This window comes from Sturnira hondurensis, unplaced genomic scaffold (genome assembly GCF_014824575.4).
Source record: "Sturnira hondurensis isolate 20B ecotype Veracruz unplaced genomic scaffold, ASM1482457v3 Scaffold0001304, whole genome shotgun sequence".
NCBI classification, from domain to species: Eukaryota; Metazoa; Chordata; class Mammalia; order Chiroptera; family Phyllostomidae; genus Sturnira; species Sturnira hondurensis.
The window spans coordinates 7,485,382-7,557,470 of record NW_028073935.1 but is presented as its reverse complement, the minus strand read 5'-3'; the positions used below and the strand labels follow the sequence as shown (position 1 = coordinate 7,557,470).

General features: G+C 40.0%; 1 protein-coding gene across 1 annotated transcript; it reads right to left on the bottom strand.

The window, feature by feature from the left end:
* Positions 1-18,170: 18,170 nt before the first annotated feature.
* On the bottom strand, positions 18,171-70,516 carry ST6GAL2 (ST6 beta-galactoside alpha-2,6-sialyltransferase 2). Its single transcript, XM_037070472.1, has 5 exons — positions 69,569-70,516; positions 61,076-61,173; positions 59,544-59,645; positions 56,053-56,227; positions 18,171-18,607 (listed from the first exon to the last, which is right to left on the bottom strand). The coding sequence occupies exons 1-5, from the start codon at positions 70,464-70,466 to the stop codon at positions 18,351-18,353; spliced, it is 1,530 nt and encodes a 509-aa protein (XP_036926367.1). The 5' UTR covers positions 70,467-70,516; the 3' UTR covers positions 18,171-18,350.
* Positions 70,517-72,089: the final 1,573 nt, after the last annotated feature.

Here is a 72,089-nt window from a genome sequence, read left to right as displayed (position 1 = left end):
CACATTTATAGTTCTAGTACTAGATATCACACTTTCCAGGGCAAGAGTGACAAAATCAGTGAATGGCACTAAAATTAGTAAGTCAAGTAGCAAGAAAGGCTATACATGTCATTAGGATAAACCACTATTATTTTGTAGATGAAGGAATTGAGATCCTTTGAAAGGAATTAGACTCTGTGAAAACTTTCTTAATCTGAGGTCTATGAATGCACAAGGGCAGTGGGAAGAATTAAAGGATATATGAACTTGAGTGGTGTCTTAATTTTTTATTGCTGTTGTTTCAAAATACTACAAACTTCTTAGCTTTAAACAACATAAATTTATGATCTTACAGCTCTGGCAGCCAGAAGTCCAAAGTCAAGGTGTTGGTAGGGCTGTGTTTCTCCTGGAGAAGTCACTTTCTTGCCTTTTTCCAGCTTTTGGTTACAGCTCATGGCTGTATTAATCCAACCACTGCTTCTGTCTTCACTTCTCCTTCTCTGATTCTGACATTCTTGTGCCCCTCTTACACAAAGCCTTCTATTACATTGGCTGCAGGATAATCTCCCCATCTCAAAACCGTCAACTTAATCATATCAGCCAAATTTTCTTTTGCTATTTAAGATAACATATTCACAGGTTTTTGGAATTAAGATGTGGACATCTTTGGGAGAGGGCAGTTATTTTGCCTACCTCAGGTGGAAAAAATTACATCTTAATTTTCATAAATGATAACTGAAGTTTTATATTCCCTTTGATTATGAATCTAGGCAATAAGGCTCCATGGTATCAGCAACAGCATTGCACAATTGTTGCAAATCTTTTAAAATATCATTTGTGAGGCATGTCCAGAAAGTATCCAGCCATGTACTATGAAAAATAGAGCCATTTATTGAAGAAGATACAAGATACAAAAAACATTGTACATAGGACAATGCCTTAGTCCCCTTCAAAGTAGGCACCTTGGGACCTAAACACAGTTCTCCGGATAAACACCAGCTACCCAGTTGTTTTTTCCTGAATCTCACTGATGGTCTGAAAATGCTTCCCTTTCAAAGTTGATTTTAGTTTTGGGAAAAGCCAGAAGTCACAGGGCATCAAATCTGTGCTGTCAGGGGTCTCAGTCACTTGGGTGATTCAATGTTTCACCATAAATTCTTCATGAGACATGATGAATGAGCAAGTACCTTGTTGTGATGAATCTGCCAATTACCAGTCATCCACAGCTGCAGCCTTCTGAATCTAATGAGAAGTTTCTGTGGAGGGATGTTCAAGCTTAATGCAAAATTTGATGCAGATTCATTGCCCTACTCACTCAGTTATTTTTAATGCGAGGGACACACAGGACACATGCTCACTCATTGATGTCTATCACTTCCAGTGACTTGTACATTGGCATCGTTATTGTTCATGCATGTGCATTCCAGTCCACTCTCCTTGGTTGCCGGGTTACATGGATGTCACCCAAACTGTTCTCATTATGTTAATAAATGGTTGAACTTTTAATAAGACAGACCTTATATTCAAGTGTTTAGTTAAAGTTTATTTTATTTATTTAGTTTTAGAGAGTGGAAGGGAAGGGGAAAGAGAGGGAGAGAAACATCACTGTGGGAGACAAAAATCAATAAGTTGCCTCCTCGCACATGCCTCAACCAAGAATTGAACCCACTGAGCCACACTGGTAAGGAGAGTTAGTGGTTTTAATCTAGGGGAATAATGGCTTACATAAACTTTTGGAAAAACTACATGAGTAAAGTTTAGATAAACTGCCACCAGTGACCCCTGCCTGACACACCAAAGTGTGGTTCTTTCTTTATTAATCCTCATCCAAGGCCATTTTCATTGCCTGAGGGAGAAATATCGATGTGAAAGAGAAACATCAAATGCCAAACTGGACATGTGCGCTGCCTGACTTGGGATGTAACAAACATCCTTTGGTCCATGGGATGGCACTCTAACCAACTGAGCCACACAACCAGGGCAGAGTGTGGTCCTTAGAGCTCTCCAAGAGACCACTTTCATTCTCAGGAATTTCTGGGAAGCTTCTTCCATCCATCACCACTGAAGCCGTGAAGAAGATAGAGCTTAAGAGCTTACTGGGAAGCCCCTATGAAGCACACATTGCTTACAGCTTTGCCCATGATTACCTTCAGAAACCAAGGACCCATCACTCTCACTTTTCCTAAAATTTATTTAATTATCTTTCAAGTACAGTTTTCTATCTATTACTCCCATCCCAACCCACCCCACTGTGCTCCCCCTCCCTCCCATTTCCACCCTTCTTAGCTGTTGTCTATGTATTCTTTATATTTGTTCCTCTAAATCCCTCCCCTATTTCCCCCGAGATTCCCTCCCCTCTCCCCTCTGGACACTGTCAGCCTGTTCCCTATTTCCTGTCTTTTTTAAAAATATATTTTATTGATTATACCATTACAGTTGTTCTATTCCCCCCTCTTCATTCCCCTCCACCCGCACACTCCCTCCTCCACTATTCTCCCTCCCTTAGTTTATAACCACGTGTCTCAATTTCTTTAGATTCTATATTTCCCCCACTATTTTTGCCCTCCCCCCTATCTATTTTCTACCTACCATCTATGCTATTTTCTGTGCCTTCTTCCCCTTTCTCCTCCTCCCACCCCCCTGTTGCTAACCCTCCATGTGTTCTTCATTTCTATGGTTCCACTCCTGATCTAGCTGTCCTCTTGGTTTGCTTTTGTTTTAGATGTGGTTGTTAATAACTGTGTGTTTGCTGTCTTTTCACTGTTAATATTTTTCATCTTCTTTTTATATAAGTCCCTTTAGCATTTCATATAATAAGGGCTTGGTGATGATGAACTCCTTGAACTTGACCTTATCTGAGAAGCACTTTATCTGTCCTTCCATTCTAAATGAAAGTTTTGCTGGATAAAGCAATCTTGGCTGTAGGTCTTTGGATTTCATGACTTGGAATACTTCTTTCCAGCCCCTTCTTGCCTGTAAGGTCTCTTTTGAGAAATCCGCTGACAGTCTGATGGGTACTCCTTTGTAGGTGACTGTCCCCTTATCCCTTGTTGCTTCTAGGATTCTCTCCTTCATTTTAGTCTTGGCTAATGTAATGATGATGTGCCTTGGTGTGTTCCTTCTTGGGTCCAACTTCTTTGGCACTATCTGAGCTTCCTGGATTTCCTGGAAGTCTATTTCCTTTGCCAGACTGGGGAAGTTCTCCTTTATTATTTGTTCAAATAAGTTTTCCACTCGTGGCTGTTTCTTTCCCCCTTCTGGTACCCCTATAATCTGGATATTGGAATGTTTAAAGATGTCCTGGAGGTTCCTAAGCCTCTCCTCATTGTTTTGAATTCTCGTTTCTTCATTCCTTTCTGGTTGGATGTTTCGTTCTTCCTTCTGGTCCATTCCATTGATTTGAGTCCCAGTTTCCTTTCCATCACTATTGGTTTCCTGGACATCTCCCTTCATTTCAATTAGTTTAGCCTTCATATGTTCCTCTAATTTGTGACTATAATCAACCAGTTCTGTTAGCATCCTGATAAAGAGTGTTTTGAATTGTGCTTCTGAGAGGCTGGCAATTTCTCATTCGCTGAGAGTTATTGGCTCTGGGACTTTGAGTTCTTCTTGCGCCATCTTTTGGGCTATTCATGCCTATTCCTTAGCAGGATCGGAGCCCTAAAGTGTTCACTAGAGCAGGGCAACTAAGTCGTTGGGTTGTGACATTGTATGTGGGGGCGGGGTCAAAGAGGGACAATGGCTTCCCTCTGCCGCCTGCTGCTGCGACCCCCACCGGCACCTCAGCCACCACCGTCACCAGGCCTACGTGTTTCGTTCCACTGCACCTGAGTGTGCTACCGCTGTCAGCCCTGCATCACTGGGTTTGCCCCCTGGGGCCTGCGTGGTCCTTCTCACTGTGCGCTAATGTGCGACCTTGGTCAGTCTGCCCCCCACCCCGACTGGTTCTGGGCTGCCTGCGTGTCTAGGTTGGGGGATCAGTCCTGCCCGACCCTGCTCCGCTGCTGGCTCTGCCTCTCTTACCGTCCCGTTGAATGGTTCGTAGTTGTGGGACTTCCGTATAATTCCGTTTTCTGGTCTTTGGGTGTGTCCTAGTTCTCCAAAACTTTTGTTGTATTCAAACTTGGTTTTGGGAGAAGGCACAGTGTTTCCACCTATGCCTCCATCTTGGCGGAATTCTCCCCTATTTCCTGTCCTTGGTTATATTTTGCTTGCTTGTTTGTTTTGTTGTTTAGATTCCTGTTAAGGTGAGATCATATGGTATTTGTCCTTCAACACCTGGCTTATTTCACTCAGCATAATGCTTTCCAGTTTCATCCATGCTGTTGCAAAAGGTAGAACCTCCTTCTTTCTTTCTGCTGCATAGAATTCCATTGTGTAGATGTACCATAGTTTTGGGATCCATTCATTTACTGATGGGCACCTAGATTGCTTCCAACTCTTGGCTATCGTAAATTGTGCTGCTATGAACATAGGGGTGCATAGGTTCTTTGGGATTGTTGTTTCAGGGTTCTTAGGACACAATTCCAGCAACAGAATTGCTGGGTCAAAAGGCAGGTCCAATTTTAGTTTGGTGTGAAATTTCCCCACAACCTCTCCAACATTTGTTGTTTATTGATTTGTGTATGATAGCCATTCTGACTGGTGTAAAATGGTATCTCATTGAGGTTTTAATTTGCATCTCCCTGATAGCTATCGATATTGAGCATCTTTTCATGTGTCTCTGGAACCTCTGTATGTCCCCCTTGGAAAGGTGACTGTTAAAGTCCTTTGCCCATTTTTTAATTGGGTTGCTCATCTTAGAGTGAAGTCGTGTGACTTCTTTGTATATTTTGGAGATAAAACCATTGTTTGAGGTATCATTGGCAAATATGTTTTCCCATACAGTTGGCTGTCTTTTTATTTTAATACTGTTTTCTTTAGCCATACAGAAGCTTTAATTTTGATGAGACCCCATTTGTTTATTCTTTATATTCCTTGCTCTAGGTGACATATCAGTAAAAATATTGCTGTGTAAAATATCTGATATTTTCCTGCCAATGTTCTCCTCTAGGACTTTAATGGTGTCACAGCTTATATTTAAGTCGTTTATCCACCTTGAATTTATTTTGGTGTATGGTGTAAGTTGGTGCTCAAGTTTCATTTTTTTTGCATGTAGCCGTCCAGTTCTCCCAACACCATTTGTTGAAGAGGCTATCTTTACTACATTTTATGTTACTGCCCCCTCTGTCAAATATTAATTGACTGTAGAGACATGGGTTTATTTCTGGGCTCTCTGTTCTGTTCCATTGGTCTATGTGCCTGTTTTTATGCCAGCACCAGGCTGTTTTGATTACAGTGGCCTTGTAATACAGTTTGATATCAGGTATTGTGATCCCTCCTACTTTGTTCTTCTTTCTCAACATTGCAGCTGCTATTTGGGGTTCTTTATGGTTCCATATAAATTTTTGAAGTGTTTGGTCTATGTCTGTGAAATATGCTATTGATACTTTAATATGCATTGCATTGAATCTGTAATTGCTTTGGGTAGTATGGACATTTTGATGATGTTAATTCTTCCAATCCATGAACACGGTATATGTCTCCATTTGTTTGTGTCTTCCTTGATTTCTTTCTTCACTGTTGTGTAGTTTTCTTTATATAGGTCTTTTACCTCCTTGGTTAGGTTTATTCCCAGATATTTTATTTTTCTTTTTGCTATATCGAATGGGATTTTTTCCTGATTTCTGCTTCTGCTGATTCATTGTTGGCATACAAAAATGCCTTTGATTTCTGGATATTTACTTTGTATCCCGCTGTTTTGCCAAATTTATTTATTGGGTTCAGCAGTTTTTTGGTAGAGGCTATAGGATTTTCCATGTACACTATCATGTCATCTGCAAACAGTGCCAGTTTTGTTTCCTCCTTTCCAATTTGGATGCCTTTTATTTCCTTTTCTTGTCTGATCACTGTGGCTAAAACTTCCAATACTATATTGAATAGAAGTGCTGAAAGAGGGCAACCTTGTCTTATTCCTGATCTTACTGGAAAAGCTTTTAGTTTTTGTCCATTGAGTATGATGTTGGCTGTAGGTCTCTCATAAATGGCGTTTATTATATTGAGGAATGCTCACTCTATTCCCATTTTTCTAAGTGCCTTTATCATAAATGGGTGTTGTACCTTATCAAAAGCTTTTTCTGCATCTATTCATATGATCACGTGATTTTTGTCATTGCTTTGGTTTATGTGATGCATTACATTTACTGACTTGAGGATATTGAGCCATCCTTGCATCCCTGGGATGAATCCCACTTGGTGGTGTATGACCTTTTTGATGTGTTGTTGGATGCAATTTGCCAATATTTTGTTGAGGATTTTAGCGTCTATGTTCATCAGCGACATTGGCCTGAAGTTTTCTTTCTTTGTTGTGTCTCCATCTGCTTTTGGAATTAGGATGATGCTGGCTTCATAAAAAGAGTTTGGGAGTTTCCAATCATTTTGGATTTTTTGGAATAGTCTGTGAAGAGTAGGGATTAGCTCTTCCTTAAAAGCTTTGTAGAATTCTCCTGTGAAACCATCTGGTCCAGGGCTTTTGTGGGATGGAAGTTTTTTAATTACTGCTTCAATTTCATCTGCTGTTATTGGTCTGTTCTGGCTTTTTACTTCTTCTTCATTGAGCTTTGGAAGATTACATTTTTCTAGAAGTGTGCCCATTTCACCTAGGTCTTCAAATTTCTTGGCATACAGTTCTTCATAGTAATTCCTTACAATCCCTTCTATTTCTGTGGTATCAGTTGTAATCTCTCCTCTTTCATTTCTGATTGTGTTTATTTGTGTCCTCTCTCTTCTTTTCTTGATGAGCCTACTTAAAGGTTGGTCTATTTTGTTTATCTTTTCAAAAATCCAATTCCTGGATTCATTGATCCTTAGAATTGTGCTTTTAGTTTCTATATCATTTAATTCAACTCTGATCTTGGTTATTTTCTTCCTTCTACTTGCTCTGGGCTGTCTTTATTGTTGTTCCTTGAGTTCTTGCAGGTGTCGGGTAGGTTGTCTCTTTGAAATGTTTCTATTTTCTTTAGGTAAGCCTGTATTACTATGAACTTCCCTCTCAGGACTGCCTTCGCCATGTGTCATAAGTTTTTGGTTGTTGTGAGTTTATTTTCATTTGTTTCCAGAAACTTTTTGATTTCTTCCCTAATTTCAATCTTGACCCATTTGTTGTTTAATAGCATACCATTCAGCCTCCATAATTTGGGGTGTTTTGTGTTTTTTTCTGTGGGGATGGTTTCTAATTTCAGTCCCTTTTGGTCAGAGAAAATGCTTGGTATGATTTCAATTTTCTTGAATTTGTTGAGGCTCATTTTTTGTCCTATCATATGGTGTATCTTTGAAAATGTTCCGTGTTCATTTGAAAAGAATGTGTATTTAGCTTCTTTGGGGTGAAGGGCTCTCTATATATCAGTCAAGTCCATTTCATCTAGGGTGTTGTTTAGTGCAGCTGTATCTTTGTTGATATTTTGTTTGGAAGATATGTCCATTTTTTGACAGTGGGGTGTTAAAATCCCCTACTGCTGTCAATATCTTTCTTGAAGTCCTCTAAGATTTTTCTTATATATTTGGGTGCTTCTATGTTGGGTGTATATATATTTACAATGTTAATGTCTTCTTGGTGGATTGTCCCCTTCAGTATTATGAAGTGACCTTCTGGGTCTCTCTTTATGGCCCTTTTTTTGAAGTCTATTTTGTCTGATATGAGAATTGCTATCCTGACTTTGTTTTTTTTTCTTGCCCATTTGCTTGGAAAAATTGTTTCCAGCCTTTCACTTTTAGTCTGTGATGGTCTTTTGTCCTGAGGTGGGTCTCTTGTAGTCAGCAAATGTGTGGGTCATGCTTTCTTATCCTTTCAGCTATTCTATGTCTTTTGATTGGAGCATTTAGTCCATTTATATTGAAGGTTATTATTGAAATGTACTTATTCATTGCCATTTTTTGTACCAGAGTTTCTCTCTGTCTCTCTCTTTTCCTTCCTTTACTTAAAGCAGTCCTTGTAGTATTTCTTGTAGAGCTGGTTTGGTGGAGGCATATTCTTTTAGACTTCTTTTGTCTCGGAAGCTCTTTATTTGGTCTATCTTGATTGAGAGCCTTGCTGGGTAAAGTAGCCTTGGTTGTAGGCCTCTGGTTCTCATTACTTGGAACATTTCTTGCCATTCTCTTGTTGCTTGGAGTGTTTCCATTGAAAAATCAGTAGCTAACCTTATTGGGGCTCCCTTGTATGTTACTTTTTTTTTCTCCCTTGCTACCTTTAAGCTTCTCTCTTAGTCTTGGAATTTTGCCATTTTAATGATGATGTGTCTTGAGGTGGGCCTCTTTGGGTTCCTCTTGATTGGGACTCTCTGTGATTCCTGTATTTGCGTGACTTTTTCTGTCATCACCTTAGGGAAATTTTCCATCATTACTCTTTCAAATAGGTTTTCTATTCCTTGTTCCTCTCCTTCTCCTTCTGGTATTCCTATTATTCAGATAGTATTACATTTCATATTGTCTTTCATTTCTCTTAATTCCTCTTCATTCTTTCTGAGCCTCTTTTTATTTTGTTGCTCTTTCTGGGAGATTCTTTCTACCGTGTCCTCCAACTCACTGATCCGATTTTCTGCCTCATCGATCCTGCTTTTCATTCCTTCTACTGTGTTCTTCAGTTCAGAAATTGTATCCTTCATTTCTTCTTGGCCTTTGCTGATATTTTCTATATTTTTATTCATGTTGGTATAGTTTTTGGAGAGTTCATTGTAGCTCCCCTCTAGTTTCTGGAAGCTCATTGTGAGCTCTTTGAATTTCCTGATAACCATTGCTTTGAATTCAATCTGATAGTTGACTTACCTCTGTCATCTAACATTCTTTCTGATACTTCCACCTTTTCTTTCATTTGGGTATTGTTTCTTTGTCTTACCATTGTGAGACTCTTCTTGTTAGCTTCAGCTTCTTAAATTGATCTGTTCCGATTCCCTGGGTTTATGGTGTGAACTTCTGTGGTAGAATATCTGTGTGATTCAGTGGTGCAGTCTCCTGCAGGTATCTTGATATTATCTACTTACATCTACTTTTTTCTTTGTGTTTGTGCACACCCACGCTCCATCCAGGCTACCAGATTGGGGTGGGGGTGCCCGCCCACCCAACAGGCTGCCTGGGTCCTGCGGGATCTGGTATTGGTCCTTCCCAGTCCTGTGGCTGGGTGAGAAGCAAGGCAAGCTGCCTTCACAGGAGAATACCTCAGTCCACTTTCCAATAGAAACTTCTCCACAAAGCCTGCCTCTCAGCCCAGCCCAATCCCCAATCCTACCGGTTAGGACAATGCTCCTCTCAAATATCCCAGGCTGGCCGGCTGGTGGGCTGGCGACCACAGAGATTGCAACTGAGCATGGCCGGCTGTCCTTGCCCCCCTCCCTGCAAACCTAGGCAGACAAGTCTCTGCCTGGTGCCGCCTATCCCTGCCTAGATGGGGAGGGAGGGAGCCAGCTCTCTTCAAGGGACCCTGCAGCCAGCCCAAGGCTCATCTGGGTGCCAGGCTCCTGATGAGTCCTCTGTGGCAGATGCGGACGCTGGCCGCAGACAAAGGCCTATGGGTCCCGACCATTGTTACAGCAGCAGAAAGGCCTCTGGGTCCCGACTGTTGTTACAGTAGCGGCTCCGAGGCCCTTGCGCACCTCCATCCTTACTCATGTCCCTGAGACCCCACCGACCTGTAGCTGTCTGGTCCGTCACTTTCTCTGGTGTCTTATTTTCATAAATGATGGGGAATTGTTGGTTGGGGAATTGATTACGCTGTTCCTCAGTAGATCTGCCAGGATTTTCTCCCAGGGGTACGAGAACTGGAGTCGCTCCTTCCTACTCTGCCACCATTTTTCTTCTCATTCCTTGCTAACTTTTTTCAGTGGTGAAAGACTTAAAGCTTTTCCTCTGCAGCTGTCTGGTCGCTCTGTCACTATCTCTGCTCTCATATTTTCATAAATGCTGGGGAATTGTTGGTTGATTATGCTGTTACTCAGTAAATCCACGTGGATTTTCGACCAGGTATATGGGAGCGGGATTCCCTCCATGCTACTCTGTCGCCATCTTGAAACCTCCCTCAAAACAGGAATATCTTACAATACAACCGGTCAGGCAATTGTTGAACAGGCGCATTATACCTTTAAAAATCTTATTAAAAAACAAAAAAGGGGGAGTCATGATTCTACCCCCCACAATTTGATTGTGTCAACTATGTTTACCTATAATTTTCTAAACTGTGATGAATCACTCTGTACTCCAGTTTAGGAACATTTTCAGAAGAAAGAGCCAAAGTCATCTTATCCTCAGGCTTTACATAGAGATCCACTAGGAGATGGCACTTGGCAGAGTCCTGTAGACCTCTTAACATGGGGAAGTGGGTATGCATGTGTTTCCGTCCCTAAAGGTCCTGTCTGGCTTCCAGCTAAAAGGGTGAAGCTTTATAACAAAACAGACATCAAGCTCTGCTACCTGGAGATGAAAACCGATCAGGTAGCAGAGCAGGTGGCCCAGCTGACACTGGCCAACTAGAAGAAAACAAACACTGGATTCTTGTGCCAAAAAAAATGCAGTTTATATTGCTAAGTATTTACAAATTTATTTTTCTGTTCTTATTGACACTTTGTGTTTTCCTTTAAAGGAGCAACTTTATGCTGCAACTAAAGAGTAATACAGTAATTATTATTAGTTTTCCATAGTAACTATAATTGGCCTGCATATCCAGGAGAAAATTTATCATACTCAATCCCTCTCTAGTTCCACCTTGTACTTTACACATAAGCCACAGAGACTCAGTCTCTTGGTCTTTATGCAGAAGACCGATTGCTACTATTGCTTTTCTCCTGAAAAGTCCTTTTGTAGTGGAGAACTGGGGAGCTAATTGGAAAATACTGGCTATGTTTGACAAAACAATAGTTTCAGCTCTACCTGAAGTCCCATATAATAATGTGTGGTGGGAGGGGCCCAGTACTGGGGTACCCATAATCAGAATTGTTTCTCCCAACCACACTAGCCCTTGGCATTACAACTCATGGAAAATGGGCTTGCCTTTTATTACTAGAAAACACCTGTATAAAAAAAAATTTTAAAGCCTCTATCAGAATGGCCCTTTAAAACAAGATTGGGTCACATTTTGTACCTCTCATCCATACTTGTTTTTGGCAATTCCCGGAACAACTCAAGTCTTTTGTAACGAATCAGAAAAAATTTATTCTTTGCCTGTTCCTGCAGGCTCCATATATGCCAGCTGTCTTACTCATCTCAATATTACTCAGTTAAGTCTCACTACAGTTTATATAGTTAGAAGACAAACTCAGATATGGATGCTGGTTGATGTAACCAGAGAAAGGGAAGATCCCCATGGCATAATAGCGCTTAACAATGCACTAGCCTCTTTAAGAGTTCGATGATTTGTTGGCACTTTGATTGCATTTATTGTTTCTGCTATAGTTGTTGCAGCTACTGCGGCCCCGGCAACTGCTGCCCTCATTGGGTCAGTTCAAACTGCTCATACTGTTGATGTTCTCTTAACCAATTCCACTTTAGAAATGTTTCAAGAGGCCCCAGATTGATCAAGAAATTCTGACTCGGCTTTCTGCATTCGAATTGGCACTCAACTGGATTGGTGAATGCCAGGATGCGCTAGTGACCCATTAGCAACTGACCTGTGGTCCTGCTTTCTCCAAACTGTGTGTCACCCCACTACAATGGAACTCCAGCCAATACTCCTGGAGTGATATTCAACATCATCTAAGAGGAGCTTTTTTCTACTAATTTAAAGGGACAAATCAATAAGTTGCAACTGGAGTTACACAAACAGTTGCAGGACATTCAACACTTAACTAAGCAAGAGATTCTTCAAACCCTTAATGATGATCTTGGCTCATTAAACCCAAAACACTGGTTTGATGGACTCAACCTAAGACTGTGGGTCACTAGAGCTGCTGGTTGTTTACTGATTTGAATAATATTTTATACATTATGATGCATTTACAAATTATTTGCCCAGAGTTGCAAAAGAGACCAGCAAGTAGCAAATCTTGTGGGATGTATCGCCACAACAGCCTTAATGAAAAAAAAGGGGAGGAGGATTTTAGGGGACCAGTTTGTCTTGGCCTGGCAAATGTGACTCAGCTCTGTATGGAAAACCTACAGAAGCAAATTGGTGGGCAGGAGCCAGAGCTTCAAACCAAGTTTTCCCATGGGAATTAGGCCTAGAAAATGCATACAGACTGTTATGGCTTGCTCTTGCTAAAACTCCCTCACCATGGTCTAAAGCAACAAATGTATATTGTTTATCCTCAAGGTAGCTTCCAAAGCCTGTGTGAGCTCTCCCAAGGACAGAGCTAATCAGCTCATTGCCACCCCCCTCTGCATGTTATTTTTATTTCCTTGATTGTACCTAGAATTCTCCTAGACAATAATGTTCTATGTGATAGATAATAAATCTTTCTTTGATGTAAGACCCAAGGAAAACAATAAAAGCCTGTCTAGGCAAGGGTTGTGGCATCATAGGGTTGGGGCATCCCTTGAGGGAGTAGTCATGCCTCTTCCCCTTTTCCACACAGGATTGTTGTTGCCTGTGCACTGATTCTCGTAGTCAACCACAACAGGCATACTCTGCTGGGCAGAGTCTGCAAGATACATCTCCCCAGTTCCCCAGCTGCTCTGATCACTCCTCACATCAAACACCTTAATGTTTCATTCTAACCAATATCCATGTACATTCTTACCAAGAAGTACAAACGCTTGGAGTTTCTTTTTTTGGATCCTTATTATTTGATTTCCCCTCACATGGCAAGCATGGAAATGGCAAGGCAAATTTGACATGGTAGTGGTTTTAGGTAATGTCACTGTTTCTAGGCTGTCCTCCAGTAAGTTATTTATATTTTTTGACTTAAAGCCCTGTTGAATTGAGAAAGTCTCCCAATGCAATAAATTAATCACAATGCTGGGCTAAGTCTAAATGGATATGTTAGCCTATCTGTACCTTTTCTGCTGGTTTTGTCACTGCCATTTTCCTGTGAGTGGCAATTACTCCATGGATGAAACCCAGGTGAGCCCATACTCATAATCGGAAGGCAAGTTGTTGCTATTTCTTCTACTGACTTCTAATTAGATTCCAGCTTTGTGCCTTTTTTTCTATGGGTGCTCCTTATTTTGCTTCTCAGTTATCTGTATGTACAACTTCTACAAATTAAGACAGAGAAACTTTTAGACAAATGAAAACATGTTTTATTTATAAGAAAAAGTCTGTACACTATATGTACATAAAATATACAAAACCAAAATAGAAAATATCAAAATGTTAAAATGTGACTCCTGGAAAACCTCAAGCCTTAATTAGTTTGAATAGTACACATTTAATTTTAAAAATTATCATACAAAAAGTTCCCAAAGCTGTTTAAAAAGCTCACTGGTTTCCACCGGAAAAATTCATAAGTATTTTTATCTAGGATAAAACAGGATATGTGATATTACAAATGTTAGGTCTTAATGCTACCAATGCAGTTAATTTACTTGACACCTACCTAGTAAGAAGACTCTTTTCCATAGTACCAATAAATATTTCTTCCCGTAATCTTGTAAAAGCCATGAGCTATAGATTTCTCACCAAAATTTAGAATGCAACCAGGCTATCTTCAGGTAGTTGGTCCACCTTCATAGTGACTTTTAAATATGTCTAATATACTTATTAATGCAACCAGGATGTGTAAAAGATTAGTGTGTACAAGAGTATATTTTTAACAGAAAGACATATAACATTTACCATGTATAATATGTACTTTTTAGCCATGTATAATCGCCATGTATAATATGTACTTTTCTCTTTTACCCAAGTTTTTTAGGAAAAAATAAGGATGCTCATTATACATGGGTAGTACTGATTTTGTATCTATATAAATGTTTTTAATTTTTTCTTCATGCTTATGTGTTAGAAGTATAACCCTAGACAGCAATAACAATATCCGTATGTTGAAAAATAAATGCTAAAATACTTTATAATACAAAATCAAGTATCTAAATACAAATAAATAAAAATTGAATTAAAATATTAAAACAAAAGATTTTTTCCCTAAAAGTTTGGGCCAAAAACGTGGGTGCACATTACACATGGCAAAACAAGGTACTTCTTTCTTTAAAAAATTGGTGTTTGTATAATTAAAATAAAGTGTATCATAAAGGTTTCAGATATAAAGTTTGTTGAAAAAAGACAATAAAAATCAACTATATGTATAGATATGTGTATATACAATATATAACTATATGCATGCTTTCTATGACAAGAGTGAAAACTATATGAATCCTTAAATTCTACTAGCCCAAACTTGTAGAGATATATGCTGGATTATGGTTTTTTTTTTTTTTTTTTTTTTACTAAAAGGCTTCATTCATTTAATAAAACAAGAATCAGCAGTTATATTTTTCTTGAATGGACAGAGAAATACTTTTCATTTATCAATTGTGAAGATTATGCCCCAGTGACAGAAACACACAGAATATTTTCACAATGGAAACACCCAGAGTATAAAACACAAATTTTAACTCAGACACATTTTATGTAAGCAGTTCATTTGCAAATGTAGATACCTTCTTCAGCTATGTAACCACTTGGTAGAGTTCTAAACTATCAGAAAGTGAGAAGTCAAAACAAATAGTAAAATAGAATATATTCTTAGACTATTTGACCTATATGTTTAGTTTCATATTTCTTGATAATTCTCCCACCTCCTTTCCCTATTTCTTTCCACAGCTAAACAGTAATGAGACCAGGTCACTTTGGCCACCAGCCAAACATGCACTGTACTATGACCTCTAAGAAAGGTTGGAAAGAGAACTTGAATCTTGTCATTTGTGCACGCTAAATTCTTTCATCTCATGACACATGTGAGATTGATCCCACCTAATGTGGCACAACTGGGCCTAATTAGTTCAGTGAATGGAAGTGGTATTAATGTATTCCACCAGAATGACCAAGCTTATAAACATGTAACAAAGGGACCCTGTGGTAGCTTCAGCTCCTTTTATTTCCCAGTTCTGAAAATGCTAATGATTATATCAGCGTTGTTTTGTCCAGATGCTTTGGCTACAAGGACACATGGTTACCAGAGAGTCCAGTATCAACTGTCTGCTTGAGACACACAGGAAGTGCTGGTGCTGATGCTGGGTGCCTTGAGCTCTGTGTCCAGGCAGACAAGAAAGAGACCCAGTAATTGAAAGATTACTTTGTGGAAAAGTCCTTCATATGACCCATTTTAATGCACACCCCTGGTGTTGCCTAATGCTTACATACAACTTTTGATTGACCATATCTTGGCCCTACACGCAGTTCTTGAGAAAAGCAGGCCTGTAAGGACTTATGGGGAGGGTCATATACACAGGACCAGCACCATATTCCATGGGACAGTGAGAACACTGCATATATCTAGCACACCTTACCCTCATACCTGGTGGAGGGACTGGTGAAGGGAGTTTGAAAGAATCTAGATGATGATGAGTTGTCATTCTTGGCCAATATGTTTTTTTGTGATTACAATAATGAAAACAAAAAATTATCAAGTGAAATGTATCTTGAAATATACAGCAAAGTGACCCTTGTCAATCTTGAGAGTGAAGAAAAGAGATACCTAATGGCTTCAGGTTGCTCTGTAAGGACTTTATCAGTGTCCCTTCACAGAAGAAGATGAAGGGTATTAGAAGGGGCAGAGCCCCTTGGACACAAGCAGTGTCCATGGCATAAGAAAACCTTAATATTTTTCTTACACATTTCCCCCTTTTCAGCTATTCTTTTTCTTTTTTGCATCTTTCTTGATGTATTTTTTCCCTTTTTAATTCCAGAGCTCCAAACAGTAGGGGAATGTTGGAATAGTGGTCGTGGGCAATGTAGTGGGGCACCATTTATTATTAACTACACCACAACAAACCTGTGTGTTTACTGCAGTTCAGCATATGTAGTATATAAGGATTTAATTAATGTCTGGCCAAATAATACCAAGTTTGGCTAATCCTCAAAGCAGTCATCATGGTAACACTAACTGCCTAATATTTGGACAGGCTAAACAATTTAAACTTTTAAATAGAAGAATGTCCAGCCTGTGCTCTGTTAATATATATGTGCCATACTTGTGGAATATTTATCAAATCCTGACTCCCAAGGGTCTTTAAGACCATAAAAATTCAAACATTTTAATTAAATTTTCTCTATGCTCTTCAGTCTTATAATTTCAATGAGACTGAAAGTAATTTTAAAATTATATGCATTACAACACTGTGCAGTTTAAAAACTTTGGAGTGTTTCTGGGGCTTTTGAACTTGAATGTTTACACTGACTCCAATAAATTTTCCTTGAACCAATTTCTAATGTCATCAAAGGGGGTTGTCCTGGGTGATAAGGATGTGGTAAACGAATCCACTAGGACGACTACCAAATGGATTTCAATGCTGTGGGCATTTGAAGGAAGAGCCTGGAAGGTCCAGGGAGAAACAGGACTGCAAGTGGAGTGCCCACTCTGCATCACAGCTACCTCACCAGCACTCAGAATTACTGAACTTACTACCCACTAAACATGCAGACAAGACTAAGCTCCTCTAGGAGATAAGAAAGAAAAGTGGCTTGACCATGTCTGCTTGGACATAAACTAATGTATAGGACAAAATTATCCATCCCTTCTCATAGATCTAGAAACAAAGCTCTCAAAATGAGTTTTCAGTGAACACTGTCATGTTAAAAAGTTTTTCAGTTACTCCTATTTCACTATTATAATAGGCCATAGGAACTGTCTGTTACCAAACTGGATTTCTGCTGTGTAGACTGATCAAATGGCTATAAGTTTGTGTAAATCACTCTTTCTCAAGAAAGCAGTCCTTAGAGAACTCTCTCTCTCTCTCTCTCTCTCTCTCACACACACACACACACACACACAAAATCCTAGACCAAGAAAATTTTCCATAAACTCTTCTGACATTCACATGCTTCTGAGGGAGAGGATTTAATTAAACTGCTATGGTCTTTGTGGAGAAGTGTTGACCAGACCACTACAATGTGTCTTGGCTGTATATTGGAATAATAACATGTTTAATTAAGGTATTTCAAATGTTTCTGTTTCACTATGCTCATATCAAAATTTTTTTCAATGTAACAGTGACAAAAATTAAGATAAAAAACGTGAAACTATATATAGCTAAGCATTGGGGTGACAGTTTCCCCTCTATCTGCCTTTCCTTCTGAAGCAGATATGTGTTGTCCTTGTTGTGAAAGAGCCATGCTTTCACACAATTTTATTTAATTATATGGCTCTGTTATATTGTTGACAAAAACATCTGTGAAAACAAATTCCTAAATGTCCAACTGTAGGAAGAATTAGTGTCAGGTTTCCAATAGCTGATATTGACCTGCAAGAAATCCTTATAAAAGACATAAGCGTGCATCCCCAGAAGCACAGGGTTACTGCTCTTTCCTTCTGGATTGGAAGGAACCCTCTCCTACAGGTGTGTTGTCCTTTTCAGTGTGTATAACTATGAAGGCTGTGGGGAGGACTGGCAGAGCAGAAGGTACAAGGTAGGAATGCTGGAGTTGGAACCATCTTGTCCACGGCCACCCTGCAGCGTCATGATTGTGTTACTTGCCAATGATGTTGCTTTCCATCTGAGTGATACTCTTAGTTGAGTACAGACATTCTGCAGAAAAATCAAGTGTCTCCTCAGAGATGCTAATCTAGGGTTGGCTTGTTCTTGAACGGTTCAACACGGGTGTTCTATGATTTTAGAAATGTGTCCTGATACAAAGAGCAAATCACTCAGTGCATACTAGGAAGCACAGATGGTGAATGCAATGGCTTGGAAACACAAGCACCTCATAGGATATTGTAAAGATTTTTGCTGTTAAAATGAATACATCTGAGTGCTAATTCAGACAGTCATCATAAACTCTAGGCTCCTTAATGACAAATGCCCATACAACTGACACACTAGATGTTATACTGTACCTCAGTGTCACCATTTTGCAGTAGAAACCATTTCTTCATATCACTGAAACTGACCCAGATAAGCAGTGTCCATAACATAAGAAAAGCTTAATATTTTTCTTACATATTTTCCCTTTTTCAGCTTTTCTTTTTCTTTTTTGCATCTTTCTTGATGTATTTTTTTCCTTTTTAATTCCATCATTATATTCAACACAGTAATAAATACTCAGTGGCTTAGATAAAGAATACTTGTGGCCATCACTAAATTGCAGTTTAAGAGACTCAATACTACATTGCCTAAAATATATCTTCAAGTATTGTTTCGTGACTTATAGAACAACAGTAGTACCTTATTGCACATTGGTTCCCAAGAGTCTCTTTTCACGAGCTGGGTGTGGGGCAGTGCACAGCCCGCAGCCCCGGCAGGACCACCTTCCCCTTATGGCGCAGGTCAGCCCCAGCACCCATGTTCAGGCGCTGCACCAGCAGCTTCTCATATAGCAGTGGGTGGTATGCTCCCAGTGTGCAGGCTGCATCGTAGTAGGGCTCGTGGTAGTGGCAGAGCTCTGTCTGCCTGATGGATGGAATGTACTCATACACGTGCACCTCACTGCACAAAGACATCATGACAAGGATTCCTGACATGGAGAGAAAAGTGGAACTTGATGAGCTCCAAACGGTAGGGGAATGTTGGAATAGTGGTTGTGGGCAATGACAGTGGCAAAAAACCCTGGCTCTGCACTCTTATCTTTACAACTGCAGAGTTCCAACTTCCAGTAAGTGGGTGTACTGATTCATGGAGTGTGGGGCACATTAAGATGCAATGCTAGCATATGTACTTGTTCAGGTGTTTACTATGGGACAGAAAAATAAAAGACACAGTTATTTAACCTAAAGACCTACAATCTAGTGAGTGACAGATTTGCATCCCCCAAGTTAGAAAATCATGTATCACATTCTACACTCAGGTCCCATCTGATTTCAATCATAGAACTGCTGTTTTCCAAAGAAACACATTAAAAATTGATTACAAAATAATTGCTTGACTATGAATTAAATATAATATAGTTGAATTAAAAGAAATGGAGTTGTAAACACAGTTTAAGATTCATATTAACACAATTACTTTTCTCACTGGAGCTGTATTAAAGTTGCTTTAATTGCTTTATTCTAATGTTTCAAATAGATAGCTATAACACATAATCATCATTGACCAAATCTAGTTTGTGATCTAGGCTAATGGGTTTTCTTTTCCTAGCACCACCTTGTTAACACCCTTTAAACATGAAAAAAATATGCACATCCCTTTAAGGGATACCCTTTAAAAAGGTATCCCTCATTACAGAAAAACAAAGTCATGCAGTTAGTTCCTATTATAGTCAATATTTGTCTGCAGAGGATGATCATGTTTCTAATTAATCAACCCTGTTTGCATCATGGAAATCCCACAACCAGAGAAAATACTGCATGAGGCATACCAAGGGGGATATTATTTAACCCATGGACACGAACTAAGTGGGTGGGGGAATGCTGGAGGGCAGGTGGGTACAGGGCAAAGTGGGGATAAAAGGGAAAAAATGGGAAAACTATAATAGCATAATCAATAAAATATACTTAAAAAAGAGTGAGGGACTACTTTTTAGTCTGTACTGTATACTCAGGTACCCACTCCCTGTGTGACTTCAGAAAGGGGTGTCCTTGGTGGTTCTCTCTGGGCTCCACCTGAATTGGCTATCACATTTGGCCAGCTCAAGGAAGGGGCCATAGCTGGGCAATAGGTCAGCCATGGAAGAAGAGGAGGAAGCCAGTAGAATGGAGAGGAACTGACCAATAACTGGGAGTTTTGACATTAGCTTTTGGGAACAACTTTACTTTATAGATTTGAACAGAGTAATCTTTTCTTTGTTAGGAATATGTTTTACTCTCAGCCACAGTACCTATATTGTGGCTGTCAATCACATTTTCTAGTCTTCTAACCAAGATACCATTGTCATCTCTGGGGCAGCTCCCTTTCTCCTTCTTCCCTTTCACCCCTTGTCTTCCAGGCTACCCTTTTAGGGTCAGGCCTCCCAATCCCTGGGCAAGCTTTTTGGATCTCCTGTGCAAAATCAGGCTCCTCTCTCTTAGGCCCCTTTCTTTTGCCGTCGCAATCCCCTCAGTAGCTTGAGGTTTTTAGTCTTTAGTTTCCTGTTTACCCAGCCTCGCCTTGCCTGCTCGGTCCGCCTTTTGGCTGGGCTTCCTCTCCACTTGGCTGACTGTCTCCTATTTCTGCCCCTCATATTGGTCTGGATGAATGATTCTTTAACTCCTTGGATGTGGAGTTTCATGCAGTTTGATTTTTTGGCACTTCTGGTTGTTTACTATTTGTAAATTGGTCGTTATCCTTCTTTTGGTTGTGTGAGGAGGCAAAGCATTTCTACCTATGCCTTCGTCTAAGCTGCAGTTCTCAACAGTGCCCATGAGTGTCCCAAAGAGCTATAGCCCAGTCTGTAGTCCAGAAGAGCTGGAACTTGATTAAAATTCTTCAGACTTCTTGTAGTAATCATTTGTATTGATTTCAAGCTACTAGAGCCAGGATAAAAGGGGCAATGGCAACTGCAGCAACTGAAGAACAAGACAGAAGGCAGAAGTCCCTCCTTCTGGGAAGCAATTACTGCTCTATGAACATTTTTTCTCTTCCTCACAAAATCATCTGTAAAGAATTGACACAGAGAATAAGAAAGTTAAGTGTGCAGGGAGAATTAAATTATTTTATTCCCAGTCACTTTGCACCTGCAACAAACAAGAAGCCCTATGATGTGTACATTCACTTTCCATGAGGGGCATAGGATCTGTGTTTGTGGAGGGAGAATGGCTTCAGTGTTTCCTAAGAAGAGCTATGTAAGAAGTTCTTTGTCATGGTTCAGCACTGACTGTTTCCCTCCCCTGCGTCTGGTGTGTGTCTGTGCCTGTTGTGCAAAAGGAGGTCAAGGATTCTAGGATGGGGTCAGGTCCAGCATATTATGCACCAATACATTATTACCATTTGCCTGCAGATGGCAGTGAAGAGGCCTCAAGGGTGTTTGGCATAAAGGCATCTCATAAACTAGCAGTGGAACTGTACTTAGATACTTTCCATGGGGACTGCAGTCAATTGTATATGAGCTGCTTTCTTTGAAACTCTGGTTCTTAAAGTGGCTAGCCTTTAAGGGTAATGTCATACCTAAGAAATATGTGAGTCAGTTTGTTGCTCCTCCTCCTAAAGCAGTTCTCAGACTTCAACCTGAAATAAATGACTTGGGCAGCTTGTTAAAAATGAAGATTCCTGGGACTTGTCCCCATTCCCAGACATTTAGATCCCATTGGCTTATGTTGGTGTCCAGGAAACTAATTTTTTTCAATTATTTTTCAAGTACAGTTTTCTATTAATCCCATCCCGTCCCACCCACGTGCTCCCCCCTCCCTCCCATTTCCACCCTTCTCAGTTGTTATCCATGTATCCTTTATATATGTTCCTCTAAATCCCTCCCCTATTTCCCCTGAAATTCCCTCTCCTCTCCTCTCTGGTCACTGTCAGCCCATTCTCTATTTCAAGGAAACTGAATTTTTCACAAGTACTACTAAACTATCTGTGGTGAAAGCCCACTTAAGAAAATTTTAATCCATCACAGAACAATGATTTTGTAAAATACAATAACAATTAATTATTAGAGAAATGAGCACATATTTAGATGACATTCTTTGTCAAATTTCTATAAAGATTTCTAAATACTTTCAATTTCTACCCTGATCTAGTTGTAGACCAGTAACAAGTATTCCTGGTCCAATGCTGGCTCACTAACTATGTTTGGAGGACCATGCTGGTCTAATACACACACTCTTTGAAACACTCTGCCTCCCCAGGGATCCCCAGGCTGCCTCAAAGTAGCTAGACATTCTATGTTACAGGCAGCTAACACACCCAAGAAAAACTCTGGGTGGTTTCCCTAGACATCCTTGATGTCTAATACCTTGGTCTCAAAGGTTTATTAGATGCTTGAATCTGATTTTTTTAAAGTTTTCCAGAGAAAAATTTTACTCTTGCTGCTAGTTAATTACATTTAAAATCACGTGTTTGCTAAGTATAGAATATAGCTATTGTTACAAGTCTAGGCAAAAAGTTATGGTTTTTCTGTAAGTAAATAGGTACATTTGAGCACTTTCATAAATATTTTATATTTTAAAATATCTTCTACAGCAGTGGCATCTAACCCACAGACCACAGGCTGCATGTGGCCCAGGATGGCTATGGATGCAGCCCAATATAACATTTTAAATTTTCTTAAAGTACTATGAGATTTGTGTGTGTGTGATTATGTGTTGCAATGTATTTATTGTGTGGCCCAAAACAAGTTTTCTTCTTTCAGCCTGGCCCAGAGATGCCAAAGGTTGGTCACCCCTATTACAGCTTCAGAAATATAGAAACTTGTTAATCAGTTCATGATAATCCAAAATGAAGGCCAACAGAGGTTAAGAAAGTGTGGCTTCTCGTCTTAAATATTCTGTATAATTCTTCCTGATTTCTACCTATCTGAAGCAGAATCAACAACAATGGTTTCCCACATCATTTTGTGCTCTTACATGAATGTGTGGCTTGCTATAACTACAAGCCTTGGCCAGGTATCCTAAAATTTAAGTATTAGCAGAATCTGCTCCAAGTATTTAAATAGTAGCCAAATGACAACAGAATTAGTATGGTAGTACCTTCAAAAAGAAGGGAAAATGATTTTATAGCTCATTGGGTACATGCAAAAAATGAACAAGATTTATGGTACCGAAGGTAGAGAATTTATTTATTATTTTGAACTATTTTTCAGACAGTGGGGTCAATTTGTTTAGCATATGCATACTCTACTTTTAAATTTATTCAGGACATTATTACACATAAATTTGAGTTTGAATTCGACTTTATTATATAATAAATACTAAAAATCATTATTGAATGTAGATAAATGTATACATTAGTTTTCTTAGGAATTATTAATAGCACTTGGAAATACATAAAATCTTCAAAATAAAATTTCTTCTCTGGCACAGTTCTGGGTCTGTATGTTAGGGTATGGGGATATGGGGAGTAAATACTGCTGGGAGGCAGGGTTAGGGAAGGATTGGGAAAGACCAGAGCCTTCAAGTATTGTTGGAGACCTCTTCAATTAAATCCAACATTCATTAAATTGGGCACAGTGCCAATCATTGGAAATTTAGAAAATACTTCTTTCTTCTTTTTTTAATCCTCACCCAAGGATTTTTTTTAATTTCTTATTGTGTGTGTGTGTGTGTGTGTGTGTGTGTGTGTGTATGTATTTAGAGAGAAAGACACCAATTGGTTGCATTCTGTATGTACCCCAAGTGGGGATTGAGCCCACAACTTAGGTATGTGCCCTGACTGTGGATCAAACATGCATTTTGGTGTATGGGATGATGCTCCAATCAACTGAACCACCAAACCAGGGTTAGAAAATGTTTCTTTAAGAAATGCAATTATCCCTGGCTGGTGTAGCTCAGTGGATTGAGCATGGGCCTGCAAACCAGATGATCGCTGTTTGATTCCCAGTCAGGGCACATGCCTGGGTTGCAGGCCAGTTCCCAGCAGGGGACTCACGAGAAGCAACCATACATTGATATTTCTGTCCTTCTCTCCTTCCTTTCCCCTCTAAAGATAAATAAATAAAATCTTTAAAAAAAAGAAAAGCAATTAGGATCCAAGATGGTGTAAGAATGAATGGCAGTCACACTAACATCCTCCCAGGACCAATATGGAATTACAACTAAATTGTGGACAAATCATGCTGAATAAACAACTGAACAATAATGAGAGAGAGGCCTTATAAATATGAACGGGCACAAGAAACAGCTTTTATACAATGTGACTGGTATGAAGTGTGGTGGAGATGTGAGAGGGCAGGCTGGGCACCCATGAGTGGCAGCTGAAGTGCTGGAGGGATATCTCAGCAGCTGCAGGGATCCCCTTGAGAAGTGTGGGGTCTAAACTTGAATCTGGGCTCCCCAGCCTAGAGCACGAGTGCTGAAAAAGTACACAGATAACATCCAGATGCAAAAAGTGGCAGGGTTCCTCTCTGCCAGAGACAGATGGCTGGAGATGCAAAGAGCCACTTAAAGGACCAACACAAAATTTTCATATGCATCCACTTACCATGAGCTCCAACAAAGGGGGCCAGAGTGGACTAGAGATGCTTGAGAAGGGACTGGGGATGGTGGCTTTGGGGAAAGAACTGAGAGAACAGCCACCAATACCCCAGTGTTGAGTCATCCCCCATACTGGAGGAGCCATCTTGCTCAGGCAGACCACTCCCCTCCAAGTGGCATCAGCCTGAAGGGGAGCAATAGTCCCACCCCCAAGATACCCTGTGGAGCTTAAGCCTGACTGCAGAGTGACTAGATCAACAACTGAAGAAATCAGACACAGACAATGGATCCCTTGTAGTTGCAAACAGGTTACCTAAAGTCAGACTGGGACACCATCTGACAACACCAGAAGCAGATATAGAAACAAAAAAACACTGGTAAATACTAGATGCCACTAAGACAAAATTCACCATGGTCTTCCCCATGATTTGTGATATTTTCTTTCCTGTATAGTTTTTTAACATTCATTTTTTGTCCTTTAAGTTTGTACATATTAAGCCACTAGATTTTATACTATAGTGTATTTCAATTCTCATATTTTGCTTTTCCCTTCTCTTACCCCATTTTACCTTCTTCTTTCCTCTTATTATTTTCATTTTAAATTTTGTTTTATCTCTTGCTACAACTTTCACACTCTTGCTATTTCTCACCTGTCAAGCCTCTCAAAAGCAATTTTCTTACCAATGGTCACCTTATATTCTTTTTCCTGCTCTTAAAATACCTGCGTTCTTTCTCCACCTTTAGCAATTTTTGTTCGTTGGTTGTGGACAGGGAAGTTTTTGTTGCATTTTTCAGTTTTATCTCCAGATCTTTACTATTCTTGTATTTTATATCTCAAATGTTACTGTTCCTCTCTCCTACTTCATTCAGCATTCAATCTACCTTTTCTTTTTCTGTCTCATATTTTAACTTTTCACTGTTTTAATGTTTATTTTCTTTTCTATATTTTTCTTTCATCTAGCCCTTGCTTTTTTTTGGTCTCAAATTTTATTTTTTTTCCTGTCTTAGCCTGGTTTTTGTTCCTGACTCTTAGTATTTCCTCCCCATCATCTCAAAATCCTTCCCTTCCCTCTAGACATCTTTTAAGCTTTTCTTTCTTTTAACCCTCTTATTCCCACTCCACCTAAATTAATCTTAGTTCATTTGTTGTTGATAATGCTGTGGTGGATCTTTTCTCCAATTTGATTCATAATTTTTTATTCACTTTTCTTTTTCTTTCCCTCTCTCACATTATTTTTTAATTTTCTTTTTAAACCTAATACTATATTCTTCCTTTATCTTAGTCCATTCTGCCTTCTTAATTTCCTTCTTTATTTATGATATAACTTTTATTTTCTCTCTTTGCATTGCTCTGCTTCCCTACTCTTTCTAGGACTGCTCCCATTACCCTCTCAAAACCATTTTTCTTTCAGTCATATCATATTTTCTGCTTCTTTCTTATAATAGTCTTAATGTCTTTATAGCCTTACTAATACTGATTCATTTTTTGTTGATAGTGGGACTGTAGGTGGGAATTATTTTTGCAGATATGGGATGTTTGTTTCCTGGGCTGTGTGGTTTTGACTCATTCTCCCTGGACAACTGCATACAAGACATGGTGGGTGGAGTGACTCTCGGTCAACTGAATCAACAAAGAATGATGCAGCAACAATGAAAACCCAATTATATTCCAGAGAGCCAACATAAAGAGTATAAAGGGCATCCAAGAGATAAAGGAGACTACACCACTGAATATCACAAGTTTCCTACCATAGAAGTTCACACCACAAAGACAGGGAGTCAAAGCATATCAATTTGAGAACAGAACAAACAAGAAGAGTCTCCCCTATAATGGTGAGAGAAAGAAACAACACCAAATAGAAAGGAAAGAAGTAATACCCAAAAAGAGTGCTAAATGAAATAGAGGTAAGTAAACTATCAGACATTGAGTTCAAAACAATGATTATAAGGAAGCTCAACGAGCTCAGTGAGAATTGTAAAAAACTACAGGGAAGCTATAAGGAACTCACTGTGAACTACATCAGCATGAAAAAGATACAGAAATTAGCAATAAGAGCCAGGAGGAAATGAAGAATAAAATTTCTGAATTGAAGAACAAAGTAGAGGAAACTAAAAACAGGCTAGATGAATCAGAGGATCAAATCAGCAAAAAGGAGCACAAGGTAGAAAAAAATTCCCAGACTGAGCAAAAAATTGAAAAGGACACAAAAATAACAAAGAGGGGTTAAAGGAGCTGCAGGACAACATGAAACATGATAATATCTGTATAATAGGGAGTCCAGAAAGAGAAAAAGATGAGTAAGGGATAGAAAACCTGTCTGAAAAAGTAATGATAGAAAATTTCCCTAACTTGGTGAGAGAAAAAGTCATGCAAGTCCAGGAAGACCAGAAGGTTCCAATCAAGATAAACTCAAAGAGGCCCACTCCAAGACACATCATAATTAAAATGGCAATCTTTACCGTGGCCTGTGTGGCTCAGTGGTTGAGTGCCAGTCTGTGATTCAAAGGGCCACTGGTTCTATTCCCAGTCTGGAGTACATGCCTGGGTTGCAGGCCAGGTCCCCAGTAGAGGGAGTGTGAGAAGCAACAACACATTGATGTTTTTCTCCCTCTCTTTCTCTCTCCCTTTCCCTCTTTCCAAAAATAAATAAATGAAGTTTATTTATTTATTTTAAAAATGGCAAATTTCAAAGACAAAGAGAGAACTTAAAGGCAGCAAGGTAGAAACAGATATTAATATACAAGGGAGTTCTGATAAGGCTAGTAGCTGATTTCTCCACAGAAACAGTAGAAACCAGAAGAGAATGGTAAGAAATATTCCAAGTAATGAAAAGCAAAGGTTTGCAAACAAGACTACTCTACCCAGCAAGGCTCTCATTTAAAATGGAAGGCAAAATAAGGAGTTTCTCTAATTAAAGAAGGCTAAAAAAATACATATCCACCAAACCAACATTGCAAGGCATGCTAAAGGGACTGCTTTAAGAAGATGAAGAAAGAGAGTGAGAGAGGAACACAGGTATAAAGGAGAAAAATGGCAATGAATAAGTACTTATCAATAATAATCTTAAATGTTATTGGATTAAATGCTCCAATCAAAAGACATAGGTTAGTTGAATGGATAAGAAAACATGCTCCACATATATGCTGCCTATAAGAGATGCATCTCAGAACAAAGTACCTACACAGACTGAAAGTGAATGGTTGGAAGGAAATTTCCCAAGAAAATGAACAGGAAATAAAAGCTGGGGTTGCAATATTTATATGAGACAAAGTATATTTCAAAACAAAGGCCATAAGAAAACGGCACAGAAGGACCCTTAATAATACTCAAGGGTAGAATTCATTAAGAATATCTAAACATTATAAACATATATGCACTCAACATAGGAGCACCCAAATACATAAGGAAATCTTGAAGGACATAAAGAAAGGTAATGACAGCAACACTTATAGTAGGGAATTTTAATACCCCACTGTCAACAATGGACAGATCTTCCAAATAAAGAAGCAACACTGATATTGTGGTCCTGACAGATGCACTATATCAAATGGATTTAATTGATGCACAGACCCTTTTACCTCAAATAAGCAAACTACACATTTTTTCAAATGCACGTGGAACATTTTCAAGGATAGACCACATGAAAGGACACAAAACAAGCCTCAACAAATTCAAGATAATTGAAATCATATCAAGCATTTTCTCAGACCACAATGGCTTGAAAGTAGAAGCCAAACTAAAGGGAAAAATTCAAAAACAGTCAAGTTCATGAGCACTGAATAACATGTTATTAAACAATGAGGGGCTTAACAGTGAGATCAAGGAAAAAGACACAAAGTCTGTGGAAACAAATGAAAATTAACATACAACAGCCCTAAACTTATGGGACACAGTGAAGGCAGTCCTGAGAGGGAAGCTCACAGCAATACAGGCCTACCAAAAAAGATAAAAAACTTTCAAATAAACAACCTAATCCTGCATCTACAAGAAATGGAGGAACAACAACAAAGCCCAGAACAAAGAGAAGGAAGGAAATAATCAAAATCAGAGTAGAAATAAACTACATAGAGACTAAAAGAACAATTCAAAGGATCAATAAACCCAGGAGCTGGCACTTTGCAAAGATAAAAGAAATCAACAGGCCTTTAACCAGACTCATCAAGAAAAAAGAAAGAGGACCCAAATAATAAAATCAGAAGTAAAGAGAAGAAATTGCAATTGATACCACAGAAACACAAAGGATTATAAGAAATTACTATGAACAAATACATGCCAAGAAATTTGAAAACTGGGGTGAAATGGACAAATTTCTAGAAACATGTAGTCTTGCAAACCTAAATGAAGAAGAAGCAGGAAGTCTGAACAGATCAGTAACAGCCAGTGATATTGAAGCAGTAATCAGAAAACTTCCAGCATACAAAAGCCCTGGACTGGACTACTTCACAGGAGAATTTTACAAAACATTTAAAGAAGAACTAACTCCTATTCTCAAACTATTCCAAAAAACTCCAAAAGAGGAAAGACTACCAAACTCTTTTTATGACATCAGCATTTTCCTAGTCCCAAAATGAGATAAAGACATAACAAAGAAAGAAAACTACAGGCTAATACCATTGATGAACATAGATGCTAAAATCCTGAAAAAAATATGGGCAAACTGCATCCAGCAATACATTAAAAAGATCATACACCATGATCAAGTGGGATTCATTCCAGGGATACAAGGATGGCACAATATTTCTAAATCAATAAATATAATACATCACATAAACAAAATGAAAGACAGAAATCATATGATCATATCAGTAGATGCTGAAAAAGCATTTGATAAGGTACAGCACCCATTTATGATAAAAACACTCAGCAAAGTGGGAATAGAGGGAGCATTCCTCTGTATAATAAAGGCCATATATGAGAAACCTCCAACCAGCATCATACTCAATGGGCAAAGTCTAGAAGCTTTCACCCTAAGATGAGGCACAAGACAAGGGTGACAACTTTCACCACTTCTCTTCAACATAGTATTTGAAGTTCTAGCCCCAGTGATCAGAAAAGAAAAAAAAATAAAAAGCATACAAATTGCAAAGAAGGAAGTAAAACCATCATTGTTTGCAGCTGACAGATGGTGTACATAGAAAAACCTATAGACTCCATTGAAAAACTACTCCACCTAGTAAGTGAATTTGGCAAAATGGCAGGATACAAAGTCAATATTCAGAAATCAAAGGCATTTTGATACCAACAATGAAATATCAGAAACAGAAATTAGGAAAAATATCTTGTTTATTATAGAAAGAAGAAAAATAAAGTACCTGGGAATAAACTTAACCAAGGAGGTAAAAGACCTGTACTCAGAAAACCACAGAAAACTGAAGTAAGAAATTAAGGAAGACACAAATAAATACAAGCATATACTGTGTTCATGAACTGGAAAAATTAACATCACTAAAATGCCCATACTATCCAAAGCAATTTATATATTCCATGTAATTGCTATTAAAATACCAATGACATTATTTCACATATATTGATCAAATATTTCAAAAATATATATGGAACCATAAGTGACTGCAGATAGCCTCAGCAATTTTGAGAAAGAAGAAAAAACAAACAAATGAGACTGCATCAAATTAAAAAGCTCTGCATAGCTAAAGAAAACATCAGCAAAATGAAAAGGGAACAAATGATATGGGAAAGCATATTTGCCAATAATACCTTGGACAAGGGTTTGATCTCCAAAATATAGAAAAAACTCATATGATTCCACACCAGGAAGACAAACAGTACAGTTAAAAAACGGGCAAAGGACCTGAAGAGACACTTCTGCAAGGAGGATATACATATGAAAGGACACTCAGCATCACTAGCAATCAGAGAAATGCAAATTAAAACCACAATGAGATACCACTTCACACCAGTGAGAATGGCCATCATAAACAAATCAACAAAACACAAGTGGTGGTGAGGCTGTAGAGAAAAGGGAACCCCAGTACACTGTTGGTGGTAATGCAGACTGGTGCAGCCATTGTAGGAAACAGTGTGGAATTTCCTCCAAAAACTAAAAACAGGACTGCCTTCTGACCTGGTGATTCCACTGCTGAGATTATACCCTAAAAATTCTGAGACACCAATTCAAAAGAACCTATGCACTTCAATGTTCATAACAGTATTATTTACAATATAGTCTTCCAGTGTTGGAAACACTGGAAATGAGTGGAAACAGCCTAAATGTCCATCAGTAAATAAGCACATAAAAAAACTTTAGTACATTTACACAGTGGAATAGTATGCAGCAGAAAGAATAAAGGATCTCCTACCTTTTGTGATGGCATGGATGGGACTGGAGAATATTATGCTATGAGAAATAAACCAGGTGGTGAAAGACAGATACCATATGATCTCACTTACTTATCAGTGGAACCTTATCAACAAAACATACAAGGGAGCAAAATAGAGCAAGAGACTAGGAAATAAAGAAAAAAACTTGACAGTGACCAGAAGGGAGAGGTCTGGGGCTACTGGGGGAAAGATGGGCAAGGATCAAGTCAACGAACATGTAAAAAGAACCCATGGACAAGGATAGTAGGGGGAAGGATTGAATGTGGGAGAGAGATGTGAGCAGGGCAGAGGAGAGCAATGGGGGAAAAATGGGGACAACTGTAAACAGCAGCAAAAACCATTTTTTTTAAAAAGAACAATGTTGGAGAGAAAATGGGGGATGCAATAATATACTATTTCTGTAAAGACTGCTTTACATTGAGGAAATTAAACATCTTCCAATGTTTAAATTAAAAAGGAATAATTATCAAATTATACTAAAGAATTAACCTTTCAACTTAAAAACAGAGTTTAAGCCTATAACCTAAATTTCTTAGGGTAACTTGAAGAAAGTATGTTAAATATTGTACTGAGAAAAATGTTTGGATATAACCAGGCTTTCTGCTGAAGTGCTACGGTGCTGAGCCCTGTCATCCACAAATGACACAGCTACCAACAACACGTGGTTTTCAGATGGTTTCTGAATTACCACCAGTAGGGGTCCATGTTGGGAGTCTCCAACCAACCCCTAAGTTTTATGATTGGTCGTGCTGACTATACAAGCACATACTCATATTCACCTATGATTTATTATGGCAAAAGTATACAAGGAAATATCAGCAAAGGAAAAGTCACATGGGGAAAAAAGTTCATGAGAACCAGGAGCAAGCTTCTAGAATCCTCTCCTGATAGTCACAAAGATTTACATAATTACTTCAGGAACACATGTGAAATGTTGCCAACAAAGAAAGCTTCTTAGAGACTCAGTACTCAAGATCTTCACTGGGAGCTGGTCATGTAGGCAGCCTTTGTCTGGCATAAACCAAAATCCAGACTCGCAGAAGGAAAGCAGGTGCTCAGTAAAGCCACATTGCTAAATAAATAGTCTAGACACATTGAACCACTCTTATCTGATAAGTTATGGAGGTGGGAACCCTTCCCACCTCCAAGTTCCCAGATGCCAACCTTGGAAGTAGACCTTCCTAAGCATCAGTAGGTAGGCCTACTATGTCAGAATTTTTCTGCACAGATACCATATATGTGTTGGGAACTGCTCTGCCAGGCCTTAGGAGTTGTAACTGCGCACCCCCCCCCCCGCCCTCCCCATGGCTAAGGCTGAGTGAGCGACCTTTGGACTGTGAGCCACTAAGGAGACAAAGCTTATCTTCCTGGCAGGAGCACTGCTTCTGCTTCATCCATCTCTGGCCCCCAGTGCTTGGTTGGTTAGTCTAGGATGGGTAAGACCCCTCAGAGTGCGGGCAACTGAAGCCAGACACAATCACTTGGGAGGTACACAAGGAAGGACTTGGGGGGCTGCAGCAAAGAGGGGGATGATGGACCCCAGCTCCCTGGCTATTCTGACATAGCCTGAGTCCCCATTTCCATCTGGTAGAAGCACTTTCTGGTTCTAACCCACTTAAGCCTAAAAACCTATGACGGGGAAGGAGGTGCAGCCCTTTGCTGACTAGAATGAGTTCCAGGGTGATTTGGCATGAGAAAGAGTTCCTAAAGTCCTGTGAAGCCTACTTTGCTAAGAGTGCTTTCATTCATATGATAAGGGTCCAAGCAGGAAATGAGTATGTCTCCCAAAGTTTTTGCAACTTACCTGACAGACACTGACTCAGACTAAGCCCTCAGATTTCTTTGAAATACTATCTATTGTTTGATCCGTGCCTGACATTGATTGATGAGCTTTACCTGTATTCCTGTGTGTTCCAAACCTAATAAAAGCCATTGAGGAAGGGGTATATATATATATATATATATATATATATATTCAAAGTATCATGTTACTTTGTAATAATTTCCCCATGCCAGATCAACATGGGGAATTCACATCTGGTTATGCTAATAATGTTATTACTATTTTTCATTTCCTCTCTCATAACTGTGCAGTATTACCTCAAAAGTAAGAAGAATACAACTCACCTAATGTGCTATTCAGTAAAGAATTTTTTAAAAACTACTTAAAGACACTTTATGTGAAATAACAGTTTATTAGCTGCCAAAAAGAAACTGCTTTCATCACTAATAAAATTTTACTGCTTTTAGGTGGAGCTGCGGTTTTTGACAGGCAGATTAATATTTAGATACCTCTTCATGTATTTTTACAAGCCAATCAAACGGGCAGGTGGACAGTTTTTTTGTAATAACTAAACATAATTCAGCCCTGGCTAGTGTAGCTCAGTGGATTGAGCACGGGCCTGTGAAGCAAAGGGTCGCCAGTTCAATTCTCAGTCAGTGCACATGCCTGGGTTGCAGGCCAGGTCCCCACTAAGGGACACATGAGAGGCAACCGCACATTGATGTTTCTCTCCCACTCTTTCTCCTTCCCATCCCCTCTCTCTAAATATAAATAAAATATTTTAAAAAATTTTAAAAATAGGGAAGGACAGAAGATGGAGGCGGAGTAGGACAAAGGATTTTGCTTCCCTCCATGTGCCGGAGAAAAACCGGGCTGATCTGCGGAGGAGCACAGTGGATAGCCAACAGGGACCCAGAATATAGGAAGGCAGGACTCCAGAAAGTGTAGGGGACACTGAATGACCAGAGGTTGAGGAGAGGAGACGACTGCAGATCAACAAGGTAGGAGGAAACACCGAAGAGGCTGCAGGCCCTCTGCCAGGCCGCGCCAGGGCCCTGGCTGGGCTGCCCTGGTCTCTGAGAGCCGAGGGCAGGCGACAACAACCCTGGGAGAGAACTAGTCACAGGCACCCTCCCTAACCAGCAGGGCACAGATTGGAAAACACCAGGAGAGATCGGTTTGCCTGTAGTGGCAGAGAGAGGAGTTGGGCATTGGGAAGCAAACCAGAGAGCTCTGATAACCCGTGGGTCAGGCTGCAGTTGCCGGCTTGGGAGAACTGAGAGCCGCCAGTGCATTCCCTGTAGCTCGGGGTCAGAGCCAGGTCTGCCACAGACCCTGGGAGTCTTGGTCTCCTAGCAAGGCCCTTGGAAGAGAGCCAGTCACCAGCTCCCTCCCTACCCAGCCTGCGCAGACTGAGGAGAGCCAGGAGTCAGGCTGCGGCTGTCGGCTTGGGAGAACTGAAAGCCGCCTGTGCATTCCCTGTAGCATGAGACCTGAGCTGGCTCTCCCACAGTCTTGGGGAGCCTCAGGCTGCTAGCAAGGCCCCTTGAAGAGAGCCAGTCATCAGCTCCCTCCCTACCCAGCCGGGCGCAAATGGAAAAATGCCAGGAGTCAGGCCATGGTTGCCAAATTGGGAGAATTGTGAGTTTCCCTGTGTGTTCTGCCACAGCACAGGGAAAGGTCCGCGTGCAAGCCTGCGAGACCAGGAAAGCCATAGCTGGGAAGCCTGGGGGAAAAATGTGCTTTCAGTGGGGCGCTAAAGAGCAGTGCCAGTCTGGATCTTGGGAGGACACTGGAGAGACCAGTTGAGTTCACCCAGATTGAGAAAGGCCACACTAATAACCCCTCAGGTTGCTGCAGCTACTAAGACCAGAAGAAAAGGTTTGACCAGCTGGAAACCAACAAGAGGAGTAGGTGGAAGCAAAGAACACCAACATACCTGCAAAAGACTGCACCACTGAATTTCACAGGTATCGTACCACAAAAGTCCACACCATAAACCCAGGGAAACAGAACAGATCAATTTAAGAAGCTGAGGCCAACAAGAAGAGCATCACAAACAATGGGAAGACAAAGAAACAATCCCCAAATGAAAGAAAAGGAGGAAGTCTCAGAAAGAATGTTAGATGAAATAGAAGCAAGTCAACTATCAGATATTGAATTCAAAGCACTGGTTATTAGGAAATTCAAAGAGCTTACAACGAGCAACTAGAAACTACAGGGGAGTTACAATGAACTCTCCGCAAGCAATACCAATATGAAAGAGGAAATAGAAACGATCAGCAAAGGCCAAGAGGAAATGAAGAATACAATTTCTGAACTGAAGAACACAGTAGAAGGTATGAATAGTAGGATTGATGAGGCAGAAGACCACATAAGTGAGATCAAAGACAGGGTAGAAAGAATCTCCCAGACAGACCAAGTAATGGAAAAGAGAATCAGAAAGAATGGAGAGAGTTTAAGAAAAATGCAAGACAATATGAAACGTAATAATATCCGAATAATAGGAATACCAGATGGAGAGGAAGAAGAACAAGGGATAGAAAACCTACTTGAAAGTAATAATGGAAAATTTTCCTAAGTTGAGGAGAGATAAAGTCACATGAATCCAGGAATCACAAGAGTCTCAATCAGGTGGAACCCAAAGAGGCCTACTGCAAGACACATCATCATTAAAATGGCAAAACTCCAAGACAAAGAGAGAATCCTAAAGGCAGTAAGGGAGAAAAAGGAAGTAACATACAAGGGGGTCCAAATAAGGCTGGCTACTGACTTCTCAATGGAAACATTCCAAGCAAGAAGAGGATGGCCAGAAATATCCCAAGTAATGAGAACCAGAGGCCTACAACCAAGGCTACTTTACCCAGTAAGGCTCTCAATCCAGATAGAAGGCCAAATAAAGAGATTCCAAGACAAAAGAAGTCTAAAAGAATATGCCTCGACCAAATCAGCTCTACAAGAATTACTAAAAGGGCTGTTTTAAGGAAAGGAAGGAAAACAGAGAGACAGAGAGGAACACAGGTACATAAATGACAATGAATAAGTACTTTCAATAATAACCCTAAACATAAATGGATTAAATGCACCAATTAAAAGACATAGAATAGCTGAATGGATAAGAAAGCATGACCCACACATATACTGCCTACAAGAGACCCACCTCAGGTCAAAAGACCACCACAGACTGAAAGTGAAAGGATGGAAACAAATTTTCCAAGCAAATGGTCAAGAAAATAAAGCTGGGGTAGCAATTCTCATATCAGACAAAATAGACTTCAAAAACAGGGCCATAAAGAGAGACCCAGAAGGTCACTTCATATTGCTCAAGGGAAGAATCCAGCAAGAAGACATTAACATTGTAAATATATATGCACCCAACATAGGAGCACCCAAATATATAAGGAAACTTCTATAGGACCAGAAGAAAGATATTGACAGCAACACAATTATAGTAGGGGATTTTAATACCCCACTGTCAAAAGTGGACAGACCTTCCAAACAAAATATCAACAAAGATATTGCAGCATTATACGACACCCTAGATGAAATGGACCTAAATGATACATATACAGCCCTCCATTCCAAAGAAGCTAAATACACATTCTTTTCAAATGCACATGGAATATTTTTAAAGATAGACCACTTGATAGGACACAAAACGAGTCTCAAAAAATTCAGGAAAATAGAAATCATACCAAGCATTTTCTCTGATCACAAGGGACTGAAATTGTAAACCAACTCCACAGGAAAAAACCCAAAACATCCAAACATGGAGACTGAATGCTTTGCTATTAAATAATGAGTAGGTCAAGACTGAAATTAGGGAAGAAATCAGAAAGCATCTGGAAACAAATGCAAATGAACTCACAACAACCCAAAACCTATGGGACACATTGAAGGCAGTCCTGAGAGGGAAGTTCATAGCAATGCAGGTTTACCTAAAGAAAATAGAAACATTTCAAACAAACAACCTAACCTGACACCTGCAAGAACTCGAGGAACAACAACAAAGACAGCCCAGAGCAAGTAGAAGGAAGGAAATAAGCAAGATCAGAGCAGAATTAAACGACATAGAGACTAAAAGCACAATTCTAAGGATCAATGAATCCAAGAGTTTGTTTCTTGAAAAAATAAACAAAATAGACAAACCTTTAAGTAGGCTCATCAAGCAAAGAAGAGAGAGGACACAAACACAATCAGAAATGAAAAAGGAGAGATTACACCTGATACCACAGAAATAGAAGAGATTGTAAGAAATTACTGTGCAGAAATGTATGCCAAGAAACTTGAAGACCTAGGTGAAATGGGCACACTTCTAGAAAAATATAATCTTCCAAAACTCAATGGAAAAGAAGCAGAAAACCTGAACAGGCCAATAACAGCAGATGAAATTGAAGCAGTAATCAAAAAACTCCCATCACACAAAAGCCCTGGACCAGATGGTTTCACAGGAGAATTCTACAAAGCTTTTAAGGAAGAGCTAACCCCTATTCTTCACAGACTATTCCAAAAAATCCAAAAGGAGGGAAAATTCCCCAACTCTTTTAATGAAGCCAGCATCATCCTAATTCCAAAGCCAGATAGAAACACAACAAAGAAAGAAAACTGCAGGCAAATATTGCTGATAAACATAAACGCTAAAATCCTCAATAAAATATTGGCAAATTGCATCAAACAATACATGAAAAAGATCATATACCACGACCAAGTGGGATTCGTCCCAGGGATGCAAGGATGGTTCAATATTCGGAAATCAGTAAATGTAATACACCACATAAACAAAAGCAAACACAAAAACCACATGATCATATCAATAGATGCAGAAAAAGCTTTTGATAAGGTACAACACCTATTTATGATAAAGGTACTCAGCAAAGTGGAAATAGAGGGAACATTCCTCAATATAATAACGGCCATATATGAAAGGCCTACAGCCAACATCATACTCAATGGACAAAAACTAAAAGCTTCTCCACTAAGATCAGGAACAAGACAGGGTTGCCCACTTTCACCACTTCTATTCAATATAGTATTAGAAGTTCTAGCCACAGCGATCTGACAAGAAAAGGAAATAAAAGGCATTCAAATTGGAAAGGAGGAAACAAAACTGGCATTGTTTGCAGATGACATGATAGTGTACATGGAAAATTCTATGGACTCCACCCAAAAACTGCTGAAACCAATAAATAAATTTGGCAAAACAGCGGGATACAAAGTCAATATCCAGAAATGAAAGGCATTTTTGTATACCAACAATGAAGCAGCAGAAGCAGAAATCAAGAAAAAAATCCCATTCGATATAGCAAAAACAAAAATAAAAATCTGGGAATAAACCTAACCAAGGAGGTGAAAGACCTGTATGCAGAAAACTACACAACACTGAAGAAAGAAATCAAGGAAGACACAAACAAATGGAAACATATCGTGTTCATGGATTGGAAGAATTAACATCATCAAAATGTCCATACTACCCAAAGCAATTTACAGATTCAATGCAATACCTATTAAAGTATCAATGGCATATTTCACAGACATAGAAGAAACACTTCAAAAATTTATATGGAACCATAAAAGACCCTGAATAGCATCTGCAATTTTGAGAAAGAAGAACAAAGTAGGAGGAATCACAATACCTGATACCAAACTGTATTACAAGGCCACTGTAATCAAAACAGCCTGGTACTGGCATAAAAACAGGCACATAGACCAATGGAATAGAACAGAGATCCCAGAAATAAATCCAACTCTCTACAGTCAATTAATATTCGACAAAGGGGGCAATAACATAAAATGGAGTAAAGACAGGTTTTTCAACAAATGGTGTTGGGAGAACTGGACAGCTACATGCAAAAAAATGAAACTTGAGCAGCAACTTACACCATACACCAAAATAAATTCAAGGTGGATAAAAGACTTAAATATAAGCCTGGAAATCATTAAAGCCCTAGAGGAGAGCATGGCAAGAAAATCTCAGATATTCCACGCAGCAATATTTTTACTGATACATCCCCTAGAGCAAGGAACATAAAGGAAAGAATAAACGAATGGGATCTCATCAAAATTAAAAGCTTCTGCATGGCTAACGAAAACAGTATCAAGATACAAAGAGAAGCAGCAGCTTGGGAAAACATATTTGCCAATGATACCTCAGACAAAGGTTTAATCTCCAAAATATAGAAAGAACTCACTGGACTCCACTCAAAGAAGACAAGCAACTGGGTTAAAAAATGGGCAAAGGACTTGAACAGACATTTCTCCAAGGAGGACATATAGAGGATCCAGAGGGAGAGAAATATGGATGTGCAAGAGAAACATCAATCAGTTGCCTCTTGCACGCCCCCAACTGGGAATCTGGCCCACAACCCAGGCATGTGTCCTGACCAGGAATTGAACCTGCGACCTTTTGGTTTGATGGATGACACTGAACCCACTGTGTCACACCAGGCAGGACTCTATGAATTTTAGAAATAGTACTTGTAATCAATAAGGGCTGCCTTTTAAAAGGGTGGGGGGAGGTGATGGTAATTTCTACAAGAAAAATACTGTCAATGGTAGATTTTACGTGAGCCCATCTCAGTGCTGCTAGTCAAGTCCTGAGCTCCAGGCCTGTCCGCCTGATGGTGCCTGATGGTGCTCACTCAGCCTATGAGCCTGGGGAGTAAAGCTGGTGCCTCCTGGCTTGGTTGAATGCCCTACTTCATGCAGGTGGCAACCCAACCCAGGCATGCTTTGTGACTCCAGGTAAACTAACCGATCTTCTATAAAAATATCTGTAGCTACTGTAATAGGCACACGATAATTCAAAGATTATTAGTATCTTCATTTTCTAGTTGAAAAACAGGCTTGGATACATTCAGTAACTTGCTTATGATCACATATTTAGTTGGCTGTTTGATTCTGATATCTATAAAACTTGAGGTTTTAACCACATATAAAATGGCACAGAAGAAGGTGGGTATCCTTCTACATGTGAGACCAGATGAAGTGCAGTTGAGGGTCTGTAAGGCGATACAAGTTACAGCTTCCCATTCTTTTGTTCCTCTCTGCATCTATAAAGCTAACTAATATCTATGGTGCACCTGTTGTGCCATGAACCAAAGGAGCCTCATTTGTTACAACAATGTTTAGAATAACTAAATCTAGATGAGGTCAAAATTTGGAAGAGTATAGACTAAAATAAAATCAGGATGGCATATTGAGAGTTGGGGAGTTTTTTGCTATTTTAAAAAATGTTTAAATATTTGATTATAATGGGTATCTCCCCTTCTTATACGTCCTGCAAAGGAGAATCTTCAAAAAAAGTTGCAAAGAAAATCTTATTTTTTTTTTTTTAATATAATTTTTATTTAATTCTTGTTCAAGTACAGGTTTCTGTCTTATAATCCCAACCCTGCCCGCCCCCCACCCCATGCTCCCCGCCTCCCTCCCCTTTCCACCCCCCACCCTTAGTTATTGTCCATGTGTCTTTTATACTTGTTCATGTGAGTCCATTCCCTTTTCCCCTATGATTCTCTCCCCTCTCCCCTCTGGGCCCTGACAGCCTGTTCCATATTTGAGTGTCATTGGTTGTATTTTGCTTGCTTGTTTGGTTTGTTTAGATTCCTGTTAATGGTGAGATCATATGATATTTGTCTTTCACCGCCTGGCTTATTTCGCTCAGCATAATGCTTTCCAGTTCCATCCATGATGTTGCAAAGGGTAGTAGTTCCTTCTTCCTTTCTGCAGCATAGAATTCCATTGTGTAAATGTACCATAGTTTTTTGATCCAGTCATTTACCGATGGGCATCTAGGCTGCTTCCAACTCTTGGCTATCGTAAATTGTGCTGCTATGAACATCGGGGTGCATAGGTTCTTTTGGATTGGTGTTTCAGGGTTCTTAGGATATACTCCCAAGAGTGGAATTGCTGGGTCAAAAGGTACGTTCATTTTTAGTTTTCTTAGAAAATTCCATACTGTTTTCCATAGTGGTTGTACCAGTCTGCAATCCCACCAACAGTGAACTAGAGTCCCCTTTTCCCCACAACCTCTCCAGCACTTGTTGTTTGTTTCTTTGTTTATGATAGCCAATCTGACTGGTGTTAAGTGGTATCTCATTGCGGTTTTAATTTGCATCTCTCTGATAGCTAGTGATATCGAGCATCTTTTCATGTGTCTCTGGATTCTCTGTATGTCCTCCTTGGAGAAATGTCTGTTCAAGTCCTCTGCCCATTTTTTGATTGGGTTGCTTGTCTTCTTTGAGTGGAGCCGAATGAGTTCTTTGTATATTTTGGAGATTAAACCCTTATCTGAGGTATCATTGGCAAATATGTTTTCCCAAGCTGTTGCTTCTCTTTGTATCTTGATACTGTTTTCCTTAGCCATGCAGAAGCTTTTAATTTTGATGAGATCCCATTTGTTTATTCTTTCCTTTATGTTCCTTGCTCTAGGGGACGTATCAGTAAAAATATTGCTGCGTAGAATATCTGAGATTTTCTTGCCAAGGCTCTCCTCTAGGGTTTTAATGGTTTCACGGCTTATATTTAAGTCTTTTATCCACCTTGAATTTATTTTGGTGTATGGTGTAAGTTGGTGCTCAAGTTTCATTTTTTTGCATGTAGCTGTCCAGTTCTCCCAACACCATTTGTTGAAAAGGCTGTCTTTACTCCATTTTATGTTATTGCCCCCTTTGTCGAATATTAATTGACTGTAGAGAGTTGGGTTTATTTCTGGGCTCTCTGTTCTATTCCATTGGTCTATGTGCCTGTTTTTGTGCCAGTACCAGGCTGTTTTGATTACAGTGGCCTTGTAATACAGTTTGATATCAGGTATTGTGATCCCTCCTACTTTGTTCTTCTTTCTCAAAATTGCAGCAGCTATTCGGGGTCTTTTCTGGTTCCATATAAATTTTTGAAGTGTTTGTTCTATGTCTGTGAAATACGCCATTGGTACTTTAATAGGTATTGCATTGAATCTGTAAATTGCTTTGGGTAGTATGGACATTTTGATGATGTTAATTCTTCCAATCCATGAACACGGTATATGTTTCCATTTATTTGTGTCTTCCTTGATTTCTTTCTTCAGTGTTGTGTAGTTTTCTGCATACAGGTCTTTTACCTCCTTGGTTAGGTTTATTCCCAGATATTTTATTTTTCTTTTTGCTATATCGAATGGGATTTTTTTCCTGATTTCTGCTTCTGCTGCTTCATTGTTGGTATACAAAAATGCCTTTGATTTCTGGATATTAACCTTGTATCCCGCTGTTATGCCAAATTCATTTATTAGTTCCAGCAGTTTTTTGGTAGAGGCTATAGGGTTTTCCATGTACACTATCATGTCATCTGCAAACAATGCCAGTTTTGTTTCCTCCTTTCCGATTTGGATGCCTTTTATTTCCTTTTCTTGTCTGATCGCTGCAGCTAGAACTTCTAATACTATATTGAATAGAAGTGGTGAAAGTGGGCAACCTTGTCTTGTACCTGATCTTAGTGGAAAAGCTTTTAGTTTTTGCCCATTGAGTATGATGTTGGCTGTAGGTCTTTCATATATGGCCTTTATTATATTGAGGAATGTTCCCTCTATTCCCACCTTGCTGAGTACCTTTATCATAAATGGGTGTTGTACCTTATCAAAAGCTTTTTCCGCATCTATTGATATGACCATGTGGTTTTTGTCTTTGCTTTTGTTTATTTCGTGTATTACATTTATTGATTTGCGTATATTGAACCATCCTTGCATCCCCGGGATGAATCCCACTTGGTCGTGGTGTATGATCTTTTTGATATATTGTTGGATGCGATTTGCCAATATTTTGTTGAGGATTTTAGCATCTATGTTCATCAGTGATATTGGTCTGTAATTTTCTTTCTTTGTTGTGTCTCTATCTGGCTTTGGGATTAGGGTGATGCTGGCTTCATAGAAAGAGTTGGGGAGTTTTCCCTCCTTTTGGATTTTTTGGAATAGTCTGTGAAGAATAGGGGTTAGCTCTTCCTTAAAAGCTTTGTAGAATTCTCCTGTGAAACCATCTGGCCCAGGGCTTTTGTGTGATGGGAGTTTTTTGATTACTTCTTCAATTTCATTTGCTGTTATTGGCCTGTTCAGGTTTTCTGCTTCTTTTTCATTGAGTTTTGGAAGATTATATTTTTCTAGAAATTTGTCCATTTCACCCAGGTTTTCAAATTTCTTGGCATACAGTTCCGCATAGTAATTTCTTACAATCCTTTCTATTTCTGTGGTATCAGTTGTAATCTCTCCTCTTTCATTTCTGATTGTGTTTATTTGTGTCCTCTCTCTTCTTTTCTTAATGAGCCTACTTAAAGGTTTGTCTATTTTGTTTATCTTTTCAAAAAACCAACTCCTGGATTCATTGATCTTTAGAATTGTGCTTTTAGTCTCTATGTCATTTAATTCTGCTTTGATCTTGGTTATTTCCTTCCTTCTACTTGCTCTGGGCTGTCAAAGAAAATCTTATAAAGCAACACAGGGCCACTCTCTTCTTCAAGGTTTACGGAAAGATTTTCACCAATATCTATGTCAGGAGAAATAATCTATCTAGACCTCATTTGATGTACATATGTAAATCAAGTGAGATTTCTTAAAAAGTCAAGTGTTCACTAATTTCCATATAATGACCTTGTAACCCAAAGTCAAAATTTACTCGCACAGTTATATTAAACTGCTTTGAAAATAATTCAGTAATTAATGTGCAACTTAGTTTGGTTTCTTATTTAATTGCAGTAAATATTCATTTCTTTAATAATAATTCTTCAAAATATTTTGTTTGGTAAAATTGTTTGTGATAATATGATGTTTAAAAGGTAGAAAACATGGTTTAAAAATATTCATTTAGAAATTTGAGATGACTAATTTTAGAATACATCATAGATATTAAAACTAATAAGATTGTGTTAACATTAAATAGGCTTAATGATATAAAATTATAGTTTAATTCATTTAATATTAAAATGTATTTATATTGCATCAATATAAATATACTTACATATTTTTAATTAAGTTCCATTGTAAAAAAGCATAATAAATTATGAAGAGGTTCTTACTTAGTGCTAGGTCAATGTGTTCATCAAATCCTACAACTTGCTGCCCTTTCTCTATTGAAGAGTAGTCTTTACATTTGTAGATAAAACAAGAATAATTTATTTAGCTGCAAATATTTGTGTCCAAATCTGATTGTACTAGGATATCTTGCTCAAAAGATGTCTTCTCCATTGGAACCCAAAATACATAGATCCCACAGAACCCAAGAAAAGCAAAGCCCTATGACTCAGGCACTATGATCCAGACATTGCTGCTCCAGAAGTACCTCCAGACCCACTCTCACTAAAAACACACTCAGAAAGGTGCACTGAACAGGAACTGCTTGTAGACTCATCTTTCTTTTAGTATTAATTGCTCCCCTTTCCCAGCATACCACCCCCCTTCCCAGTTTCTACCCAATGAGGCAAGCCCACAAGATTTGCATGCCATCATGGAGTATGCTGGTGCCTGGCTGCAGGTTGCTAATGAAGGCTCAAAAAGGATGTTATGTTCCTGAACAAAAAGTGCTTGCTGAACCATCTGCTCAAATACTAGTGAGAGGCTAATTTTCTAAAATCCATGAAGAGTTGAGATCTTGCTCTCTGTTTCCCAAACTTATACCTCACTAATCAGTATACCCAAGAACTTGGTTCCCAAGATAGAAGTAACCAACCACCCAAACTAACAAAAATACACAGTAAAAAAATATTTTCACTGATTCTAAAGAGAGAGGGCAGCGGTGGGGGGGAGGGAGAGAGAGAGAGAGAGAGAGAGAGAGAGAGAGAAGAAACATTGACGTGAGAGGGAAAGATCAATAGGCTGTCTCCTACATGTGGCCCAAATAGGGTTTGAACCTGCAACCCAGGCATGTGCTCCAACCTGAAACTGAACTCCCAACACCCCAGTGCACAGTACAACACTCCAACCAACTGAGCCACACCAGCCAGTGCAAAAAATCCACTTTTAAGAAGGTATTTACAGTCAGCCATTACATATGCCATTTATACTGTATTTAAGACATAAAATGATTCCATTATGGGAGTAAATTTTATGGCTATCTTTTTATAGAAACAAAAAAGATAATGTATTGGTAGAATTATGGGTTCTCTCACTGAGCCAAATACCTATCACCTGGATGATATGACTATCAGTACAGACCCTGTGGATGAGATTTCTAAAATTCCCTTCAACCTTAAGATTTTAAGGTCAGAAAAGTGGTTCTCAAAGTGCAGTCCCATCAGTTAGCATGACTTAAAAGGCTATTAGAAATACAAATTCTTGCCACGTCCAACTACTCAGAAATTTTTTGGGTGGGTGAAGGTGATCCCTTCCCACTTTTTTTTTGAGAGACAGAGAGGAAGAAAGAGAGAGAGAGAGAGATCAATTTGTTGTTCCACTTATTTATGCATTCATTGGTTACTTCTTGTACATGCCCTGACTGGGGGGTGAAACCTGTGACCTTCTCATACAAAGACGACACTGTAAACAACAGAGCTACTTGGCTAGACTCAGGCAACCCTTTTAAAATGCTGTGGTAGCCAGCTACCAGCATGGCCCCCAATGATCAGTACCTGGTATTCCCATCTTTGCATAGTTCCATGTCACAGTAATGAGGCTGATTTGTAAAGCAAACAGAAAGTAGCCAATGTGATAGTTGATCTCACCATGAAAAGTACTGTGGCCTCCTCCATCCTTGCTCTCTCTCTTGGATCCCTTGCTCTGGGCAGCCAACAGCCATGTTGTGAGGAGACTTAAGCACTCAAGCAGCCCTATGGACAGGTCCGTGTGGCATCTGGCCAACAGCCATTGCATAAGCAAGCCACCTTGAAAGCAGACTGGCTGGCCCAAGTCTAAGTAAATAACTGGACTGCAACTTCCTGAGATACTAAGCAAAGTTATCCAGCCAATCTGCTCTCAAATTATTAACCCACAAAAGCTATGAGATAATAAATGCTTATTGTTCTTTTCAGTATCTGAATTGTGGGGTAATTTGCTTCACAGCATTAGGTAACTAGTATAAACTCTCTGGCTGATTGTGGTGCATGCTAAACTTTGAGAACCACTGAGCTAGAACATTCATTCATTCTCCAAATAGTAATTTTTGCACTTACTGTGTGTGCCAGACAAAGAGCAGGAACCTAGATCCCCACGTCTTCTGCTCTTTTCCTTTACTGCACACATCACAGTTTGTATATTTTATGTGCATGTACCTATATAATGTCTGTCACCCACTGCACTGTCAGTTCTGGGAGGCAGGACCTTTGCCTGGCTTCCTCATGACCATAGCCCTAGGACCCACCCTGTGCTTGGCACATAGGAGGTGCTTAACTAATACCCACCTGTGGATGATGTTTCCCCTCCATCTTCACTGCCTTCCTCCTACACAATGAATTCAGTCCCCAAGATCAGACCTCTAAATAGTACCTAACACTTCATTTAAGTTTCCAGGTGTGTTCCCTGGGAATCTAACAGCCACTGGCTAAATTTCCATTAGAAGAAATGTTTTTTTGTGTGTTCAAAAAACATTTAGTCCCTGTAGTCACTTTTAGAATCCCTCTACTCTGCACAAGCAGGTTTATAAACATGTAGAGGGAAAATGTGTGCAGTGGGTTTAGAGACATAAGACATTAAATGGGAGAGAGTTTCACAGCTGGATGAGCAGCACATCAATGAAGAAAGGGGGTCATCTGCTTTGCCTCCAGGTGGAGTCCTGTGCTAATCAATCAGCAAAGCAGAAAGTCAAGGGGCTGCCACAGAGCTCTTCTCTGATGACGAGTGTCTGCCGACCTGACTGTGCACCTGGCCAAACTCACAACTGTGCACGCAAAAACAGCCTACCATCACTGATGAGCTCAATGATGGCTTCTTTTGTTCAGTAACTGACATCACAGGTTAGACTGTTTGGAAATGATGAGGTGGTGAGACAAGTCAATAGCTTTTCAACATGACCTTAGAACATGAAGGGACATTGGGAGAATGCTTTTTGATAAAAGAAAAAAACACTCATTGATCTTTAAATATTCTTCTGGCAGATATATCAAGATGTGGGTGACATCATTTTACTAATATATAAGAATGTTCATATTTCTGAACAAGATCATTGAAGGGGTAGAAAGGTTGTAACATTAGCAGGAGAGTCAGAGGATGATGGGGCTCTGCTGGACACAGTTGCCCAGGCTGTATCTCCTGCCCATTTTCAGTGAGGGGCTCACACAGAGATACGATTGGGACAAGAGTGACATGTGAAGTCAGTGATGTCAGGCCATGCCTTTTACACACCTGCATTCCCACAGACCCCGGCCTGCCCAGCTGGACTTAATGATGCCTTATTGACTCTTTCTTTTTCATTTCTTTGTGACTAGCAAAAGTTAACAGTGCTGTCTGCGGAACTTTCTGTGATGATGGAGATGTTCTGTATCTGCACTCCCAACACAGCAGCCACTGGGAGCACATGGCCCTGAAACCTGAAATGGGGCTAGTGACTCTGAGGAATTGAAGCTTTCCTCTTATTTAGTCCTAATTGATTTTAAATGCATATAGGCATTTATGGCTAACAGCTGTCATGCAGGATAGAGTATTGCTACAAAATAACAACTGCAGATTGGCCCACTAACTTATCTTTTCAAAGGTTTTGCTATTTGCATTTCTCACAAGAGCATATGGAGGCTCACAAGATTAAGCAACTTGCTCATAATAAGAAAACTAGTAAATGGTAGAGAAGAATTCACACTCAATCTGTCCAACCCAATGACATTCTTATAAAGACATCAAACTACAACCCCCCTTTTCCATGTAAAATAAGTCTTAAAGGCAAGTATCAGTTCTGAAAATTCCGAATTCTCAGTAAATAGCTATGGAAGGAAGCTGGCTTTATATACATGGCATGATTAGTTTCAACAAAAACAAATGGGAAAAAATTTTCTCCAGCTATCACTAACTAATCCGAATATCTCAAACTATATCATAGTAAGTATATCTGACAAGCCCTCACTGTGCCCTAAAACTTTTGCTTTAACAAATATTAGCCAAATGACTTCATGAGAAGGCAACAATAAGAAAAAGTCTTTATTAAACTTGTCATGTCCTATTATGCTATCTAAGCATTATGTTATTCTATTCTGTTTACCCTTTGTTGATAAACTAGATTATCCTGCCCCNAAAAAAATTATCCCCCCCCCCCCCCCCCCCCCCGCAAATCAACAGGATGCAATGGAACTGCACGAAAGACAAAGGGCTTAGGATTTTAACATAGTGATTTGGAAAAACAGAGTGTCAAAGACATGACTTAGAAAATCAAGAGAGGGGATCCATGCTTAAGGAAAATAATATGCAGAGTCATAGTGTAAATTTTGTTTTGAATTCTGCAGAAAATAGTCACATTATTAAAATACTAAAAAACTCACTCCAACATCTGCAAGCCCCAATTCAGATATTGTATGTGTACCCTGTATCCCACAGATGGCAAACACAAGGCCCATGGACCGAATTCGGCCCTCTGCCTTGTTTTATCTGGTCTGGCACCTTATTTCTATCCAGTGGCAGCACCAAGCTCCTTGCCCCTAGTTAAGGAGTAGTTACATTATACAGTCCTAAAAGGCACTGCTGAAGGCAACCATGAGGCTGATGGGACCTCAGTGAAAATGAGTTTGACACCTCTGCTGTATCCATAATAAAACCAGCATTATCTTCTTAAATCTCTCCTTTATTCATAGGGATTGACTATGCAGCCAAAATTAAGGTGCAGGGTTATACATGCAAAACTAGGGTGAAGAACAGAATAGTTTCTTATGCACAAAACTAATATTCTTTTGTCCTATTATAGCTTTCATATTGCCAAGGAGATCTAAGAAATTCTTTAGTGTTATTCACCTCAGTAAAATCAAAGAAATAATGGGGCAATAAGCTGAAACATAGGTAAAAAAATGGAGTAAGACCACAAACTTTGAGGATCAAAGCCTGGATGAAAAAATAATAATAAGGATTCTGGTTAAGATGGTGACAGAGTAGCACCGAGGGAACCCAGCCCTCGTGCATCTGGTGGAAACTCTGGGCGGATCTACCGAAGAACAGCATAATCAACCAACAGTTCCCCAACATTTATGAAAATAGGAGACCAGAGAGTGTGACAGAGGAACCAAACAGCGGCAGGTCGGCAAGGACCCCAGAAGGCGAGTGAGGACAAAAGCGGCTGCGCGCCCACTGCCTCTTAGGCCGCGGGCTGCGCCCAGCCGGGCGCGCCCAGGGCAGGCGAACTCTGCCGGAGCATGAGTACCACTGAGAATTGGCGCACAATGGGGCCTGGCACCATCAGGGGAAAACAGGAGCCCCTTCTGAATCCAGGGCCGGGGCGCCGGTGACGGAGTGAAGGCTGGAGAACCAGCATCCGGTGGGCCAGCAACACACTCCATGGGAGAGAACTGACTCCCCCTCTCCGTCTAGGCAGGCAGGTTAATGCTGGGCAGAGACCTGTGGGCTTAAGTTAATGTAAAGTGTGGCGACTGCGGACGCTGCGGTCGCTAGCCTGCCAGCCCACCAGCCCACCAGCCCACCAGCCCGAGGGATTTAAGAAGGACACTGTCATTGCTGGTCTTTTGGGATTGGGCTGGGCTGAGAGACAGGCTTTGTGGAGAGGTCTCTATTGGGAACGCCTGGGTCCTGCACGGGATGGAGAAGGATGGTGCCGGATACCGTGGGACACAGGCAGCCTCACGGGGCTGTGCGTGACCACAGACCAATTGGCAGCCTGCTGGCGTGTGCCTGCAAACCTGCCCTCAGAGACGCAGCAACCAGAAAACCCGGTTTGGTTTGGACAGTTTGAAACCAACAAAGGAAGGATGCTTCCTTTTTTTCTTTTCTTTTTTCTTTTCCTCCTCCTCTAGTGTGTGTGTGTGTTTTCCCTTCCCCCCCTTTTTTCTCTTTTTTTCCTTTTTCTCTCTCAATCTCTTTTGTAATTAATCTTATATCTTGTAAACTGTATTGTTGCTCTATCTTTCAATACTCTGTCCTTCATTTCTTTTCCTTTTTGACCGGTATTAGTCCTTCGGTTCTTCCAAAATTTTCCACTTATTCCCCTTTTCTCCTGACTTTTGCGTGTGTGTGTGTGTGTATGTGTGTGTGTCGAATTGTTTGTTTGTGCGTTGCTTAGTTTTCTTTTGAGGTGTATTATTATTTTTTTGCATTATTCTTACTCCTTTTTTCATTTCAAGAATATCTTTGTATCCCACTTCCTTCGGTACAGGTTTTTTAGTCCTGGCTGGGTATACTGTACTACCTGACAGGTTTCCACTGCTCTTTCCTCCACAGTGTTTTGCTGATTTTCTATACTTCACGTGCTTTCCTTTGCTATACTACCCAAGCTCTATAACCCCCATTTAGACAGATCACACAGAATCTATCACGTGAGTGTTGCTCTAATATTAGTGTAAATAAGAGCTGTTCTGTAAAACAGTAATACTTCATAACACATCTCTCGGACCTTAGACCACCTTACAGGTGCCTGAATTCTATTACTCTATTTACTGACGCACTACACCCAGTTACTAACCTGTACTGTCACCTTACCTCAAATCTGACCACCCGCAACCACACTGCTTTCTAGATACAACTCATAAGCCCCCACTTCTTAACAAGACACTTAACTTATGTCCACCCTTTCATAAAAGTGGTAAGCTGGGTTGAAGAGCACGGTTAACTCTATATATAGTCTAGAGATTGTCTATTTCTTCTATGCCCACTGTGTCTGTAAATAACATAAAATAACCTTCTGCTATCATAAACCATTTTGCCTCCCCCACAACTGATCACACATGCACAATAAAGAACGGAGTAGGTGGAAGCAGAGAACACCAAGATACCTGCAGAAGACTGCACCGGTGACTATTACAGGTATCCTACCACAGAAGTGCACACCATAAACCCAGCGAACCAGAACAGATCAATTTAAGAAGCTGAGGACAACAACAAGAGTATCACAAACAATGGGAAGACAAAGAAATAATCCCCAAATGAAAGAAAAGGAGGAAGCCTCAGAAAGAATGTTAGATGAAATAGAGGCAAGTCAACTATCAGATGTGGAATTCAAAGCACTGGTTATAAGGAAATTCAAAGAGCTTACAACGAGCTACCAGAAACTACAGGGGAGCTACAATGAACTCTCTGCAAACTATACCAACATGAAAAAGGAAATAGAAACCATCAGTAAAGGCCAAGAGGAAATGAAGAATACAATTTCTGAACTGAAGAACACAGTAGAAGGTATGAAGAATAGAATCAATATGGCGGAAGATCGCATAAGTGAGATAGAAGACAGGTTAGAAAAAATCTCCCAGACAGAACAAGTAAGGGAAAAGAGAACCAGAAAAAATGAAGAAAATTTAAGAGAAATGCAAGAAAACATGAAACATAATAATAACTGAATAATAGGAATTCCAGAAGGAGAAGAACAGGAACAAGGGATAGAAAACCTACTTGAAAGAGTAATAACAGAAAATATTCCTGAGTTGAGGAGAGATAAAGTTGCATGGATCCAGGAATCACAGAGAGTCCCCAGCAGATGGAACACAAAGAGGCCTACTGAAAGACACATCATCATTAAAATGGCAATCTTCCAAGACAAAGAGAAAATCCTAAAGGCAGCAAGGGAGGAAAAAGAAGTGACATACAAAGGGGGTCCCAATAAGGCTGGCTACTGACTTCTCAATGGAAACATTCCAAGCAAGAAGAGGATGGCAAGAAATATTCCAAGTAATGAGAACCAGAGGCCTACAACCAAGGCTACTGTACCCAGCAAGGCTCTCAATCAAGATAGAAGGCCAAATAAAGAGCTTCCAAGACAAAAGAAGTCTAAAAGAATACACTTCCACCAAACCAGCTCTATAAGAATTACTAAAAGGGCTGTTTTAAGGAAAGGAAGGAAAACAGAGAGACAGAGAGGAACACAGGTACATAAATGGCAATGAATAAGTACCTTTCAATAATAACCTTAAATGTAAATGGATTAAATGCACCAATTAAAAGACACAGAATAGCTGAATGGATAAGAAAGCATGACCCACACATATGCTGCCTACAAGAGACCCACCTCAGGTCAAAAGACCATCGCAGACTAAAAGTGAAACGATGGAAACAAATTTTCCAAGCAAATGGACAAGAAAAAAAAAGCTGGGGTAGCAATTCTCATATCAGACAAAATAGACTTCAAAAACAGGGCCATAAAGAGAGACCCAGAAGGTCACTTCATATTGCTCAAGGGAAGAATCCACCAAGAAGACATTAGCATCGTAAATATATATGCACCCAACACAGGAGCACCCAAATATATAAAGAAAAGCCTAGAGGACCTCAAGAAAGATATTGACAGCAACACAATTATAGTAGGGGATTTTAACATCCCACTGTCAAAAATGGACAGATCTTCCAAACAAAATATCAACAAAGATATTGCAGCATTAAATGACACTCTAGATGAAATGGACCTAATTCATATATATAGAGCCCTTCATCCTAAGGAAGCTAAGTATACATTCTTTTCAAATGCACACAGAATGTTTTCCAAGATAGATCACATGATAGGACACAAAACCAGACTCAACAAATTTAGGAAAATAGAAATCATACCAGCATTTTCTCTGATCACAAGGGACTGAAATTGGAAACTAACCCCACAGGAAAAAACCAAAAACACCCAAAATCATGGAGACTGAATGGTATGCTATTAAACAACAAATGGGTCAAGATAGAAATTAGGGAAGAAATCAAAAAGTTTCTGGAAACAAATGAAAATGAACTCACAGCAATCCAAAACTTATGGGACACAGTGAAGGCAGTCCTGAGAGGGAAGTTCATAGCGATACAGGCTTACCTAAAGAAAATAGAAACATTTCAAACAAACAACCTAACCCGACGCCTCCAAGAACTTGAAGAACAACAACAAAGACAGTCCAGAGCAAGTAGAAGGAAGGAAATAATCTAGATCAGAGCAGAATTAAATGACATAGAGACTAAAAGCACAATTCTAAGGATCAATGAATCCAGGAGTTGGTTTTTTGAAAAGATAAACAAAATAGATAAACCTTTAAGTAGGCTCATCAAGAAAAAAAGAGGACCCAAATAAACACAATCAGAAATGAAAGAGGAGAGATTACAACTGATACCACAGAAATAGAAGGGATTGTAAGGAATTACTATGCAGAGCTGTATGCCAAGAAATTTGAAAACCTAGGTGAAATGGACAAATTTCTAGAAAAATATAATCTTCCGAAACTCACTGAAAAAGAAGCAGAAAACCTGAACAGGCCAATAACAGCAGATGAAATTGAAGAAGTAATAAAAAAACTCCCATCACACAAAAGCCCTGGACCAGATGGTTTCACAGGAGAATTCTACAAAGCCTTTAAGGAAGAACTAACCCCTATTCTTCACAGACTATTCCAAAAAATCCAAAAGGAGGGAAAATTCCCCAACTCTTTTTATGAAGCCAGCATCATCCTAATTCCAAAACCAGATAGAGACCCAACAAAGAAAGAAAACTTCAGGCCAATATCGCTGATGAACATAGATGCTAAAATCCTCAATAAAATATTGGCAAATCGCATCCAACAATACATCAAAAAGATCATACACCGTAACCAAGTGGGATTTATCCCAGGGTTGCAAGGATGGTTCAATATTCGGAAATCAGTAAATGTAATACACCACATAAACAAAAGCAAACACAAAAACCACGAGATCATATCAATAGATGCAGAAAAAGCTTTTGATAAGGTACAACACCTATTTATGATAAAGGTACTCAGCAAAGTGGGAATAGAGGGAACATTCCTCAATATAATAAAGGCCACATATGAAAGGCCTACAGCCAACATCATACTCAATGGACAAAAACTAAAAGCTTTTCCACTAAGATCAGGAACAAGACAGGGTTGCCCACTGTCACCACTTCTATTCAATATAGTATTAGAAGTTCTAGCCACAGCAATCTGACAAGAAAAGGAAATAAAAGGCATCCAAATCGGAAAGGAGGAAACAAAACTGTCATTGTTTGCAGATGACATGATAGTGTACATGGAAAATCCTATAGACTCTACCAAAAAACTGGTCGAACTAATAAATGAATTTGGCAAAACAGCGGGTTACAAAGTCAATATCCAGAAATCAAAGGCATTTTTGTATACCAACAATGAAACAGCAGAAGCAGAAATCAAGAAAAAAATCCCATTCGATATAGCAAAAACAAAAATAAAAATCTGGGAATAAACCTAACCAAGGAGGTTAAAGACTTGTATGCAGAAAACTACACAACACTGAAGACAGAAATCAAGGAAGACACAAACCATTGGAAACATATACCGTGTTCATGGATTGGAAGAATTAACATCATCAAAATGTCCATACTACCCAAAGCAATTTACAGATTTAATGCAATACCTATGAAAGTGCCAATGGCATATTTCACAGACATAGAACAAACACTTCAAAAATTTATATGGAACCACAAAAGACCCTGAATAGCAGCTGCAATGTTGAGAAAGAAGAAGAAAGTAGGAGGGATTACAATACCTGATACCAAACTGTATTACAAGGCCACTGTAATCAAAACAGCCTGGTACTGGCATAAATACAGGCATGTAGACCAATGGAATAGAACAGAGAGCCCAGAAATACACCCAAATCTCTACAGTCACTTAATATTCAACAAAGGGGGCAGTAACATAAAATGGAGTAAAGATAGCCTCTTCAATAAATGGTGTTGGGAGAACTGGACAGCCACATGCAAAAAAATGAAACTCAAGCACCAACTTACACCATACACCAAAATAAATTCAAGGTGGATGAAAGACTTAAATATAAGCCTGGAAACCATCAAAGTCCTAGAGGAGAGCATTGGCAAGAAAATCTCAGATAGTCCATGCAGCAATATTTTTACTGATATGTCCCCTAGAATAAGGAACATAAAGGAAAGAATAAACTAATGGGATCTCATCAAACTTAAAAGCTTCTGCATGGCCAAGGAAAAACAGTATCAAGATAAAAGTAGAAGCAACAATTTGGAAAGACATGTTTGCCAATGACACCTCAGACAAAGGTTTAATCTCCAAAATATACAAAGAACTCACACGACTCTACTCAAAGAAGACGAGTAACCCAATTAAAAAATGGGCAAAGTACTTGAACAGACACTTCGCCAAGGAGGACATACAGAGGATCCAGAGACACATGAAAAGATGCTCAATATCAGTAGCTATCAGAGAGAAGCAGATCAAAACCACAATGAGATACCACTTAACACCAGTCAGAATGGCTACCATAAACAAAGAAACAAAGAACAAGTGTTGGAGAGGTTGTGGGGAAAATGGAACTCTAGTTCACTGTTGGTGGGATTGCAGACTGGTACAACCACTTTGGAAAGCAGTATGGAATTTTCTAGGAAAACTTAAAATGAACGTGCCTTTTGACCCAGCAATTCCATTGCTAGGAGTATATCCTAAGAACCCTGAAACACCAATCCAAAAGATCCTATGCACTCCGATGATCATAGCAGCACAATTTACAATAGCCAAGATTTGGAAGCAACCTAAATGCCCATCGGTCAATGACTGGATCAAAAAACTATGGTACATGTACACAATGGAATTCTATGCTGCAGAAAGGAAGAAGGAGCTCCTACCCTTTGCAACGTCATGGATGGAACTGGAAAGCATTATGCTGAGCCAAATAAGCCAGGCAGTGAAAGACAAATACCATATGATCTCACCTTAACAGGAATCTAAACAACAAAACAAACAAGCAAGCAAAATGTAACCAAAGACACTGAAATACAGAACGTGGTGACAGGGTCCAGAGGGTAGAGGGGAGAGAATCACAGGAGAAAAGGGGATGGACTCACATGAATAAGTATGAAGGACACATGGATAATAAGTAAGGTGGGTTGCGGAGATGGGAGGGAGGTGGGGAGCACTGGGGGGGAGGCAGGGCTGGGAATACAAGAAAGAAAACTGTACTTGAACAAAAGTTAAATTAAAAAAAATAATAAGCCAAATATTATAATCTTGTCATGCAAAGTCTGTTTTTGGAATAGAGATTCTAGTGGTCGAGAGCATATAAGGTGCTAACATTAGTCTCATAAAAGCTTGGACCAACAAACCTGGTACTATCCTGTGGTCACATACTCAGCTGCCCAGCCTGGCTTCACATGGGCAATGTGCAAAGAGATGGCTTAGTGGGGTCTATGTGTCCATGCCTTGAATCTAATAGGACCTTAAATGCTCTGATCCATAGAGCACAGCACAGAGATGCTATGCATGTCTCCAGGACTCACCTTAAGAAATTGGCAGTTTCTATTTCCTGTCTTTGGAACACTTGCCAGGAGACCACCATATAAGAGACCACATGCTGCCACAGGTGGAGTCCCAGCTGCACTGAGCCTCCTAGCTGTCCCTGCCAAAGGGCCAGATGTGGGAGTGAAGCTGTCCAGTGACACAGATGCATATAACCAAGTGACCCCCATCAATGCCTGTGGAACAATAGAATTGCCCAGACAAGCCCTTCCTGGCCCACAAAATCGTAAGAGAAAATAAAGTAGTTCTTGTTTAGACCTTGGAATTTTGGGGTAGTAGGTTGCATAGCAACAGAAAGTGGAACAGAATGTTTCTTCTTCAGTTAGTCTATTTTCCCTCTAAAACCACCTATTAATTGCTTTTATTATATAACAGAAATGTGTATTTATTAAGTATCAGGCCTAACCTTCTCTGTGCACCCAATCTTTCCAGTTTTCATATATACCTACCAATGAAGCCAGAAGATGGTGGGTTGGGCTGAATCTTCTCCTTTGTGTTCTCCTGGATAATGTCCCAAAGCTGCCATATAAATTTAGGGTGAAGAATGTAAAATGGCTGATTTGGGTTTCTCTGACGATGCTGAACATACGGAGTAAATAGGTTGTAATCTGGCTTCTTGTACCACTAAGAGAAAAAAAAAATCAACACAATCAAGTACTGAGGACCACACTGTGAAAAGGGCACAGGGCAGCACCAGGAGGGAGGGATTCAGTGGTAGAGGAGGCACTGAGTACAAAGAGAGCAGCAGGGTTCTAGCCCCAAGGGACTGACACTATTCTTCAGTAAAGTGAGGGAGCACTCAGCAGACCTTCTGAATAAGACCAGATAATAAACATGTTTGGCTTTTTGGGTTATACAATCTCTGCAGCAAGACTCAACTCTGTCTTTGTACTGGGAAAGCAGACACACAAGATACAAAATGAATGGCCTGGCTTTGTTTCAATAAAATTCAACTTATGCAAGAAAAAAATTCAAGATGGATTAAAGACTTAAATATTAGACCCCAAACTATAAAAATCATGGAAGAAAACACAGTAAAATCTTGGACATTGCTCGCAGCAATATTTTATCTGATATATCTCCCCAGGCAAGGGAAGCAAAAGAAAAAATAAAATAATGGGACTATATCAAGCTAAAAGTTTTTCACAGCAAAGAAGATGATCAATAAAATAAAAAGACAACCCATGGAATGGGAGAACATATTTGCCAATACATTGATAAGGGATCAATATTCAAAATTTATAAATAACACCAAACAATACAATTAAAAAAAGGGTAAAGGACCTTAGTAGACACTCCTCCAAAGTGGACATACAGATGGCCAATAGACATATGAAAAGATGCTCAACATCACTAATAAGAGAAATGAAAATTAAAACCGCAATGAGATATCACCTCACACCTGTCAGAATAGCTATCATCAATAAATCCACAAACAATAAGTGCTGGTGAGGATGTGGAGAAAAGGGAACCCTTTTGCACTGTTGGTGGGAATGCAGACTGGTACAGCCATTGCAGGAAGCAGTATGGAGATATCTCAAAAAATTAAAATTGGAACTTCCTTTTGATCCAGTGATCCCAGTTCTGGGAATATATCAAAAGAAACCCAAAACACTAATTTGAAGGAATATAAGCACTCCTATGTTCATTGCAGCATTATGTACAGTCACAAAAATATTGAAGCAGCCCAAGGGTCCATCAGTAGATGAGTGGATAAAACAACTATGGGATATTTACACAATGGAACTCTACTCAGCTGCAAAAAAAGAAGAAAATTTTACCTTTTGCAACAGTAGAGATGGACCTGGAAAACATTTTGCTAAGTGAAATATGTCAGTCAGCGAAAGACAAATACCATACGATTTTACTTGTATGTAGAATCTAATGAACAAACTAAACTAACGAGCAAATTACAGACAGACTCATAGATGGAAAGCAGGGTGACAGCTCTGGTGGGGAAGGTTAGTGGGTGGAGGGACTGAGCAAAAAGTGAAAAGGACTCATGGACGTGGACAACAGTGTGGTGATCTGGGGGAAGGGAATAAATGGGGTTAAATGGATATAGAAAAAATACAATACTTTTTTTAAAAAAAGCTTTATTCAAAAAACAGTGTCAGATTTGGCTTATGGCTGTAGTTTGCTGACCCCTGGGCTAAAAAATAATGTTTTCCAAATCTAATCTATAGTGACAAAACAAATTAGTTAGAGCCTAGGCCTGGGGTTGAGATTGGGAAGACCAATGGGTGGGGCACAAGGGAACTCTCTGGAATGGTTAAAAAATCTATTTTTAATTGTAGTTGTAGATCCATGACTATATGTATTTGCTAATACTCGTCAAAATGTATACTTACATTGACTGTACATTAATTATGCTATAAAAATAAACTATAGGTTTGTTTTAAAAAATGTTTGCAGAATTGTCTCAGGTAACACTATAAAATGGAATTTGGAGAAGGTGTGGGGAGACAGGATCAGCTCGAAGGGCTCAGGCGCCTTGCTCCCTTCAAACAGATTCTCTACTGTAATGTCCCAAAGAATATACCGGTGTTGAATGTGTTCTGATTTAAAAATGCTGAGAATAACTGGGCCAGATCATCTTAAGAGAACTATGGCCCCAAGCCCTGAGGCAGTGGGAAAGGAGCCAGAGGAATGTAGACTTGCTTCTCCATTCCTCCCAGTCCCAACACAGAGGTACTGAAGGACAGGCCCTGCAGGCAGCAGCCTTGTCACTTAGATTCAGCACCACCACCCATGGGGTTGGACAGCTCTGGGCCTTAGGCTTGGATGCTTCCAATAGCTAGAAGCTTTCAGTCTGTCCTCAAACAGTAAGAAAGCTATCAGAACTTAAAGCCAGAGAACCTCAGGCTGGGAAGGAAGCTGCAAGGCTCAAATACCCATTTGATGCTTGATTCTCAACAGAGGGTACATATGAGAATCAACCAGGCTTTCTCAAAAAACATACATCAGTGCTGAATGCTACATTTCTAGAAATGGGGCTTTGACAGATATATTTGAAAAATACTATGCAGGTGGTTTTGATTTGCAGTCCTCGTGAAAAGCTGGCTAGTAATCAGCTAGGTAAAGGTCCAACTTCAGTGTCAAAGTGAGCATAGATGGAACACTCCTTTCACTCTTGGACAGCTCTCTTAGAAAGCTGCCTTTTGCTGCAGCCAAGAAAGGTTCTATCTGACAAGACCACATTCTCCCCAGTCATAGCAGAACAGGTCGAAAAATTCTCATTGGCACAGTTCACAAGCCTTTCACAAGTCTAAGTAATCATCCATCTTTCCAGCCCTCTTTAAAAAACACTGACACTGGCTTTTCACCCAAGGTTTCACCAAAAGTAATCAGCTGCTTGTTTAGGTAGGCAATGATTTACCAGAAAGTCATGCATGTAACTTGCTTACATTTCGATGGTTAGGAATAATTTTGTTTATGCTCTATCATAAGATTAAATAGGTATAGAAGCTGGAGCCAAAGAGGGACACACTCAAGGAAAGCCTGTGACAGGTTCATTTGAATAATAATAATACGTTGTTGATACACAAGTTTATATTTTTCTTGCCATGCACTTCCAATGTATTTCAAAAGGTGTTATAACTCCTTGGAAGGTGATGTAACCCTATTATAACAGGAACATTTTCAGTTTAATCAGCCTAAACTCCAGTGTAACTAGGAATTTCTGGACATTACAACATTTTACAGTAAAAAAAAAAAAATCCTGCAGAGCAAAAGCCCCCTTTAGACAGACAATGTTCACAAAGTATGCTATTGGGAGTAGGTATCAAGATGGTATAAATACACAGGTATTTAAATGGTAACCACAATCAATTTCATTATTTCTATCAAAGCTCAGTCTTTGACTTGTCCCCATGAGTAATCAATCAAAGGCACCTTCTGACCATTAGGGGTAGGATACAGGCAACAAAGGAAAACTTACCAGGTTAAGATTTGCAGAATAAGGAGCAGGGTCCCAGGCCACCAAAATGACATCTTTATACAATGAACTTTCAATGAAGTGATGGTTGGGGTTGGTCAGAATCTGCAAATACATAGAAAAACCATTTAAAAGGAAGTGTTTGTTTCTTCAAAATCATATTTTAAAGAGAAATGATTTTTTTCGGTGTTCTGACTCATTCTTAAAACATTCCTCAGACTTTGTTTTCTTCTGTGGGAGGGAAAGAGAGGCTGGCATCATGTGCTAGAGCACTTAAAAGAAATGTCTGGGGAAATGAAGTTTAAAAAAAATCTGCTAGTTCTTAAGATTTTTACCAAGCACTGTACTCATATCTAGTGGTTTTGAATCAGCTCCTGAGAGATGTAACCTGCCTGCTAATTCAGGTACCCACAAACTTCTGCAACTCCCTTCATAAGTAATTTGGAGAGAGAGTGGCAGGTGGGGACTAACTGAGTTACACAGGTGCCTCTAGTGCACCAGCCTAGGGACACAGGGGACGCAGCCAGCCAGTCAAGCTGTGTCAGCCCTGCTATGACTGTTCTCCCTCTGTGATCCTGTCTAGTCCTAGGCGAGTTCTTCAATCTCACCTGCCAATCATCTTATTTTAAAGTACAGTTTTGGGAAAAAATAATGTATTGTTTTTCTCAGTTTTAAGGTGCGGTTTTTTAAAGTTTTTTTTTCTTGTATTTTAATGTCTCTGAAGTTAAAGTGTATCTTACAGGTGACATCTATTTAATTTGATGGGATTTATCATCTCCTCTCTGAAAAGCTCTTATTAAATGAATGGTGAATCTTATAATCAATGGCATCTATAAAATAAGGAAATACAGTAACTGTTTTTTATCTTGCTGTATGCCACCTGGATCAGGGTAATAGGCAGAAATCTAACCTTTTGTTCTGCAAGCAATTCATCATAAGTCATTTATCACCTCATGTTTTTCTATATAGTTTGAAACTCTAGAAATTGTTGTAGTTTGTTCTAATTCTGCCACAAGTTTGGAAAACATTAAGGACACAAAGAATAGAGATATTTTCAATTCAACAATCAATTTTCATTTAAAAAATTTTAAATAGCAGACTAAATTTTTCAAGCTACCATATTGACCTTAAATTTTGTACCTTTGCTTTTCTCTCCATCATCCCCTGCTTCTCATGGCCACAAAAACTTCTAAGTTCAACAACTTTTTAAGTCCACAGAATGCAACATGGTAAGTCTATGAATATATATATATATATATATATATATATATATACACACATATATACACACATATATATACATATATACAAATATATGTATACAGATTTTTCCCTTTGATCTTACTCATTTTTCCTGTTCATGTTACACATGAATTCCCATTTCTCTACCTTTTTTCTTCATTAATTCTTTATAATCGCAAGACCCATAGAAATAAAGATCATGATCATGGGAAACTAGGTAATTTCTTTTCACTCATCTAATTAAACTATTTACCTATAGAATGCACATCCATGAAGCATTCCATTCATCTCACCTGGGAATTAATGATGCGCACAGTGGTTTTATTTCCAACGTCTTTCTCATAGCCACGTGTAGGAGCAGCATTAAATCTCAAAACTGCATCATGAGAATCTAAGGGCACATAAGTGAAAAACTCACTTTTTTTCTGTAGAATAAACATAATGTAGCATAATATCTTAAAGCAAACCTTTCAATATCCGAAGCCAATTAGACACCAACAATGAAGAGATCCATACACATCTTTCAGTACACTGTTTAGAATGAAATCCCACCTAGGGGCAAATCAACATGGAAATACAAATGGACTCACTTACAATCCTACATCATTTAAGTTATACATCATTTTGGTCCTACATCATTTAAATTATATAGAGATACTTAGGGGTTCACAATTTTTTAAAAAATATTTTATTTATTTATCTTTAGAGGGGAATGGAGGAGAGAAAGATCAATGTATGGTTGCCTCTTGTGAGTCCCCTGCTGGGGACTGGCCTGCAACCCAGCAGGGGACTGGCCTGCAACCCAGGCATGTGCCCTGACTGGGAATAGAACTGCGATCGTGTGGTTCACAGGCCCGTGCTCAATCCACTGAGCTACACCAGCCAGGGTTTAGGGGTTCACAATTTTTAAAAGGAGTATGTTCTTTGCAACCATTCTCCTGAAGATTCCAAAACATTTTGAAGATAGGATATATGGGAACAGGCAAGGACGCTATAACCAGGCTGCTCATTGGCAGCTTTTCACTGCTTGTAGATGGAGGCTGCTCTCAGTGCTTCAGTGCTGCTCCCTGAACCAAGATCAAGTGTGTCTCTCACACAGTGAGAGCCCTGGCCTTCAATGCAACTTTACCACTTCTGTGCATCTCTACATACTGCTGACAATGCCAAGTAGACCCATGTGAGAGCAATCTTAGGGCATTTTTGGTTTCTAGCAATGGCCTGACTTACTGCCTCAACAGAAGAAGGGAGAGACCACCAAAGGTTCACCTACCAAGGCTATTTATGGTCCATAAGTCCAACCTTGGTTCATAAACCTTCAACCACAACCTAAGTCTATGTCTATCTTCATTTGACTTGACAAACTTTTTCAACTTCTCCAAGGTCCCCAAAACAAGGCTTCATATTGTAGAGGCTGACAAGGGAGACAAGGGCTAGTGGAAGAGGGAAGCAGGTTCACCTGACTAAGAGATGAACATGGGAGATATGTTCTCTTGACACAAAGCAGTCTACACATTGGGTTGGCCAAGATGTCTGTTTAGTTTTTATCCGTAAAATAAAAGATATTTTTATTTTCACTGGTAACTTTATTGATTTGTATATATTATTTCAGCTCCTCCCACATGGCATAATGTTGACTGCTCTCAATTTATGTCTGAATTTGATTACCATCAACTCAACTGAACCATGCATCCATGGAGCATTGTTCAGGGAGAAATCCCTAGCACAAAACTTTGCAAACCACTCTTGAAACATTTGATCAGTCACAGCACTTTCTCTGTACACTGCACAAATCTTTGTATGTTTCAGTTGTGTTTTTACTTTTCTTTAAATAATGAAGTATAATATGCTGAAAATGTTGCATATTTTCTTCCATCTTCAATATTCAAATGGCCACACAAAAATTCGCCAGTTATTTTTGAATGTATGCTGATATGACACTTATCACAATACATTCAAATGAAATTATTTCAATGAAGTTAAAGACAACTAAGTGCTACTAGAGCCATCTTATCAAAAAAAACCAAACAAACCCTTTGGCCAACCCAATAAATACATATGTCTTGACATTTTCTGTGCCAGCTCATGGGTTTCTCAGAAACCAGCCTGAAACCAGAGTTAATCAGCAATAAGGGAATTTCCATGGGTATCTTTAGCTTCAAAAATTCTGTGTACATTTCAAGTTCATCTTGGAGAAATGAAAATACCTATTTATGAGAATAAGAAGTGGAATTATTCATTTCTGAATTGCCAAAGAACCCTGTGGATACATGCCACACTTACAGTGACCACACTCCACTCAAGTCACTAAAGCAGTTTGCTTTTTGCACTTGAATCCTGCTATTCCTTCCTGGGGAGCATCCTTGTGAGAGATCTTGCTACTCCCTAAGTACTAGAAACTTGGCATGAATGTCACCATTAAAACCACACTACAAAAGTGTCTCTTTTTACAAGCACTGAACTTAGAAGAATTCAGATTCCAGATTTGAGAACCAAATTGACACACTTCTGGAACACATAATGATGCATTCAGGATACCTGGCTATGTCACCAGAGTCCTATCAATGTTCTTTTAGGGGAAATTTTGCAATAGTCAGCAAGCTATTACCTGCCACCAGTTTTAGTAAATAAAGCTGTACTATAACACAGATACACTCATTTATTTATCTATTGCCTCTAACAGCAGAGTTGAGTTATGAGACCCTATGGCTCACAGAGCCTAAAACATTCACCACCTGGCTCTTAAAAACAAGAAGTTTGCCACTCTCCAGATTCTTATTATTTGTTTTCAGGACCCTTTTACATTCTTGAAAATATATGACAACCGAAAGACATTACATTTATTTGGATGATATCTGTCAATATATACTATACTCCAGTATAAAACAGAAGCAATTAAAATGTTTATTAAATTAAAATAACATTAGTTATTAAAATACATTAATGAGTGACTTTTTGGAAGACAGTTGGTTTCTCTCGGTTGCTTCTGCATCCAATCTGCTGCAATGTATTGCTTTAGTTGAAGTACATGAAGACTCAGATGTATCATTGAAAATGAAGGAATATTTGAAGTTTTTCCAGACTAGTAGGAAGTCTTCTTTGATTTTTCATAAAAACTTGATAAGTACTAGTTTTGTAAAAGGTAGTTGCAATGAGGAATGTTACACAATTTTTCATACTGTTACATCAGAGCCCATTAGTTTATCTTGCTCTTGAAATAGGTAATTCGCCCGTGTATAATTCTATAACACTGTACAATGATCATCTGGAACTATCAGTTCAATAAGTGAACCAGATCTCCCAAGCATTGATGTTTCTTGTTATAAAATAAACCAAACTCCTGTTTGAAAGCCTGAATTTTATCATTGGCAACAAAAGATGTTAGTTATTTTCCTAAAAGTGACAGATTCACTTAATTCCTTTTTGAGAGAATATCTGCCAATCCAAGACTGAATAAAGTCTGTCAGTCATTTTTTCAAGTAAAACTCGTGTTTCATGATAAAAATGCTAATTCTGCTCACAACTCACACAAATGCTTTTCCACTGTGTGTTGGTGTCCAGAATGCTTTTCAAGTCGTTTTGCCCTTTGTCTTAAAATCACAGGTACTCACAGACTGAGATTTAATGATACCAACAACTTTTAGTGCTTCATCAAGGGCATCTGTAAGTGAAACTGGCACTTTTGTTCTCCTGCTGATGTGCTTGGCGGTGAAAAATACCATGCCTAGTAGAGTTGGGTCCTGCTGCCTTGATTTATGCTAAGCAGCAGTTTTATCCACAAAGACTTTTGTAACATCAGTGCAAACGTCAACAATTTAAAAAAAAAACCTTTGAGTATTACAAAAATAGTTTTCACTTTGTGAATCCATGAAAGGGTATTGGACTCCCCAAGTGTAAGCAAACCATACTGCGTAAACTCTGACCTCAGGCAACCCTGTCTAACAGAACAGAGCATGAGAAGAGGCTGCAAGCAGTGAGGGAAACTGCAGGCACTCAGAGACAGTCGGAGGTACTGCCAGCTCTCCCACTAAACCATGCTGCTCTCAGACACAGCTCTGTCTACGGCTAAGGTGAACAAGCTGAGGACCCTAAGCAGTGGCTGCATTTGAAATTAATTAGGCAATTCTAAATTCATTGCACCACTCCTGAAAACTGCACAGCTTTTAAATGCCAGAGTTTACACCAAGGTGTGTCTTAGGCCTTCAAGCAACACCAAAAGGCACTTCTGCAACCTAGCTGACCTCCTTTAGAAGTGGTACAAGCCTGAAGAATTAAAGGGCTAATTTTGTGGTGGAAGCAGAGAGGTAGAGCTGAGGCTGAGTGAATGTAGACTGAAGCTCTTAAAGCTATCTGTGAGCAGAATCTGGCAAGGTGGAAGGGCAGTGTGGGGAGGATTAGCTGAGAGTATGCCCATCAGACAGACTTTTTTTGTAAACATATATCTGGTTGTGTGTGAACCACCATGATAAGGATCCTTAAAAATGAAGCTGTCCATTCCCATTTAGAAAAGAATAAATAGGACAGCAAGCACAAGGGGAATAAAGTAAGGCACTGTTTCCAGAAAAGGCATTTATTTCTAGGTTGGAGCCAGTTTATGTTGACTTGAGAACAAAGCCAGTCTAAAGGCACACACTGAAGGAAGATTAAAGCTCTTCAGAGAGCAGCCAGTCAGAAGGCCCACAAGCAGTCACTGCCCTGCTGTGGGCACTGTGCCCATGCCCTCCCCCTCCTCTCCTATACTCATCCAGAAAACAAAATTTCCAAAAGTAAGAAAGCAAAAAAGCCTGCTTTCCTTAGGGAACTCATCTGTCTTCTGACTCTACCACCCTAGTCTGTCTCACCTTTCTCAGGATTCCTGCGGTATGACTTACTTTCTTCATGCCATCAAACCTAGGCTCTGGCGTGATCTCTTTAAAATAAAAAGTTGACCCATCACTCCTCTGCTTCAGAGATTGCAATGCCTCTCACCATGAGCCCAGGAGTCATAGCTGGAGTTTCTGGAGACCCAGATTGGGGTTGGATGAAATCCAGGATCCACCCATTGGGCCTTCTAGGTGCCCACATTTCTTTATCCATAAGACAGGAATAATCAATCTATTACTTAGGTTTGCAAGACTCCAGTAGTTACCACATAAAAGCATTTGGTACCGTAACACCCTACCTATGATTACAATCATTGAGTGAAGTCTAACTTCTGAGGAAGGACGCAGAAGCACATCTGGGAGCTGACCTCCTGCCCACCTACCCAGCTTTTTTTCCTCTCTCCTTCCAGTCCCATGCTGCCCCTCCAGCTCACTTCATCTGAATGCTGCATCTGTGACCTGGATCTCCCTCTTCTGGGCAGTATTTGCTAACCTCTTCTCTCTCCCCAGGCACCAGCCCTTACCATGGTTAGGATTCTGCCGTCTTCCTTCTCTCTCAGTCTTTCTCCTAACCACGGTATTTCCATTGCCTGTTCTTAGTCTGTTTTCCCCACTAGACTATGGAGGATTTGAGGTTTATATCTGTTCCCTATTCATCTTTGGGTCACTAATCACTAGCATAGTTATCAGGCCTCAGAGAGATGGGGATCAATAAATACTCAATGCTTGGTGAATGACTATATGATCTTTCTTGCTTTTATTTATTTATTGGTTGGTTTGTTTATTTTTGTAATAGGAGATGGCAAATCCAGACTCTGCCCCCTGGGGAGTACTGTATGCTCCACTCCCTACACACTTCCTCCCCCCTTTTCTCACACACTTTCCAGAACCTGAGTTTCAAGTACACAGGTCCTGACCTCCCATATCAAGGCCACCGCTGTTAGATCAGAGTAAACAGTTCTCTGCAGTGTTTCCACAGGACTGCTGGCAGATGAACTCACTACCAAATTATTGTTTATATGTATGGCTGAAAAAAGATCTCACTGATTCTAGAAAAGAATGTCCCACAGTTGCAAAACAGTGCAGTTTGCTTTTCAATAACATATTCAAAGTGGAGGTGTTGGCAACTGCTACAATGTTTTTAAAAACAATTACAGAGCATAACTCAGTGTAACAGAACTGGAAAACAGGACTGCACTGCCAATGGAACCAGCAGAGGGAGCTAGAGGGAAGGAAGCCAAAACAGAAACCTGAGGGCAACTGAGTCTTCCTCTGTGGGTGAGAGATAGTGATGGTTAAGTATTCAGGGCCAGTTCACTGGCAAGGGGCCTTCTGGCTGCACTGACATGAAGCTAGCTAGCCCCAGGTACTTTCCTACCTCATTTTTTCGTAGTAAGACTATGTTTTTGAGTCTTTTGATCTTCACCTAGGCAATCCACAAGAGATTTTTAGGGGTCAAGATGAATTTAGCTAAATAGTACTGCATGCTTCAATATTCCAGGTTGCCTGGAGGAATCTACTGGCGACTTTGTGTTTATTAAGAGGACCATTAACAACTATATGTTGAGAAGCATCTGTACATTCGGGTGAGTAGGAAGGAGACACTCACCACCTCACATGGGCAAGTGCTGATGCTAAGAGATAGTATCTTATAAAAGTGAAGGAGTTTTCATTTTTACAATTGTATTATGCTTTGATAATATATTCTTAAAATGGTAGGTACAAAACTGGGTTCAAAGGAACCTAAGCAAAACAACAGAAAACTGTAAATACTTGTGTTTTTCAGGTAAGATTCTACAATTCTAATCACAAAGCCCCATGAGAGTGCATACAATAGAAATTAAATCTGGATACTAGAAATTAACAAAGATGTAAGTGACATTTCCCGTTCCTCCAAAGCATATAATGTCCAGTGTCTTTCACATTCTATTCCAAATTCTGAAAAGAGTTTATGAGACTGTTCAGAGACATTTATGGCAGAATAAAGAGCAGGGCAATTCTCACTAACAGGCAAGAGCAATCCAGATTTGCAGCTATGATTCAGGAGGGCTTAAAACACTGCAAAACAAAACCAGAAGCCAGTTACTGCCTGATTTACAGCATAACACTTAAATTCCTTCTTACATACTAACAATGGTCCTGGAAACCAGGAAGAATTACTTTACTCTGGGGACCTCTAAACCACTGCTTTTCCTCATCAATTGAAGGCTTTTTTGCTCCAGCTTTGGCTACACATTTATGTGACACACGGACAGTGTTATTTTAAGACCACTATAATGTCAGCACAGGGATACTGGGACTCCAGACCTCAAGTCTAGACTTGTATCATTTTTTTTAACTTTAAAAATATTTCACCTTCAGTCTCATTCCCAAGAACATCTGAGCTGAAGTCTGAGTTGTGAAGCCTGATTTTAAAAATGGCTGATATTCAGAATATCATCCACTTCTGAAGGATACAGAACAGCTAATGGGTCCAGGGGGAAAAAGGTATTCCTTTCTAACAAGTAGGTGATACAACCGTGATTGTCACTTCCAGATTAGTTACAAGTAACACTACCTATTGTGAGAATGTATTAGACTCTGTTGTTTTACATCGGCATTTCAGGCTGAGTCTGTCTGATTCACATTTATCCTTTGGCACTGAGCACAGAAACTGGCACATAGTAAGGGCTAAATACTTGTTTGTTAAATGAGTTAATGGGCCTAAAGGGCCAAACTGCTTGCTCACTGGAATAGCAACAGAATTAGCCTGGGAATGGAGGGAAGCCAAAGTCCTTAGAGCAAAGACTGAAGTTTCCCAAAGAAGAATTCTACGTCAAAACTGTAACCCTGAGTCTCCCACCTGCCAGCCTGCCCTACAGATTTTGGGCTCCAGATATCAACTCTTACATGAATTTCCAGACCACCTGCTTGCCCTACAAATTATGGAATTATCAGTCCCCCAAATCATAAGAGCAAGCCCTTAAAATACATCTCTTTCTCTCTACATATATATCCCATCAGTCTGGTTCTCGGACAGGCTTAATTACAGGAACTATGAGACAGACTGTCCTCAAGACTCTTGACATGGATTTGAAGACAGGAGTCTGGGATGCGGTCCTGTTATTTACCACTTGAGAGAAGATCCCTGCTAGGTGCACCAGCTATGACCAAAGATGAGATTGGTACCAATGGGTCGAAGGTCAGAACTTAAACGGTGGCAATAGGAAAGATGTTCTCTCAACAGTAATTGGGCTGTACTCAGCCCAATCGGTTTAAATCGATGTGTGGGCTGTACCACACATCGGTTTAGCGACCAACTACATCATCATGAATACTATTCTTTGGAGGTGGCGTGCCTAACTGCCTTATCCCTGTGGGCATTTGCTTTCCTTTCGGACCCTCCTATTTACGTCCCATAACTCTTCCACACTACAGGTTCATCAGGCTTTCGAGGACCAGGCTGGGAGACTATCACCTCAGAACATGGCCTCTAAGGGAGCTGAATACAGAGACCGGGCAGCGAGGAATGTCGCAGCTGCAAAAGGTGGGGGAGCCGGCCTTCCATGCCTCCTGGCACCCAGCAATGGAGAGCACACTTCTGCTCTAAAACTGCAAAGGATACCTTTCCTGGCATCCCAAACAGGGTCTTTCAGATCCAACTACAAAAAAAAAAAAAAAAAAAAAAGGAAGGAAGGAAGGAAGGAAGGAAGGAAGGAAGGAAGGAAGGAAGGGAAAAAGAAAAAGAAAGAGAGAAAGAAAGATAGGAGAGGAAAAGAAAAGAAAGGAAAGGAAAAGAAAAAGAAAAGAGCACTCTTCAGCCAATGTCCAGAACACCCAGTGCTAAGCCCCAAGTGTGCCCTGTCAGTGGGAACCAGAGGAAGGTTGGAGACACAGCCAACTCTAACGAAGCACCAATCCCAGCAGAATCCCCGCGACCACACCCACCTATCTCCTCCCCCAAGGAGGAGTTGAGGATGGCACCGGCAGACATGACCACAGCGCAGGAGCGCAAGCCGCGTGGGTGTAGCTGGCTGAGTGGCACGGCAGGCACCAGAGCCCGCCAGCCCAGCGCAGAGAATGGGGGCTCTGTGCCATCGAGCGTGCGCACTCGCACCCGGTGCCGCAGCGCGCACAGCAAAGCCCCCCGGCTGCGCCCGGTCGCGCGCATCCCGCGGAAATGCACGCCGTGCTTATTAGCCGTTATGTAGTCCCTCATTGCCTTCTGCAGGCGCGAGTTGAGCATCTTGGAGGAGACCTTTCCCTTCCACAGCCGGTGCAGGAAGGTCCTAGACATTGAGGAATACAGCCTGTCTCCATCATCGCTCTCCTCCAGCAAATGGCTGCTCCTTTGATGCAGCAGCCTTTTCTTCACCGTTGATAACCCCTCCCGCTGGCCAGGATGTCTGGGGAAAAGCGACTCCCATGTCCCCTGGGTATGGCTGTGAGGCCCTGGCTGACCAGCAGCAAAAAAGTAGTCGTTGTCCGGATAGAAAGCACTTTGAGATTTTCTCCCAATCTGGGATGAAAAGAACTTGTCTCTATTTTCAGCTCCACTTTGCACCTGGGCCCATTTCTGCCGGTAGCGAGGCCCTGTGGCGTGTCCATTTGGCAGCCCCTTGTTTGCCTCCACACTTTCTGGCAAGGACGGCTCCTGCATGGCACCCATGATAGTCCTCTGCTTCCCCTGCATGGGCAGGAGCTTCTCCAGGAAGGTGAAGGAGCTGGGTGCAGGCTCAGCAGGGTTGCTGTCAGTGAAGTAAACAAAAATCACCACGAAGAGGATCCCCCAAACAAACATCCCACAAAGCGTTCGTCGTCTCCACTGCTTCAAGTGAGGTTTCATGGCAGGGCTCTGGGGTCAGCAGCTGGCATCCTAAAGCAGCAAGGGGAGAATGAACCTGTAAAACAGTTGGGTTTACAGTTAGCCAATGTGGACATTTGCGAGAGATCACTGGGACGATCTATCTTTGCAGTGTTCCTGTGGAGGAGGGTCAGAATGGGCACCATAAACCAGGATCATTGGGAAGCTTTTGCTAAATTTGGCTGTCATATTTCCCCCAACCTCTGCAAAGGGTCCCACCATCTCAGCTAAGAGTCTTGAGAGAGAGGAGGTGGAGTAGATGTGTATTTGGAAACCCTGTCCAGGTCACTCAGTGATGGGTTTGTCTTCCTACTTTTACAGCTGCTTAAAATGGGGACCATCCCAACAACCTCTTCCTGCAACTGGGTTTATTCAACTATAATTTGATGAAACAAAGCAGGAGAGTTGAGCAGAGTTTGCCAACTCTTACCTGCTTATCAGATGGCCAAAAGCTCAAAGCTCATGTATTGTACAGCAATATTACTGTGTATTCCTAAGGGATGACAACCATATCTGATTTCCCATGGTCTCCCACAGGCCTGGGAGGTTGCCTTGAAGCACACCAGAAGTCCACCCATTGTTCTGAATTGGCAATGCTTCAGTGTGTGTTGCTGCAGGGGGATGTTATGTCCAGGTGTTTGTGGACTTCAATAGTGCCTCATATAACGCGTACCTACTTCACCCTCACCTTGAGTTTCTTAGGGAATAAGAGTGAAGTGTATTAAGATTTTACATAAGGGAGGAGATGAGGAGGGAGCTGGCCGATTCTAGATGAGCCTTCAACCAAGAAAGGGTCACAAAGTGGGCGGAGATGAGAAGTATAAGATGGAATGTAAGGGAGAAGGAACCTCTCCTCCAAACCGTATTGCAACAATGTTATTGCTACACTGATACCTGGGTGGTAAAGTGCTTGGTATTAAGAGGAACAATAAAAATATTAGTAAGAAATGTACCTAAGCTTCAGGAATGTAAGCCAAGCACCAGAAAGGCAAAAACATGCAGCATGTTTGTGGAATAATTGAGCTTGCTGCACTTAAAGCAGAGAGAACAGCACCCAGCACCAGCAGACACTGAATGCATGTGAGCTGAAAGAATGACATGAGGCTGTGTGTGTGCATGTCAGCATTTGTAAGCATGCATGGCTGTGTCTTTGGGGGACACTGTTGAAAGAAGTAGGGAGACCATTTGGAGAAAACAACTGGAAAGCTAGGCCCTTTCAAGCCATGGGAAACCTCGAGGGCCTACCCGGATGTCTGGGCTATATGAGATATGGGAGGAATAAAGTTCTATGAGCAAGGGCATGCTGCTTGCCTGGGCTTTAGGAAGATGACATTGTAGCAGGTAAGACAGGACAAGGAGGTGTGTTAAGAGGAGGTCATTAGAACAGATCAGACAGGGCTGTTGGGAGGAGCTCATGAGGAAATCAGTGACCTGTGTCATCCTTCCCTAACATAGGCTGCTTGTTACTACAACATCAAGGCATGTGAGGGGTGGCCACAATACACCACAATGCTGGGGTTTTTACTCAAATCAACACAAATAAAAATGAGTCATACCTGTATCAGAGTAGTCACCATGGGACGCTATATACTGCCACTCCCTAGT

Bases quoted from the DNA above. Each gene is read 5' to 3' on its own strand.
- ST6GAL2 (XM_037070472.1), bottom strand. From the start codon at position 70,466: ATGAAACCTCACTTGAAGCAGTGGAGACGACGAACGCTTTGTGGGATG. The intron at 61,174-69,568 runs GTGGGTGTGGTC...ATGTGCCCTTAG, and splicing joins CTCCTTGGGGGAGGAGATAG to ATTCTCATGATGCAGTTTTG. The intron at 59,646-61,075 runs GTGAGATGAATG...ATGTATTTGCAG, and splicing joins TGCGCATCATTAATTCCCAG to ATTCTGACCAACCCCAACCA.